Here is a 59,539-nt window from a genome sequence, read left to right on the forward strand (position 1 = left end):
TGGCCATCAATACATACATACATACATACATATATATATATATATATATATATATATATATATATAAGGAGAGACCTTACATGGGAGTGCATGAACTTCTATCATGTGATGCTCCAATATTGCATTTAACATTTTTAACCTTTTTTATTGTTACCTAATAGATCATAATAACTTTTTTTGCTGATATATAAAATATGGGTTGCTCTTAGCAATTATCAATATATATATATATATATATATATATATATATATATATATATATAAGCAAAGACCTCATGTGAGAATACATGAGATCTTACCATGTGGTGCTCTAATTTTTTATTTAGCCTTTTTAACATTTTTTTATTAAGCCTTTTTTACTGTTACCTAATAGATTTTTTTTTTACTCATATATAAAATATGAGCTGTTCTTAGCAATCAATATATATATAAGTAGAGACCTTATACAGGAGTGTATGAGGTCTTGCCAAGTGGCACTTTAATTTTGCATTTAGCATTTTTTTTACCTCTTTCATTATGCTTTTCTATGTCAATATGTGCTATGATGGTCCCAAGCATTTTTGCTTTTCAAATTTCTATTAAAAAGTGATAATACACAATTTGATTGATTCGCTAATATTTCATACTTTTTCTTTTTTGATGAAGTTTCATACTTTTCTCACAACCCATAATTTTGAGAAAAGTTTGAGTTCTATAAATTTTCTTAGCACAATCTTTCAGACGGTCCCATTATTTTTTCAAAGAAGACCTTTCTTTCAAAGAAATTGTATTGATGCAATCCTTCTATGTACAACTCTCTTTTCTTCCCTTTCTGTTCCCTTAGTTTTTCCTCTCTTCTTTCCTTTTCATCTCCCTTACAACCAAACAGGATATTAGTTTCCAAATTCAGCTAATTAAAAAAAAAGGGTTTTGAGGGTATTAATAAAAAGAGTCTGAATTTGGTAAGAATGGAGTGTAATATTCATGTTTTAGACCATTCAATCAAATATGTCACATCAGCTTTTTACTTAAAATTTAGTACATCCTACCACAATTAATAACATCTTAATAAAATCTCAATTTGGTTGTATTTTTAGATAAGTATTATAATTGATTGAGTGTAGTTGTGCTTATTCTTTAATACGTGATAAGATGATGTGGCATGTTGGAATTGAAGGGTGTAAAACTTGGGTTTTAAACCACATCCTTATAGAATTTAATCTTTAATAAAAATATGTAAAAAACATGTTTGATTACTGCTTTAGTCTTTAACACTTGTACTATGTATCAAAATAGTTTTTAACATCTCAAACGTGTCAATTTTGTTTCTAAACTTTTGGTATTGTGTCCAAATAATCCTTACAGTACATGAAAAGAATTGATTTATCTAACATTAATATCAAAATCATATTTTTATGCCATCTAAGCTATCCTTTGTATTATCATGTGTCCTTAATTAGAAAATAAAATAAAATATTTGAAAATATATGAATTGCATCTCCATAAGTAAATGAGATGTCATTTTATTAGCAGAAATTGAAAATTTCTTTTCTTTTCTTTTCTTTTCCTTTGCTTTCTCAGCAACCAAATGGGGTTTAAGGCTTGACTTTTTAGTTAAAATGCTCATGAACATCATCTAAAAAATTACAATTTACCTAATTTTAAAATGAAAATTATAAATAAATAAAAAACCAAATGGCAATTTTTACATTATCATTTTTTTAAGAAGTTAAAGTTATTACCAATTATATTATAAAAGTCTTGTAAACTAACATGGTAATGAATATAATTAGTGTCATGTCAACAAGGTAATAAATCAATTTCCTAATTATTTTTCTATTTTGTGTTTAAAAATTGATACATCCATTTAATAAAAGCAGTGTGTAACCCCGTGCATATGCACATGTATATTTAAAAACAACCACAATTATATGCGTGTGTGTGTGTGCGCGCGCGCATGTGTGTGTGAGATTTAGAATTTAATTGAATCTAGACTCTTCAGTTTTTGTACCAAATAAATTAGATGATACACATGGCGTAAAATTGAACTTCGATTAAAATTCAATTTAGAATCTAATTGAATTAAGACTCTTTGATTTTTACACCTAATAACTCACTTGACACACAAATTTATAAATTAGATGAGACACGTGGTGCAAAATTAGACTCCAATATATAAATGTATAGCAACCTACCATCACTCTATTTAAGATTACATGTTGTTCATGAAATCACAGTCCTATATATGGCCCTTTTTTAGTAGCCACTATCTCATCAAAAAAAAAAAGTTAGTATATTGCAATGTATTTGGAATGATGACTCCATCGATATTTGGAATAAATGTTTTTTTTAAAAAAAACCTTAAATTGAACATATGGCGCAAAATTGAACAATAATTGGAATCCAATTAGAATCTAATTGGATTTTCTCTCAGTTTTGACTTTAATTATAGATATATAGACTAGTTATTGGCCTGTGCGTTTACAATTTTTTTTGGCATGACCTTTTTTGGTAAATATTATGACTGGAGAACATTTTTTAGGGGAAAAAAAAACTTCTTTCATTTTTATGTAGTGATTTAAAAAATACAATGAAGGGTTTTATGATAAATTTTGTTAATTTTATGAAATACATTTATATAAAATAAAACTCATAAAATGCATAAGATATATGTAAAGGTATAATTCATGACTACGGATGAAAGTTATTGCATTTTTTTTTTAATTTCTATTAGCTAGATCACATTTCTTAAATAAACTGAACAACCATTTCACCACCCAGTTATGCATGTAATGATGGGAATGTCGTTAGTTAATACATGATTGCTTGATAAACTATATTGAGTAAAAATTATTTTAATTCTATTTAAGAAATTTTTTGAGAAATTTTCATTTTGATGTCCATTTTTTAATCTAATAGATTTAATTTTTCACGTTAGTTTAATTGAATAGTATTGTGTATATAATTTTTTAAACTACAATTGATAATTCACAAAATGTGTTAACAACTTATTGAGTATTGCAAAAGATACAAATATAAACATTAACATGAGCATGAACATGAAGGGAGATTTTCGTTCATTTTCTTGAAGAAAAAATGTAATTACAAAAAATTCCAAACTTTATTAGGTAAAGAAGAATTAAGTTACAGACAGAAAAATCAATAAAACAAAAATTTTAAGAGCCTAAGAGGAGGCATTACTAAGTTGAAACAACCCAATATACTCAAGGACTAAAAAAAAAACCCATCCACTCCACACTTCCATCGCAACTGCTTTAGCTCAAGGAAAACAATATATATATATATATATATATATATATATATATATATATATATTTATCTAGAAATAATTACAATATGTATGCTAACCCCTCAACTTGAACATTTTCTCCCTAACTCCCACAATTTGAACATTTTCTCCCTTAAACCCTAGACACTTTGTGTATGAGGAGGTTTCAATTCAGCTACATGGCCATCGACACATATATATATATATATATATATATATATATATATATATATATATATATATATATATATATATATATATATTATTCAATAAATATCGAACTTCCTTTAAAAAAAACTTATATGTTTATCATAATTAAGGGAAGTCCTAACGGGTACTTCACTTGAGCATATGTGAAAAAGGCATATACATACCACAAATGGTAAAGGAGAAAGAAAAAGTTGCTAATCTCTTTTAATATGGTTGATTGCTTTGCCTCAATTAGGCACCCAAACAACATACCGCTTATTTATACCTTAACCACAAATGACAATGCAGCATTGGCCATCGATAATTGCTAATCTGAAAGTACAGATTTCTTTCATAGTTCTACCTCATTTCTTTTGGCTAATATATATGTCTTTACTAAATCAAAATCAAACTACAATAATCATACAAAAATCACCAAATTAGAGTTTAAAATTACAATTAAATTTTTAAAAGAAATCTAGGCACAATTACACAAAAATTCCATGTAACTAAGCACACTCAGGAATATGGGGGATCCCAATGGGATAAGGGGGCTAACAATTTGTCTCCAAAACATTTATTGTAGAAACATAAAACTTTTCCATTGTAGACTTTTCACGCTTAAAGAGCATGACTTGCCAACTAATCAACTAGAATTTTTAGTACCTACAACAATTTCACAACATCAAGAACAAACCCCAATGTATACAGTATCAAATTTTATAGTCTCCTGTTACATCAAATGAGTGTTTAATTTTTCTCACAAAGTATTGAATAGTAAAGCTTCTGGGCCATAGTCTCAACTACAACTCTCAATCATGTTGGACTTGGATAACACCTTTCCACAACGAATCATTATGAGATGCAGAAAAAATTTGAAGTGTACACATTGTTTAGTGTGGATGGGAAGAAATTTCATTCTATTCCAATTGGTTAGGTTAGTAAGGGACCTATTCCAATTTAACTTGGAATTTTGTATACAAGTAATAGTCAAGGAAACTTCTGCCTAAAATAAGTTGGACTTTTGGCAAGAGAGAAAATTGATGTCTAGACAAATCAAGCTAAGGCCGACCAAAGTGTACCATATTCTTAATTTCTTATCTCGATTTGTTCCATGTACAAGACTTACAGTCAATGCTTGATGTATAAAAGTTGAATATCTTATCTGAAGTCCATCCTTTGAAAGCTTGAGAAAAAATTCATTTAAACCAACACAATATATAAATTATAAAAGAATCAAAGAAAAATTTTCAAAAATAATGAAAATTTAATCTGTGCTTAAATTCTTATAAGGATGAACACAATAGCAATATCCTTTTTTTAAAAAAAAAATAAAGACAAAAAAATTCTATACTTATTTTGTACGTATGATAAAGTCCTATCACAAAATTTTTTGAGACTCATGTTGATTAGTGATTAGGAATTATAAAGGAATATTCATCAATATATATATATATATATATATATATATATATATATATATATATATATATATAAATAGCAGAGTTCTCATGCGGGAATGCATGAGGCCTTACCAAGTGACGCTTTAATTTTGCATTTAACATTTTTTTTACCCCTTTCATTAACTTTTTTTTTTACTGTTACTCAAAAGTTTGTATTAACTTATTTTACTATTATTTCATTAATCTCTCATTAATTGTCTAAGCTTACATCACACCTTTCTCTCATTCATGTTGGACTTGGATGACACTTTTTCACAACGTATTATTATGAAATGCAGAAAAAATTTGGAGTGTACACAACGTTTAGTGTGGATGGGAAGAAATTTCATTCTATTCCAATTGGTTAGGTTAGTAAAGGACCTATTCCAATTTAACTTGAAATTTTGTATACAAGTAATAATCAAGGAAACTTCCGCCTAAAATAAGTCAGACTTTTGGCAAGAGAGAAAATTGATGTCTAAACAAATCAAGCTAAGGCCGACCAAAGTGTACCATATTCTTAATTTCTTACCTCAATTTGTTCCATGTATAAGACTTACAGTCAATGCTTAACGTATAAAAGTTAAATATCTTATCTAAAGTTCATTCTTTGAAAGCTTGAGAAAAAATTCATTTAAACCAACACAATATATAAATTATAAAGGAATCAAAGAAAAATTGTCAAAAATAATGAAAATTTAATCTGTGCTTAAATTCTTATAAGGATGAACACAAAAGCAATATCCTTTTGTTAAAAAAATAAAGATAAAAAATCTATGCTTATTTTGTACATATGATAAAGTCCTATCACAAAGTTTTTTGAGACTCATGCTGATTAGTTATTAGGAGTTATAAAAGAATAATCATCAAAATATATATATATATATATATATATATATATATATATATAAATAGAGATCTCGTGCAAGAGTGCATAAGGTCTTGCCAGGTGACACTTTAATTTTGCATTTAACATTTTTTTTACCTCTTTTATTAAGTTTTTTTTTATTGTTACTCAAAAGTTTACATTAACTTATTTTACTATTATATCATTAATCTCTCATTAATTGCCTAAGCTTACATCACACCTTACTCTCTTTTTCATGTCTTTTAGTATACCTACCATTTTAATATTTTTAAAAAAGCAAAAAAATAATAATTAAGGACTAATAGCAATAACTAACCAGATGAGGCCTTGGAGAGAAATAGAGAGTCACAAAAATGTTGTGGATTGTTATATAAAACTCATTGTCTCACTACATATTACCAAAATAAAAGACCTGAGACTGAAAAAATATTTGAAAAAGAGAGAGAGAGAGAGAGAAATCTGAGGGGCCCCCGCCTCTGTCATATTAGCCTCCCACCACCATCAAAACGCTGAAACTCTTATGAGTATTTTTTTTTCTTTTTAAATTAGGGGATTAAATATGATTTAGGTTTGGGTCATTTAGTTGGATAGTTTTTGTTTTGGGTATATAAGTAGAGAGAATATTTGGTACACAATGTAAAGCCATATTCTACCATGGTTTTAAATCATCTATAAGACATATGCATACACACTTGCCCACATCATATTTTAATGTCGCACTATCGATGAGTGGAAGACAGTGAGAGAGTTGGACATACTTTTATTTCATTGTATTAAATATGCGAACACAATACAAATTAGTTGATTTTCATGGTCCCGTTACTCTTTTGCATTTATTTTTGGTTTCATGATTTAAAAAAAAAAAAATTAATCTTACCTTGAAAATGCTATAAATATGCAGTGAAACTACTAAATTAATTTTTAATATCTCAAAATGTATATGTTTCTTTACTCTAATTTAGTTTACTTTTATATAATATATATACAATACTATCTAAAACTGTTTTATATAAAATATTACAAAATTATCCGTGCATTGCACGAGAAACTTACTAGTTAAGAATAAATGTAGTTATGCTACTGTGCCAATATGTGAGTGGTCTTAATGAGATAATAATACGCCATAGAAACTTACTACATTCATTGACGTAATAAAATTTTTCTCAAAAAAAAGTCACTAAAAATTGTGGGATATTTAATTGAACAATTTTTTTTTTAAATGTTAGAAGTACAACCATTTTTTTTAATTTATAAATGTATGTTGTAGTGAATGTGATTGGTACCAGTTACAAGATAATAAATAAGTATTTGATTTTTTTTTTTTTTTGGGTGATAGGTAATTTGTAAGATTATGCTTTACTCTTTTTGTTTTTTTCCCCCTTTTTCTTTGTCACTTTCTTCTTCTATTTTCTTTGACTATCAAACCCAACTTTTGGGCGTTTTTACAAAACTAACTACAAAACTGAAACTATATCATTAGTAAGCAAACGTTTGAAACATATTTGGATTCTAACAATTCGAGTCTATTGGACTCGATTTTGGGTTTATATTTCTCCTACGCGGCACTGGCTGAGCTGGACAGGGAGGCCACGTTGGCACAAAAATCAAGTTCTTTGAACTCGATTTTTGGTCAAGGAAATCGAGTTCAATGAACTCGATTTCTATTTTACACACTCACGCCGGCGCACGTGATCACGTTAGTAAATCGAGTCCACTGGACTCGATTTTTGGTCACGTGCACTTAAGGTAAATCGAGTCTACTGGACTCGATTTTTGGGCACCATAGTTTTCGGGCACGTGGATGTAACTCGAGTCAAGGAGGCTCGATTTATGTGCTTCTGAAAATCGAGTCTCCTGAACTCGATTTCCGTGAATGGTCCCCAACCCATCCACGTGTCATGTGGGTCCCAACTGGGACCTTTTTCCCCCTTACCCGGCTCACTTATGCTCTCATTTCTCTTCTGCTCTCACAGCAACACCACTCACACAACCCTCATCACTCACACAACCCTCATCACCCACACAACTTACTTCACTCACACAACAATCACACTCATCTTTCATCAACTTTCATCAACTTTCATCAACTCTCAGGTAATATTTTTTACAATATTGATAATATTTTTTGTTAGTTAAATATAGTAATTATTTGCTAGGTTATTTTTTTTAAGAAACAATTAGAACATATTAGGAAAATTTTTGTTTTTTTGTTTGTTAGTGTAAATATTGTGATTAGTTTGTTTGTTTGTGGGTAGTTTGTTAGTGTAAATATTGTGATTAGTTTGTTTGTTTGTGGGTAGTTTGTTAGTATATTGTGATTATTTGTTAGTTTTTTTTAATTATTATTATGATTAATTATTGGAAATACTTAGTACTAAATATTTTGATTAATGTTATTACAACATATTTGGAATTTTTTTTTTTTGTTAGTGTAAATATTGTGATTAAATTATTTGCTAAGTTTTTTTTGGAAATTAATATTGTGATTGTAAATTGGGAATTTTTAGTACCAAATATTGTGATTAATTATGTTATTACAACATATTGAGAATATTTGCTTATTTTTTGTTAGTGTAAATATTGTGATTAAATTATTTTGTAGGTTTTTAAAAAAAATTAATATTGTGATTAATTATTGGGAATATTTAGTATTGGGGAAATATTTAGTACCAAATATTGTGATTATGCTAGGTTTTTATTCAAAATTAATATTGGGAATATTTAGTACTAAATATTGTGATCAATTGTTAGGAATATTTAGTACTTTTAGGTTTTTGTCATTGGTATGAAATGGATTATGAGTTTGATACCTAAGACACCCATTACAGTCTTTTTAGTATAAATTATTTCAAGATATAGTTGTTTCAGATTTGTAACAAAGATTTCAATGGGTAACTAGTTGCTATAATATTTTTGTTCATCATATCTTATTTGAATGGGTTTTGAATGTCATGCCTCTAGAATGATTTGGATGTGAGTATATGCAAATTTGGTTGAGGTTAGTATTGTTGGCATGTCATACCCAAAGTTTTGTGATTGATGTTGATTGAGAGTTATAAATTTGTCACTAACACAATTGCACTTGATGATCTATAGGTTGATAATGATCTATATAAATATATACTACGGTGGATCCCTTAGCAATGCCAACCCTTATGACGGATTTCCATTTGAAGGTCCGGGTATCCAGTGCTGTTATATGATGATACGCCATAAGTTAAAGACCTTGAGTGATTTGAAGATAAAAATTATGGAAGAGCTGCAACTGAACCCTGCTTTGCATGACATACATATTACTTTCCGTTCTCCACATGAAGTCCTCAATCAATGCATTAATTACAGATATATGGCGATAACAGAAGACAAACATGTGAAGTTCATGTTTCACAAGATGCGTCAATGGGAACAAATAGCAAATTTTGAGTTGTACGTCACTTTGGAACCGCGTGCAGAAGTCGGCATAGAGGATATTGTACAAACAACTACATCTCTACAGTTTGCAGTCCTAGATGATCAGTGCACCACGTTGGGAGGCTATACACCCCCTTTTCAAGAGACACCAAGAACAGTTGAGAGCGAACTTGGCAATAGATATGAAGATCAATTTTGTACACATCGAGGTGAATCCTCTACAGTTCCAGTAGTTGAAGCTGAAGACGAACACTGTGTTGGGGAAGATCTTAACGATAGAGATGAGTACGAAGAAAGGATTGAGCGAGGTGACTTTGATAGGGGTGTTGATGACCATGAAATTACTCTCAATCCTAATGTTGATGATATGGATGAATGTGATGAAGATGATGCAAACCCTACTGTTAGAGTTCAGCATGTTATAAATGCAACCCCTGTTTATGAACCTCCCGCCTTATCATTTTATGAAAATACTTGGGAAAATATGGTTGATCCTGAAGTTGGTGAGCAAGCATTTGCTTCTTCTTGGAATGCGGACATGAATTTTTGTACGGGGTTGATTTTTGCGAATAAAGAAGCGGTGAAACGTGCATTAACAATTTATGCCGCAAAGCATAACAGAAACTTTCTGACTAGTAGGTCGACCAAAAGTAGAGTATGTGAAATGCATGGATGAGTCATGCAAGTGGTACGTTGGAGCAGTCATGAAGCCTAAACAGGGAACATGGATGGTCACATCTTATGGGGGTCCTCACAGTTGTATGACCCTTGGCATGGCTCTTGATGGTAGAATGATGGATTGTAATTTTCTTGCAGCAGAATTTGTTCCAATGTTGCGAGAAAATCACACGGCAACAATTCAACACCTTAGAGATTACATCAAAGGGAAGTATTATGAACATAAGCTTTCTTACTATAAGATATGGGATGCGAAACAAAGGGCTATTGCAAAGATATTCGGCGATTGGGAAGAGTCTTACGAAAGGCTGAAAAAGTTGTTGTTGGCATACTTGGATCAAGAAGCTGGCACCCGGTACTGGTATCTCACTGAACCGAGGGAGGAAGGTGTTACAATATTGCGATATGTATTTTGGGCTTTCGCTCCTTGCATTGAAGGATTCAGACATTGTAAACCAGAAATCAGTATTGATGGGACCCATTTGTATGGTAAATATCGAGGGGTGTTGATGATTGCAATGGCCACCGATGCCAACAACAAGGTTTTGCCTCTCGCCTTTGCTGTTGTGGACAAAGAGTCAGGGCCTAGTTGGAGGTGGTTTTTAGATTGCGTCAGGTTTGCACTGGGGGATGTGATAGCAAATAAGGACATATGCATAATTTCTGACCGACATAAGGGTATTCGAAACGCAATTGCCAACTGGCCTAGAGATGATCATGGACGAGTACGAGTATACCACAGATATTGCCTTCGACATGTTGCTAGCAACTTCAACACGCATTTTCAGGACGCCACTTTAAAGTCATTGGCCTTGAAAGCGGGGTATGCTACTCAGGACGCTAAATTTGAGTTGTACATGCAACCTATCAAGGAAGCCGAGATCGAGGCCCTTAGGAAGAAATCAGCCACTGAACAACAGGTAAGTGAACCTGACCCATCCATCATGCCATACACATATCTAATGAAAGAGGATATAGAGAAGTGGACCCAGCTACGTGATGGTGGATACCGTTATGGGGCTATGACAACCAATGTCTCAGAGTGCTTCAATGGAGTACTCAAAGGTGCCCGTGGCCTGCCCATTGCTGCACTGGTTGAATTCACTTGGAGCAAACTTGTTGCGTATTTCCATGATCGACACAAAAAAATTACTCATGATCTCTTGGAGGGCAAGGTGTGGAGTAAATATGCCTTAGAAATCTTTGATGCAAATTTGAAAAAATCTAAAACACACCAAGTGAGGCCGTTTAATAATGTCCATGGTGTATATCAAGTAACGACTGCGTACAACATCCATAGCTCTGGAGGGGGACAACATAGTCATGAAGTAAACATATTGGCCAGAACATGTGGTTGTGGAAAGTGGCAAAATCGAAAGATCCCTTGTTCACATGCGATTACAGTTCTTCAGTACTTGGGGCAAGATGGAACTGCATATATTGACCCATGTTATAGTTTGGACAACGCCATTCGCACCTACTCACACCAATTTGTGGTGCCAAAGTCAGAGTCATTGTGGAGGGATGTGGAAGGTCCAAAGTGGGTGCCTGACCCAGACCTGTTGCGGGGTAAAGGCCGACCTGTGAAGTCTAGGATACGGAATGAGATGGATGGGGTCCGGCGAAAACCGGGAAGCCGAAGGCCAGATTCTGACTTGAGGGAGATTCAACAAAAGCAGAGCTGTGGACTGTGTCATCAACATGGGCATAACCGTAGAAAATGTCCGCTTTCTCGTGGGGCTTCGACAAGCAATACTGACCCAACCTAGGTAAGTGATGCTTTTATATAAAATTTCATGATTGTATAAATTATCCAAGTTACATAGATTAGTACCGTTGTTTTGATTGTTGGTACCTAACGACAATATTTCAATTTTTCTCAGGTATGCAGATACTCGATTTTGGAATGCCATTCTAGATGTAAATTGTGGTTCTCGTTATTGTGTATTTGAACTTACTACTGGGTTGTATCGGCACAATTATTATTTTCTTTTATCACTGAATGCACTTGTAATCGAAGTATTCTGTATCCAATGTACCTGTTTCTATATTGTGATATTATGAATGGTTAATTTTATCTTTCAATTAGTTGTTAATTATTTCTATTAGCTGTTATACTCATCTGTGTTGGTGCTTCTTGTTGAGACTATAAGAAAAAAAAGCAAAAAACAAAATAAGAAAAAAAAAAGGAAAAAAAAGTAAGCAAAAAAACGGAAAAAAAAAAGGTAAGAAAAAAAATGGGAAAAAAAAGGTAAGAAAAATTAGTAAAGCAAAAGAAAGGAAAAAAAAAAGTAAGAAAAAAAATGGAAAAATGTAAGAAAAAAAAAAGGTAAGAAAGAAAATGGGAAAAAAAAATGTAAGAAAAAAAAATAAGCAAAAGAAAGGAAAAAAAAAAAGTAAAAATCGACTTCATAGGGATCGAGTTTGTCCCAACTCTCTGGCTGAGCCATCTGCCTGGAAACTCGAATTTGGGGAGTTTGTATGGTGTAAAGTTTTAGATGGAGAGTTTTTCTCCTAAAAAGTTGTAAGTGAAAATAATGTTTTTTTTTGTGATAAGAGTCTAACTATTTTGTAATAGAGTTATTGTGAGTTTATGACTAGTTAATATTATGAGCATGTTTAAATAAATAAAGAAATTGTTATGCCAAAATTTTTGAATATATTTATAGCATTTGGCAATTGGCGTACTATTTAAAAAGTGTTGTAAACATGTCAAAGTTTTAAATAAAATTGTGTGAATAAAACTAAAATAACTACAATAGTAACTAAATATGCCTCACAAAATAAATATAATAACTAAAAAATAATTTATCATCCCACTCTTTGGTCATTACTCAATACATAATAATGTTTTTTTTTTATATAATTTGAATGATAATGTTTATACTACGAAAATATCAGGAATAACAACCGAGTCATTTCAAATACCTTTCCTATAATATTTTCAAAAGAAGAATCAAACTTTTTGAAATGGCCAATTTTAAATAACATGTACATGTTCAGATTTGATTTGGGGAGTAAAAAATAGTAAAAATGCTGAAGCCAAAATAAGCTAAACGCCCAGAACACCCCAGCATGGAAAGAGATTTTTTTTTTTTGGGTACTGGAATATGCATTGGGTGCAATATGGAATTTAAAACATTTCTACTTAAATTAACCAGTGGCCAATGGTATACCTCATCTCCTTTAAGTTCCATATTATTGGTATATACTATATACTCAATCCTTCCTTCCCAAAAAGATACTAGCATAAACATTGGGTAAAACTCTACAATATCATTGTTACTGAACCAAATAAAGTCTCTTGTTACTGGAACCTCTCAAACCAAATGAGGTCTTCCATTGCCCACAAGAGCAGCAGCTAAAGCAAGATTTTTCTTAGGTATTGCCATGAAAGCGCGCACACACATAGAACTAAAAAATGGTAAAACCAAATAGAATTTAATTAAAACTCCAGAACAATTAGCAACAATAGTCTGTCCAACAACACTACACAGCCATGAATCATAGGGCTCTGATAAGTGATATAACCTTAGAGACAAGTCTATCTATAAATTGTTTCAAAGACCAACTGGAAATGCATGTGCTTAAAGGATTTTAGGCCCCCATCTCCTACGGAGAAAACATCTATAGCAGAGTCCAAGTTCAGCAAGAGCTTTATGCCCCAGTTACTTCAACCATTTCCTGTTCCACCGTGCTCGGCATAACCGGATAGTAGTGGTAATGAAGCTCTCCAACATCATCACCGAGAGCTTTTTCCATCCATCAGGTCCCACATAATAAACTGATAAAAAGAACAAGTCCAAATTACACCACAATTCTCAAGCATCCTGTACATCGTATGCTATATAAATTGATCAAGTGCAGAATATGTAAAAACAAAGTGCCTACATCGTATGCTATATTCACACGAAGGCATGCCAGGCTATTTTCTATGGCTAGGCTATGGTCTCTTCAGTGGGCATTGGATCAGCCACCACTACACCAATTTCTAGCTGCCTAATGTATATACAAAGCAATAAGACTTCACTATACTAAAAAGGTTCGCTTAACAAATTGGACTTTTCTTGATAACATCAACACTACAAAGCAGACAGCATAACGCTAACGATACTAAGTTATAATAATCGTTATACAGTCACTGACTCAAATGATTTGGAGCCAACATGCCTGAAAAAATATGTTCTGAATCTGGGGAAAACAGCACAATCATTTTAATACATTACCTTAATGCCCAGATTCGTGCCAAACCGACGAGTCAGCAGCTCCTCCAGCCATAGTGCCAAGCATGTAAGGATTGATTTCAATGATTTTCTTTACAAACTGTGATGCTGATAAGATAAGGAAAGAAAGAGTAAGTGCAACATGACATTTCCCATCCACTTTAGACAATGCAATTGAACACTACGATTACTGTCACTTGCAACATTAATTAGTCAATTATCTCGAAAAGGAACTAATACATGCTATTCTAGTTAACTAACAAAGGATAATTTATAATACCAAGCTAACTGTGAGCATGTTTGTGTAACTACAGACATAAGCATGATCATCAACAACAAGTCTAGTTTCTGTAAAGAAATTGATATGTACAAAATCAGCATCCAAAACCCATATATAATTATATGCAAGATAGGAAAAAAGAAAGAACAGAAATAACATACAGATATAGCCTCCCATGCTAGCTCGAGAATCAGTAGCAACCATGACACCCTCTTTGAATATGAACGCAAGTGTGGTGGTTCCCTTTGCTGGCTTCACCATCTTTGAATATGAACGCAAGTGTCGGACTAGATATGTCATCCCCCTCTCACTGCTGTAACAGTCAACATATTATAACTCACACATTCTTAGAGAGAATGAAAGACAAAGATAGATTAATCACACACACACGGGTTGTATCTAGAAGTAGAACCCATAAATCCACTTTATCGTCAAGATTTAAATAGGGGAATACCTCCAAGCTGAAAGTACGGAGACAAATGGATTTTAACTTCATGCATTTTTTTTAGCATCATCATCACATATGAGTTACATATAATTTCATCTATAAACCTAAACTTACTGAACCTTAAAAATTAAACCAGGCAGATTGATGTCAAGTGCATGAACTTTTTAAGGTCAGGTAGGTATATTTGATCAACACCAAAAGATAAATTACTAGAAAAGAAACAAATATGTTCACCTAGATAACCAAACTATGACAAATTCTAAACCTTTTGAGACAGTTAGGAAAAGATCCATGAATGTTGAGAGGCCTATAAATTAAATTTGAGCAGGGAACAACAAAAACCCATTCTAAAAATCAACTAGAACAAGTGTAATCTCAGTTATGTGTTTGGGAACTAGACCAAGAACCTTGTAGCTTAACTGATTGGCACCTCTTGGTATTTCCAATTGAGACATCTAGGATTCAAATCCCCACACCCCAATTATTGAATTATCAAAAATATATTTGTGAACCAGACACAGCCTTATCAATTTTAAAAGAAATATTTCCAATGAGCTCTAGGGGTTAAATGGACCTCACTTCTAATAGAAATAAAACAATGACATTATGAAGTAACTTTCCATACCAAGTCACTACGAATGCAGCTCCTGGCTTCATGATATGCAGTAAAAATTTTGTCAAAGATGGCCAGTCTTTTCTCTGCTGGCAGTGAATCTGCGGCTGGACCATGTAAATCTTTTTCCAATTCTTGAGCTGAACAAATTTGTCACATAAAACAAAACTTGAGACTTTTTGGACTATAAAAGTAAAGAAGGGGAGACAAAAAACCAGCAGACACAACCATACTTGAATAAATTCAGAGAAGTTACAAGTGCACTAGTTAAGCAAGAGAAAAAGCTATATTTTTCACAAACAGGATAGTCGACATACTGTATAATCATCGCCAAATATCCAGTTGTGGCTGGAAACCATCAGAAGACTTTTAGTGTGGTTTAACTCATGGGAAAGAAGCAAGACGGAGGACAAGCTGCAACAATACGTTAATAACAAGAAAACAAGAAAGGGTAATCTCAGTTGGGATCAGCAACTGCAAGTTTTGCAGATTTAGTATCAACATGAATTACAAATACTCAAAACAGCAAGCTGAACATCAGAACCTGTTATAGGCTAATTTTGTAACTGAAGTTGTTTAATTACCATTTGTCACAAAAGCTTAACTAATAGAAGCCTACCAAACACCCTGACCATATCTTCTCCTAATATAGTGCCCCACTTAAAAACATGCAATACCAAACTCTTTAAAAAACCTATTAGCATGTAATATGCAGAAGACTTGATAGCATAACAAAACCAAACCAAAACTTGTCCAAATCTACTTAAAGACATGATAAATTCCTACACCAGAGTTTCCTCAATAAAATCTCTCCAAATGAAATAACCTCTAAACAATCCCATACATTATAATTTTAAAATTGACAACAATTTAACGGCAAGTTTTGCATGTCTGTTAATAAATCTAATAAACTGACCCATGAGCCTAATAGCAACATTTTGGCATGCTACTTTTAGTAAAACAATGGTACTGCAGTTTTTTGTTAGACCATCCATTTGAGCACTGAATTCACCTACTCTCTTCCTTGTCTATATATATATATATATATATATATATATATATATATATATATATATATATATATATAGACTATCCTGTTGAAGATTATCAACCAAATTATCAGTTGCCAGAGAGAGTATAAACAACTAGTCATGGTCTGTTCTACTAAATCAGGAAAAATCTAGATTCACATTGTATGTTTGATGACACCAAGAGAGATGATCATTTCAGCTGTATAACATTTTGTTGAACCCAAAGTAATGGTGCAATTCTGGATTATTATCAAAAATAGCTTTTCACCGACCTTTCACAATGGCAACCCGAGTTTTCGCATTAGTTATTGGAAACCTATGACCAAGCCAATGAAACTCTATCATGGATGCAGCTTGTTGAGACCTTGCCTCTGCCATGACAGCCTGAAACCAAGACATTGAAAGACATCAGTACAATAGACAGAAGCTTCCAAAGGATGAAGTGGAAAATTCTCAGCACTTCCAACTTTAACTATAACAGCATAAAACAGATAATTATTTAATAAATACTAATACCAATAACTGTTTATCACACAAAGTCAAAATAGCCATAGCCTTACTCAAGTTGCAATAAGAGATAGTTGACCAATCAAAAAGTTGCAATAAGGTGGGTTGGGGTTAGGTCATGCTTCAATTCTTGCACAACAAGATGATAATTATTATGCCATCAGATAGAATCAGAACTAGTCTTAAGTTCAACCAGATCATAAGAGATACTAATTTCCCATAAGCAAGAAGGATAATGTCTTTACTTAATAACGTTACAACAGGTGATTTGTTCCCTCCCTTCTAGGAATAAGCTACTTGAATTATTAAGCTCACCCTGTGAAATAACTTATTTTTTCTTTTTTGAGATAAACAACAGAAAGCTTTGTTAAACATCTAGAAAAGAGAAAATTATGCATCATGAACCCACGACCTTTATTAAATTTAACAAACAGAGGATCACTTCTCACCAGAAAACTGAGGCTGTGAGGGCTTAACAAAGACCAAGGAAGAAGCTTAGAAAAAAGTCAAATCCATTTTATGAAAAGGCATGATGGATGAATTAGTCAACCAAAAAGCAGAGTTAAAGAGTCATAATATTACATTATGGACACCACAAAGCAACAATGACCAATAAATGAAGGGTGGGTACAACACTGCATAATCAGAATTCGTACAAGCTTCCATGATCAGATGAATCTTGCAAGAATTACTGCAGTTGAATGCATGGAAAAATGAACCAAAATACAGCAAAGTAATTATAAGGCAAGCTGCAGTACAATAAATCTGGCGAGACTAAACTTATTGAGTGTAGTTGATGTGAGAATCATTCAAGAGATTGTTGAAGCACTGAGTCACCTTACTTCAAGATATATGCTACCCACCTCTGATGAGTTAAAATATTCCTCAAAATTATTTTATCACTATGTTCACAATAAACAGACATTTCGGAATATAACAGAGTATGATAGCTACATGGGTGCAAGAGCATCTAGATATTCAAACGGAGCTTCATCAACTATTCTAATATAATTTTTTCCCCTTTCCCTGAAAATGATTCATGTTTTCAAATTCGAATGCCTATAGCCAAAGCAACTGCCTGGAAGACATTGAAAGAACCCTATGTGACATGCATTGCTTACTTTCAAGATAATTAAACTCACCTCCAATTTAGCTTTGAAAAGGTCCAGGGCAGGACCTTCCATCTCACCAATCTGGAGAAGCTTAGAGGCTTGTAGATTTGATTCGCCAATTTTGTGTAGGCAGTAACGAATACTAGGCTCTAGCTCCTTAACACGCTCTCGGCACAAAACTTGATTCTCTAGGTCCCCATATTTGCCAAGTTCCTCATAAACAGCCCTGTAAGATTAATAATCAATTAAACAGCCACAAGATCCACCATTGCAACCAGAATGTGAAGGGTATAGAGTATAGACCAAACAAGGAACATCTCATAGGGATTTCTGAGATAAATTTCCACTCAAAATTAATTTACGCCTAAATCAATTAATTCATTATTATTTTATTTTTGAGGTGAGATTTGATGATCAAATTCATTTCCAATGGCAAAGTATCAAGAGTAAAAATCAGTATATTTAAGGAGACAAGAATGCACCTGGCACTTTTGAAATTCATTAATGCCGTGTCCCAGTTCTGATCTTGTTCAAACAACAAGTTCCCTTTCATATAGGAGGCATAAGCCTACATATTGGAAATTGAAAGTTAGCAAGATGAAAATGGAAGAAGTTATGTAAAACTAGATTAACTAAAAGATAGTTCTCAAAATAGAGTAGTCAAAAGATAAGTATCAAAACATTCACTATCCAAAAAAATTAGGCAGCGATTCAATAATCAACATATGATTCAATGTGTTAATGGTAAAAAGTGATACACTGATTAAACAGCCTGTAGTTTTGAACAAGACCCACAGATCATTCATACTCCCTCAAGCATTTCAAAATCCATAAGTAACGACACAAAATGAGCACTATAAAAGCTTCTTTTCTCCCTTTTTGGAGGATCCAACAGATTTGACATCATCAAAACCAGGTTATTTGGAAATTGATCCCCCATTGCATCACGTGGACCATTTGGAAAGGAAAAATAACCATAGGAATTTTGACAATGAAGAGAAATCAACACTGGATATTATAAATAGTTTTCTGAGAACTTTATCTTAATATTGCACCATTATTGGGGTGGTGTCAAGTAGTTCTATGGTTGGATCATTTGAATGTACGTTTGTAAATATTTGGGGAAGTTAATCATTTCAAGCTTTCATATCTTATAATAAACCATCATACATATCAAAAAGATAAGAAGACATCCAATTTATATCAACCAGAACCCAGGTTCAAGAAGCACAAACCATAATCTAACCATACTAAAATAGTATATCATTACCTTTGCAACTGCTGAACCAATACGCTTTTCCCTATCAGTAGCCTTTTTTTCATTTCCACGAAGAATGGCATACTCATATTTTTCCTTAAACCTGGGGAACTCCAATTTTTAGTGCCACAAGAAGCACAAGCATAACTCAAGACAACTGCAGCAAGATGAATATTATTACCATTTCTTGTCACCCAGCAGCTCAGGACAACAGAAGTTGAACAAGGCCCACAGCTCCTATTTCCAAAAAAAAAAATTTAAGACACAGAAAACTATACAAGGATCAAATATCTGAATTTGATTCAAATCTATAAACAAAATGTTGAAATAGGAGTATAATTTTAGAAAAGAACTAATGATCACATAATGAATGCCATACAACTGATTCAAACCTCTTCTGGATATATTTGAAATTATTATTTATTTCTACCTAGCTTCCACAAAACCAATACAACTGATTCAAACCTCTACCTACACCAACTTATCACATTCTATGACATGAGGGATTGCTTTGTGTCAAGAAGATTTTAAATAAATAAATAAATAACTCAAATATGTATATTCCCATCAAAGTAGCAATTACAAACATAAAAACAATACACGCAAACAATACATAAGTAAATATTTTTTATCTTTGTCAAAGGTACAAGCCAAGTAGCCTTACTCTCTTATCTTATTAGAGAGCCCCACAACTGATAATTCTTTGATCCAATGGGGGAGTAGCGTCTTTGGGGCCACAACTATTGCCCTCTTAATCAAACGCGAATGAAATAATCCAGCCAAGAAGCCACAAATCTAAAATAAGAAAAAAAAAAGTACTATCAACAAATTACAAATAACATATATATATATATATAAACAAAATTTCCCAATAAAATATATCCATTTCCTTACCTGCATTGTCTTCCCCAAACCCATGTCATCCCCTAAGATTCCACCCTTACCCTGACAATGCAAAGACCAGAGCCACCTTAACCCATCAGACTGATGTGGGTACAACATTTTGGCAATCTTACCAGGCAACTTGTACCTAGATTTTGGGCCATTCAAAGTTATAGAACCATCATTCTCCGCAACAGAATCATCTGCATAATCATCCAACACATCAACACCATCCAAATCATCATACTTGTCTTTGGACTTACTCCCTTGCCTCTTCACCCCCTTAGCAATTCCCTTGCCACTCAAATCAACACAATCATCATCATCACCATCATCATCATCCTCTCCCACTTCAATCCCTACACTACATTTCGTTGTCCCATGTACCCTATCTACAAAATTGTCACCCTTCGAATCAATGTGCAAATAATTTATCTGCTCTTCTTCAACTTCAGACATAAAAGGTTGTCCCTTCAACTTCACTAGGTGGTGTTTGACATGACCTCAGCAAGGCATACATGGACATGATAAAACCCGGAGTACAAAACCCACATTGCGAGCCATGAGATTGTGCCAATGATTCCTGCAGAACATTTTGGAAACATACTTGAGGACCACAGTTAGACAAACTCAGCTCCACAGAAAGTGGCTATAATAAACACAAGTAAACTACTGCAATCTCCAAAGTAGAGCAGATTGATGAACTAAAATATTAGCTCATAGGCTTTCCTTTTTTATTATCTGGATCTAGCTACTAGGTTTACAAGATCTAAATAACTTGATCCAGAGAAGAATAATTGTCCATTGCTGTGAAGGTTTTGCAGTTATATCAAAGATGAATTGTGAAATTTATAATATCTTTAGCTAAACTTTATAAGCATTACATTCCATTTTGATAATAATCATGCACATATATATTCAGTAACATATATACTTAGTTACTGAAGAAATGTCAGATTTAATTCCACACGAATGGGGGAAAAAATGATATATTTTCACAGTATCTTATTTGTTTAGAGAACATTGAAAAAAGGGAAGTTCTAGACTATATCTAAAAAGATTAAGCTGATTGCTGGAATGTAAAGAACAAGTTGCGCAAAGCCACAGTAGATATTAAGGGTCAAATTTTTTTTAAATTTTTTTTTTTTTTTTGCATGAACCACATATCTCATTGTGATGATTTCGAAAACACCCTTCAAATGTATGTGAAGTTTTTCTTCCACCACCACCTTTTTTCTAAAAGCACGATCTAAAGAAACATATCTTATTTAATCACCCGCATATATGGAAGGAATGTGTCTGAAAGTTCTTGAACATAAAAGTAGAATAAATTTCTGGATGTAACTGACTCAAGACCTTTGAAGAGTGATCAGAAAGGTTTAAATCATGGCCCAGAGTTATCGTGCTGTCTATTGTTTACTCATATGCATATAAGAAAATGAAGCCTTCAAACTTCTACATTGGCTAAATATCACCCTACCTCTGCAGGCTTGACCCCTTGAATGTGACAAAATAAATTTTAAATATGGCATAACCATAACTTGTGTACTTTATGTCAAGGAGATTTTTCAGCAGGGAAAAAATTTACTGCACATAAGGCACAGAGCATGGCAAAGTTCACTCTGATACAGTATCTTAGGAACTGCAGTCATCCATGAGCACAAAGCATATCAACAAGTCCAGGAAAAAAAAAAAAAAGGAAGTAAATTCCAGGTATATAATATGCCTAAAATGCATCAAATATATGTATGATTTTACAACGTCAACTATAATGGCCTTCATAGGCCAGAGTTTGTCTACATCCAAACAAAACCTAGGGTACCTGTCATCTAAGCTACGCTCGATATCAAATTGGAAGATTGAAATCCTTCTAGGTGAAAGCTCAATACTTTCTCCTCTTCTTGCCTTTTCATACATCCTTTCTCCTCCGACCTATCACAGAAATTGAATCTTTTATGTAGTTTACGATGAGTTTGATAGTCAATTTGCATAAAATATGTATTTGACATTTGTCTCCAAGACATTAATGAATTCACTTTGGTCCAGATTTTTTATACAAAATTTTAGCTTACATTCTTATGATTCTTAATTGCATATAATATACAAATTATGAAATCAAACTTGAGAGTAAAATTTCGACAACTTAAGATGAAATGAGCATGCATGATACTACTGATACTACAACACTGCAAAGTTTCTGTTGCATTTTTATGGAATTTCTATTTGACACATTCATATTAGATCTCCCCTGAATAGGACAGTCAATTGGGTTGAGCAGTGAGTTTGCCTGGAGCCTGATTGTTTTTTTGGGATGAGCTTAAACAGCTCTTGAAGCCTAAAGTTAGATTTGGGAGAAGCTTGATTGGAAAAACTTCAGCCAGTATAATCCAGACCAACTTTTTTCTTTAATTCCCAGAAAGTAATCCTACATTAATTTTACATAAATTATACATTTTTTGCTTCAAGAAGAGCTGCGAGTCAAGTGGTCAAGTAGATGTTATACATCAAAGTCTTAGTCTCGAGTTTTGTTTTATTTTCAAAATCCTTTGCATTCTGTATGGGACAATTGATTTTGTGCAAGCCCAAAACTTGGCCATAAGTCTTCCAGTCATGGAATGAGCTCATGAGAGTTTTGTGTCTCAGCTGAGCCTGCGGAATCCTCATTCCAACTAAGCCCTGCCCAATTGACAATCCTACTCTCAAAATAGGTGGACTGAAACCCAATGACAGTCAGGGATTGAGCTCTGGAGGAAAAACAAAGAAGAGGATGGAAACTCTTTACTCTTTAGCCCATTCTATACATTTCCTGTTCCATGAAAAGCAATTATGAAACAAAACAGGATTATTTAATGCATGCATATAGAGGATACTACCAATTGTTCAGCCCCATATATACTTATTAGCTTCCTGGCAAAGTGTTTCAGAAGATAGATGTACTTCCAAAGTCTTCAGAGAAAAGAATATAAGAAAAAGAAACCAAGGATCGGTCCACACATGGATTCATCACTAATTTTGACAGAAATACTTACTTTGATGGCAGAGAACATTGGGGGAACTTGCCAAATTTCCCCACAAAAGGATGCAGCAGTTTTCTTCAAGTCCTCATCTTTGATTTGCTCCCAAGGCTCTCGTTGAATAACCTACACAAGAGGTGATCCATGACTAATATTTGCACCGTGTGTAGCTATGGATTAAATCCTAGCAAGAGATAAAACATTATTAGCAGTTCTAGTGTCCTGTAGAAAATATAAAGGTCATCCTGCAAGACAATTGTAAACAGTCTAACCACATTTGAGATGAAATTATGCACATGGATATAAATAAACTTGTCTGCAAGAACTAGATTATAGTATTGGACTATAGGCTATCCATGATTTCCCTTTCTCTCAATCCAAGTATGCATACATATACCCTGTTGCCAACATCATAAGTCACAACTCACAACAGTACCCTTGTTGCAAATAATTTGTATGATTATTGTAATTTTTTTTTTTTTTTTTTTGATGAGTAAGAAAAAAGTATATTCAAAAAACTGCTATATGCAGAAAAGGCATAAAGCAAAATTCAGTGCAAGCTCTTTCATCTTCAGTGCATTCTGCGTTCTTTTTTCTAATGTTGATAGTGTTATATGCTTACAAAGCATTGCTTTTTTTACTCAATTTTTATTTTGATAATACAAAAGTTGGGGGTGGGGGGATTTGCTATTTTCACATGCGATTATACCTCACATTCATTCCATTTGGCTGGTACAATAGGTAGTTAGTTGTTCAACAAGACAATCCTCTAAATAACCTATATCATCGTGCATATAAGTTCAAAATAAGGAACAATAGTTATCCAGAAGAGATAAACACACCGGTGAATCAGCATCCCAAGTTGAAGTGGCCTCCCCTAAACGGAAAACTCCACTGTAACCCTTAACCATACCTTGATATCTACAGTATAAAAACATTAAGAGTCTTAAGAGAGAGATCATTGGCATAAATTTGATAAGGGGAAAAAAATTCTAGATTCATGGGGCAGATAGTAAATTACTATTCTAAGTGGATAAGATTCAAACTTACCCTTCTACCAACTTAGTGGCTTTACCAACACATACAATTAATAAACCAGTTGCCATTGGGTCAAGGGTTCCAACATGCCCTACCTGCAACCCCAAATATATAAATAAATAGTTGGAAGAGCTGTTACAAAAGAAAGCATGCCTACATGCAGATGCAATAGCAAAAAGGCACCTTTTTAACTTTGACCAGGCGTCGCAGTTTTCCACAAACTGTAAATGAAGCCCACCCTGTCTTGCAATATGATGTTGTTATATTTTGATTCATGGAAAATGACACCTAAAATTGTCATGATTGTACTTGTAACCTCAAAGAAAATGGTGACACATAAAGAGATTTGAGAATTTGGATAAATTGTCCTGTTAATCCTAAATCAAGAAAACAAAGGATAGAGCATAATCCTTTGCTGCAACCTAAATTATAGGCAAATAGTTTCCCTAGTATCCCATTAAACTTCCATTTCCTTTTCTACTAGCATTCACAGCATGTCCAGCCAAAACTAATGAATTTCATTCTTAATAATAAGTTTGACTCATATATCTGATATCTCCCACATTTTGTAGTTGTAGGCCAATTATTCTCACTCCCATTGAGTTTCTGCAAAGTTTCTTTCTTCAATAACAATAAGGATTCTCACTCCTCACTATTGATTAGTATTGCACTAAATCACTCGCTAAGTCCCATAATTTATCACTCTTAACTTGGAATAAACTAGGGTATAAAGCTTCCAAGTTCCAACATTTTATCAATCACATAGGCATAATTCAAAATGTTCAAACAAGAACTAATAACATCCAGTGCAAGCAATTCAAAATTATGAGAGGAAAATCTGCTGCAGTCAAAAGCTTAATTGCAACTAAATTGAAGATGGGTTGGACCAACTAAATTGCAACTAAAATCTGCTGTTAGGGTTAAGGAACAATAAACAATCAAGGGTTAAGAGTGGAAGATGGGGTGCTAACCTTATGGCATTTGGAAAGCATAGGGTTATGGGCAGATGGGGTGCTAACCCTATGGCACTTGACGCTTACGCTGTCTTGTATAATGTCTGGTATGTGGGGGAGGGGGTACCGCATCTCCTTGGTCAGGCTCCTTGCGTTGCTGCAAAGACGAAGTTACAAAGAAACAATGGATCAAATGAATTTTAATACCAACTATAACAGCAGTCACGAAAGTATTCAAAGCTAGTAAATGACCAATGCATACCGTGGGGCCAGCCTTGTGTCCTGCTTTGTGACCACCTGTCCCACAAGGAGGTGCTTTTCTTGTGCGTTTAGGCCGACCTTGTGGGGGTGACTGTAGCTCATCAACTTGCTCATTCTCGACATGCATAGCTGGTTGATTTGCTTGACTCCCAACAACTGAAGATACTACAACTGCGGGGGAGGATGGTGTAGCGGACGGAATGTGAGTGAGGCTCATAGTCATAGGAGCTGTATGCAGTCCAGGAGTGGGCATGAATGACATGGAGTCACTATGGGGTGGTACATGGTGTATATGACCAATGCTGTACGAGGGAGATTGAGTGTGCATGACCTGAGGGGTATCATTGAAATCAATGCCGAGATCAAAGGATGGTGGAGTAAGGGATAGATGCGCGGGGTCAGAAAATGTACATAGGGTGGGTGAAGGGATCTCGGGGTGAGAAGATGCATGTGCAGTGGGTACAGGGATCTGTAAGTCTGGAAATGCGGGAGTACTACGAGGAGGGAACTCTGGGGAAGGAGATGCATGTGGGGGTGGAGGGAACTCTGGGGCAGGTGATGCATGTGGGGGTGGAGGGAACTCTGGGGCAGGATAAGCATGTGGGGGTGGAGGGGGTTGATTTTGGCCTTGATGGGGTGCAACACACTGGCCATGGCTATGGCTGGCAGGAGTTGAGCTCGTGCTTGGTCGTGCATTATGTTACGCAGCTTCTGGATTTGCTGTATCCGCATCTTCCAAGGGAAGATGGGCAGCTAGACGGTGAAGGCGATCCACTTCCTTCAGCATAGCTGTAATCAGCTTGTGGTCAGGACTGTCTACTACATAACGCATCAACATCTGCTTGTGCATGGCGACCTGCAATTTTTGTAATACAATTAGTACACCTAACGCAAAAATGGTAATACGCAACAAAATTTGGAAAGAAAGGTCAAAGCGATTACCGTAATAAGGAGAGAGGCGCTAGTGTGGTCGACAAACCTCCATGTGACTTTACCATACTAGCCGAAGTATGGATGAACACTCGACATAGCACCCTCTAGTCGTGCTCCATGACATAGTTTCTGTGCTCTCGTATTCCATACTTGGATGTGGCTAAAATGTCTGACCCTCCAATCCACTTCAATCTTCCCCCTCAGGTCTATCTTATGAAGGGCATCATCAATATCAACATCTTCGGGAATTTCTTGCACCATCCCAAACTGACGAAGAACATGATCCAGTGTATGTTTCTCTACTAGCAAGAAACATACAAGCGGCACCGTCGCCGTCCACATGTCCCGTCCTGCTACACAGAATGCAGGCAGGTGGCCTAATTTGGCTTCATATGGTTGCCACACCACCTGTTGTAGTAAAAAAAAAGCGCAGCACATTATGCAATGTTCCATTATTTTGAATTGACATATTTTACAGTTATAACAGTATAGACTAAGATAACATTACAAGAAACACAATTTGGATACCTGGTTGGGATACATAGAATCTAGAAGCTGACGGTACCGAACCAAACAGATTTCGGCGGGGCTATTCTTCGTGCTCACGACCCAAACCAATCTACAATGAAGAAAGAGGAAATCAATATCTACCAAATATGCAATGTAATAAAAAAGAAAAAGGATATGTATGTTGAATAATGCTAAGTTCAATGTGTCATATCGTTTAAAATGATGGATCCAAAAAAAATAGAGAGAATCGGTCAAGGAAGAGACTTACTTAATAGACAATGGCGAAGATGGTAATGGTGGGCCATATGCACCATCTGGTGGGAGGTCCATCCTTGGGCACAAGAAAGGGAATCTGGACCATGCCCAATATTGAACGAGTATTAAGGCCCCACCAATCTGACTAGCGTTTTTGTCGGTTGCCCTGCATAACTCTCTGTACAACCATGCAAGGCAAGCGCTCCCCCAACTGTACCGAGGTGGATTGTGAAGGTCCCTCAACATCTGCAACCACATCGTATGCACCCTATCGCCAGACTTGTCAGCGAAAATTGTGTCCCCTAGGAGTGCTAGAATATAACACCGTGCATACTGATGCACAACAACCTCTTCTGCACCATCGGGCAACCCTTGGTCAATTTTTTCAAGTAGCTTCTTGATTTGGATCCTCTGTCCTTTAAGCACCACGGAATTAGTAACAATTCCAAGCATTTCTTGACATTCAACAGCCCATTTCAAGGCACAAGTTCCAACAATTGCCTCACCATCGATTGGAATCCCCAACAGAACCTCCACGTCTTGTAATGTGATCGTCATCTCACCATGTGGAAGGTGGAAGGTGTGGGTTTCAGGCCGCCATCGCTCAACAAAGGCCGTTATCAAATTATGGTCAAGCTCTCTAAATGGGGTCCTATACAGCCCCTCTAATCCAATTCTCTTGACAATGTCGAGGACGCGATCATCCACCATCGGGCTTCGTTTTCGAAACTCCTCATTACGACCACGACATTTCAATACCCCCGGATCCTGCACATGATAGAACCATGGTGATGAGATGTAATATGTCATTACCTTTGTAAGAATGATTGTAGCTATTGTTGGGAAAATAGACTATAAATTATTCAATTGGATTTTCCATGAGTTTATGACAACTTATTTAACGAAGCGTTTGTACTCTCCTTATTTTTTTTATACAAAAACCAAAAATACAAAAGCTATATATCAAGATTAAGGTTATGCTCAAGAAGAATTTCATCAACAAAATCAGGAGTATAGCCTAAAACGAAAATGATAAGAGGTAGATAATTATTTACAGACCATTTTGCAAGAACATTACTATGCATTCAAAGCTAGTGATACCATTGACAAACTTAGGATTTTAGAAATGAAAAAAAAAAAAATATATCAACATAATGTAAAAGGATAAGAAAAGAAAGAGCTGGTATTCAGCAGGTCGTCGATTTTAATTTTACCTGGCCTTCCCAAACAGCGGATGATCGATGTTCTGTTAGAAACCTCAACACCGAAGGAACCCTGGGACCAGGACCGAACTTATCATCCACCTCAGCAACGGCAGCCATACTACACAAATTTTAGGGAGTCAAGGATCTCAATGTATAGCAAATTTATTGCACAATTCTCCAAATACCACTATCCACACAACCTCCATAAGAGACAATATTTATGTCAATAAGATAGAATCAAGCGAATAAAAAAACTAGCTAAATAGAATACATCAAGTTAAAACTACTAGGTAAGTTCGGGTGACATTGCAAGGAGAAAATTGGCATATAAAGATAATTTTCAAACATATATGTTAGTTAACATTGTTTTCAAACTAATTAGCAAACTAACATCTCAAGGTTTTTAAACTCGATTTCACTGTAACAACTCGAAACTCAGAAAATTGAGTTCCACGTGAACTCGACTCTTTAACACTCGATTTTCCAAAAACAAAAACAGAACCAAAAGGAGAAAATTGGCATAAGACACCCATTTTCAAACATATACCTTAATTAACATCGTTTTCAAACTAATTAGCAAACTAACATTTCGAGTTTCTTAGACTCGATTTTACTGTACTACCAAAACGTCACCCGACATTGTGATACAATAATTGTTCAACACCTATAGTATGACATGCAACAAAAACAAATTCTTATATATATTATCTATTTCATTAATTATTTATCCAAATTTTTATCAACTGTATTTCTTTTGTAAAATAACCCTAAAACTAATCATAAACTAGTCTCAAAAACCAAATCACATTGTGTGAATACATGATACAGAGTCATACAACAGAATTAATTAATTTAATCCGCACTCTCTTTAAGCAGCTGGGTAAGTCTGCCTACTTCAATCTAAAGATGATTAGAACATTAAAAAAAATAAAGAACCAATTCTTTAAATTCTTTTTGCACAAGAAAAAAACCTTAAAAAAATTTCTCACTCCGAGGGCTATTAAAAAAACAACAAAATTAGGTGAACCTCATCTAAATCAAAATGCCCACATAATGCATAGGCATGTTCATATGGATACCAACCGCCACATACAAAGAAAATCAATCACATTCTTTGAATACATGTTCCATAATACAACCTACCAAATTAATTTAATTCTCACTCTCTTTCTAAATTAATTTAATCTATCTACATCCTCATTTCCTAGTCACTCACTCCCTCCTCCTCCTCGTCTGACACATTCTTTTCTTATACAAAGATGATAATAAAAAGAAAACACAAGAAACCAACATTCTTGAAATTCTTTTTTCCCACAAAACAAAAACCAAGAAAAAACAAACAAACTTGACTGATCTTACCTGTGTTGTCCAACCAAAAAAGCACAAAGTGCACCAAGCTAAGTTCCAACTCTAGGAATAATCCTCCAAGAAACACCTAAAAAAATCAATTTTTTTTTTCTCAATGGGGATGGTTTGGGTCTTTGGGTCGGATTTGGGTGCGTGGAGAGACGGTGGGAGAGTGTTTGAGAGACGGTGGAGACGGTGGAGAGACGGTAGAGAGACGGTGGAGAGACGGTGGAGAGACGATGGAGAGACGGTGGAGAGACGGTGGAGAGACGATGGAGAGACGGTGGAGAGACGGTGGAGATACGGTGGAGAGACGGTGGAGAGACGATGGAGAGACGGTGGAGACGGTGGAGAGACGATGGAGAGACGGTGGATTGACGGTGGAGAGACGATGGAGAGTGAGAGAGATTTGAGAGTCAGACTGAGAGAGACGGTGGGAGTGTTTGAATCGGTGAGAGTGGTGGATTGACGGTGGAGAGACGATGGAGAGTGAGAGAGATTTGAGAGTCAGACTGAGAGAGACGGTGAGAGTGTTTGAATCGGTGAGAGTGTTTGAAATCGAGGGATTAAGTGAAAGTTAGCTTCTAAGAAATCGAGTTCAATGGACTCGATTTACTATGGTCCTAAATCGAGTCCAATGGACTCGATTTTTTGCCGACGTGGACTCCCTGTCCACGTCAGCTGCTGCAGATGAACAAATCGAGTCCATTGAACTCGATTTCTTTGCCCAAAATCGAGTTCTCTGGACTCGATTTGTTAGAAACCAAATTTGTTTCAAACTTTCGTTTACTAATGATATAGTTTTTATTTTATAGTTATTTAAAAAAAAAATTCCAACTTTTGCTACTTTTTTCCACGTGGGCTCCATATGTGCAGACCACATGCATAGAAAAATACCTGGAAGTTATCCATAAATCCCACACACAAAAAAAAAAAAAAGAATAAAAAAAAAAAAAGGAAAACACCAGGAAGTGAAGGGCCACTTGCACACTCAATTTTGTACGAGGAACCTCATCCTTATCTTTTATTTTTTTATAAGGGAAATGTTAACAGCTAGATTGTTATGGATGATTTATTATGAGATCTATCTAATAAAAAATTGGTATAAATTGATGAAATGACTGAAATTAATATTGAAGTGACAAGTGAAACACAACAAGTTGGCTTTATTGGCTTTACATCCTATAAAATTGGTAAAAAAATCTAGCAAAACTTGGACTTTACTGACATAAAGTTATTTTTTACTGTGCCTGTTAATGCTACCATTTTTATAAAGTTTGATACTCTTTCAAGTCGGTTTGTAAGGACTTTGTTTCTTTAATATATGCATTTGTTTGGCCCAAAAAAAAATTTTGAACACTCAATTTTACAAAGTGATAAGTTCTTGTAAAAAGTTGTAAACAAAAAGTCTACTGTTTCATTTGTAGTCAACCACTTAATCATTTTATAAAATTGAGTATACAATTAAATGTATTCTTGGATTTATTTGAGTGAATTACTTGTGAATAGTGATCCCTTATTATTGTGCCCATTCAAAATACAAGTTATTTTAGGATGTTATAAAATAAAAAATAAAATGGATTACTTGAAAATTTCAGTCATCCACATTGTTGCTATAATTTTTCAATACAATGGAATACAAGTAATCTACTTAGCCTTTACAAAGAAGGCTCTATCATTGTAAAATTTCACACAACCAGTTCTCAAGACAATGGTGATGGCAATTGAGAGTAGATGCAGTTATGCTGCCGTGCCAATATGTGGGTTGGTCTTAATATGATAAGTAGCTTGTAGAAAAGATAACATATTGAATTATATTAAGGAGAATTTAATTATATTCATTGAAGTGGTATTCCTTTATATTTCCAATAATTTTTCCCTGAATTTAATCTATTCAAGGAGAATATCATGAGAACAAAAATGTTAGATATATATGTTGTAGTCTCCTACGCTCTTGCCATGTCCAGGTCCTACAATTTAAAGATTTGCCTAGTTACTTCTTGATACTGTATCATATTGGTATCCCATGTCCATGACACTATATTATGACATTATGGTAAGAATACATAGGTTGACTTAGTAAAATCAATGTCTTCTGCTGTGCTCAGGGACTCACATGTTATAGGAAAATTATTGGGTGCTTTTTAAATACGATGACATGATGCCCATTTTTCTCACATTCATGGTGGATCTCATTATAGAAATAGCAATGGCAATGAATTAACAATCATTATAGAACAAGTAAGAAAGAGATAAAAATTTTGCTGCCAAAAGCAATTATGTTTTGCTTCTACTGAATTTTTTGATAGGTACCTCTACTGAAATTTAGAACTTCAGTTTTTCAACATCTAAATAACTTCTTAAAACCATCACTAGACAAAACATTTTATCTCTTTGTTTTGCCATTTTAGCCAAGGAGGAAACTTGTTTTTAAAATGCTAACGAAGCATTACTCCTACATAACAAACACAACTACTGCCATTTGCATAAACAAATTATGGCAGGTGGAACATGCAGGTCTACCATCACCTTAATGGAGAATTCAATTTTCAATACAAGTAGGAAGTAGAACATTAAGGGTCCGTTTGGATGCAGCTGAAACTAAAAACTGAAAAACACTGTAGCAAAATAATTTTTTAATGTGTAAATAATACCGTGGAACCCACTTTTAATAAAAAATTCTGAAAAAGTGCGTGAACACTGCGTCACTACGCGTGAACAGTATGCGCGCACTGCGGTTTTGCCCCCCGCAGCAGAAACGAAAAAAAATAAATAAATATTGAAACGCGTTTTGCGTCTAGACGTGGACGCAAAACGCAGCACCCAAACGCCCTCTTTATAAGACACTTTTGGAGTCACTAAGTCCACAACAACTATAGAACCTTTAAGTTCAAGTGTTGGACAGTATCTGGTCTACTGAATCTGTAAACAAACCAGGCAATACCATGAGGTTAAATGGAAGACCAATTTGTCTACACACACAATACAGAATACAACAACGGACAAAATTCCACAATTTTCAATCTTCCAAACTAGACCTTAAACATTGTACTTAGTTTAAAATCTCTTAATTAAATTAACACTATATGTTTTCTACAAATTCACCTGAATAAAACCAGAATACAAAAGCTTTATAAAACTCTGGCTGCACTTCCTGCATTTCTCTATACATTTCAACTCCAATTCCAATTTGTTGTTTTGTCACTGGATCCTAATATGCAAGCAACCTTAAAAGTCAACATTTCAATGTAAAAAAACATGAGAATGCAGTTCAATGTAGAGCAATATACAAGCAAGAAACTCAAAGAAGGTAACTAATTATGTTACAACAGCTTATTATTATTATTTAGTGTAGGTAATTGTTAAACCTGAAAGAAAAATGTCAAAAACACAAAAAACACTCGTCTCTGTTACAGTTCACAGGATATTGTATAGCTTCAGTATGTAAGCATCTAAAATTGAAGCTTAGTTCATAAAGTAACTGCAACAATCATCAACTATACATCAAATTTTAATTATTTTACAATCCTACAGTGTTAATTAGTGATGCAAGCAGCTGTAAAAGCATTTGCATTTGCATTTGCTAGATACTGCTAATTGCAACAACAAGAGGCGGTGAATGTGATCAGGACATAATTTGATACCTGCAAAATCATCATCTGTGACACTTGGAGGTATCCTAGCAACAAAAACTCAAGAACAACACTTGGAAGTACCATTTCTTCCTGTGGAAAACAGTGAGTTTTTCTGCGGAAAAGTAAATAAGAGACAGCTCTTTCTCATGAAAATATAATAAATTTCAATTTCAAAAGATTATCCCATGAAACAACAAAATCATCTTGGGAATATAATGGCAAGGCAAAAGCCAACTACATACCCCATGGAGTGAATAAGTATTAGTATATTAACTATATCATCATCCAAGCCAAACAGCTAGAGCTGTATAATACAATATAAAATCAAAAAATGCAAAAAAAATATCTCTTTAACATAAAATCCATTAAAAGATATGGGTAAAAGCTGTCAGGCGAAAATAAAGTTTATCTTGATAATTTTATTAGTATTTTTAGCAATAAACAACCAATGAATTATATTGTAATAACCCATTCTACCATGCCATAAGGAAACATATCAATGTAGATGATAATCACTTAGGACAGGATTTCAGCATAGAAACATACTGAGCTTATACACTTGAGCTTATACAATATTTTCAATCTATTGTAAAAAGTAGGTGGGCTTTCTAGCCAAGAGTAGCGCACTCACTGCTGAGACTTTATATGGACTTCATAGGTCTTGGTACTATTTGTTCGTTTATGCTGTTTTATTCTCCTTTTAAGTTATACTTTCCTTTGTTTCTTATTGTATCCAAAATGGAGGTCCACTCAAGGCTAGCTTTTCTTTAGCATTTTATCTTTTATACTCTCTTTTGAATAAATTCTGTGTCATATACTTATATATTGCAACATTAAATATAAATAGAGAAAGTTCTCTAGTAAGAGGTAACTTGTTGGTCTTTATACCAAATTGGTCATTATTGATACCTATGAGCCAGCAGCAAGAGAATGGAGAGAGAATTTTATAAGTTAACATGGGTTGCTATGGTTGTTCCGCCAAAATTTCTATATTTTGAAAGAAACTCAAGCTTCTCACAATATATCAGCATAGTGGAAGTGACGACAAATAGGCAATACTTCATCCACATAGATATAACTCTTAAAACTAAATTACAAAAACCAAGGAACGTGATTTACAATGATTTGAAGTATAACCAAGTAATTTTCAATTTCAAAGCAGCTATAGCTTTTGTCTACCAGCTACCTAAGAGTTTTTTTCCCCTCTTTTTTCTTTTTGTAGCTAATAAAAATAAGTTACATATAAAAAAAAAAACAAACTTGGGAACAAAACAACAGACCAATCTAGTTTGAACACATGTATTGATTTAGAGTAATGCAAGGGTAATTTAGTACAAAACCAAGGTCATAGGTTCTTTACTCTTACGCAAATCAAATGGTTGGCTATTTCAGACTGTAATTGTGCTATGAGCAGATGATTATGGGCAAGCTCTGTTGCATATGGTATACAGGTGAAACGTATTTTGGCTTTTAACATCAATTTGTATTAAATACATATTTTCATCTAATAACACATAAGTACTATCAAGAATGGGCTACCAAATAAATCTTAATTAAATTATATAAATCTTCTTAATATTATCTATAATCATAGTGTTACTCATAAAAATCTCTCTCAGTTAGAGACATTTCTAGATTTCTGCTTCCGGCACCTTATGTTAGTTGGATCAATGTTGGGTAATGGCCAATACACATAAAATATATATATATATATATATATATATATATATATATATATATATATATAGTAAGGAGATTTATATGCATAAGAAACCACATACTTATATCCCAAACCCCAACATACAAGCAGCCAACAAATAAGAGCAAACTAATTTTACTACATAATTATTTCATTTAAAAACAAAACACAAAAAGGGGCACAACTCTAGTATATTAAAAAGGTAATTTTACAAAGGATGAGCCAAGAAAAGAATTTTGCAGCATTCAAAACAAAAATAACTGCAAAGAGACCCAAAAAGTGGGGGCAGATGGGAGAAATTTTTAAGGATATTGATGCTTACTTCCATCTTATGGAATTAATGAATGACAATTGACAAGCAACAAACAATTTTAAAATATACACCAAATCATTGGAATTGATAGACAAAGAATTCTCTCTACATGTGCACATCAATTTTAATAGAACTCAAAGAAATATGCAATATTTTTTTCGATCCAAAGGACGAAACTTAAACAAATACAATTAATCACATTTTGCTGACTGAGGCAAGACAGATAAAAGATCCATCATCTCACATGTCCAATCATCCAAATATAAACAGTCCATATGCTGTCTTTTTTTTTTCTTTATAAAATTTAATCACAAGACAATGGGAACTTAAAGCTGTAAAACTAAAGATTTGGAACGCAATATAGGAGGTACCACCTCAAGATGGTAATCAATTTAAAGAAAAGAATTCTTTTAAGCTAGGAACAAAATTTGCCTTTGAGTAGCAACTTGAACCTCAAGTATCCTTTCATTATGGGTATGTTCAGCTACAAGAATTTTTTGCCAGCATGAATATCAGATAATTTAATTGGAAATAATGCTCAACCTACCCTGATTAAATTTAATTGTCTAGCAGCTCAATACCTAAGGATCTTCCGAAGTGCTAAATGGGACAAAGCCAAATCCATGAGAACATCTTGTTTGGCAATTTTGCTACCATAGCAGAAATCAATTAGTCACCAAGCTGCAAAAACCCACCATCCAATATACAGAAAATCTGGAAAATCTGATTCATGAAAGAAACTAGATACTAACGGTCAAACAATAATTGCTCATCAAACCAATGCCTGTAAAATATTAGTTTCCAGCTTAGTGAAGTAGGTAGGAACTTAGGTAATCATCAACCTGTAATTCTCATTTGTATGGAATAATTTTACCAAAACTAAGTAAATTTAAGTTCTTGCAGGCTAGGAGGGTAAAATATTATAAAAAATTAAGTCTCCTAGCAAGAAATGAGAGCATTAACTAGCAAAAAAAAAAAAATTGCATGAACAGAGGACGAACATTGAACATAGAAACCAAAAATTACTGTATCTATAAGCAAAAAATTTAGAATAGAAAAAATCATGTACAGGAGTTGTTCACCGTACCTTCATCACCAATATTACATTTTCCAATTCACCAAACTTACTCATGTACTGCCTAAATCCTTTCCAGAACCTGTAAAAAACCACATCAAGAAAAGGGTATATTATTAACAAGAAGAGCACGTCCTACAATTTGAAGATACACATACTACCAATTTTTGGACCTCACTCGTCATAACATCTAGGCTCAAAAATAACAAAGAAGCACGGCACATAAAAAGAAATTCAAGTATATGCCAATGAATAGTATATATATATATATGCATCTACCAAGATTAGTGAAAGGAGGCAAGATGGTGACATGACATTGGTTTCTAAATGACAAATAAGACGAGGATAAGTTCTTAATTCCAAATTTTCAAGGATGGTAGCTAGATGCTCATAGACTGAAAAGGAGTGCATATATAAAGGTCGTAGCCAGCGCACAAAGCTTCCAATTTTTGTGGAGTCTGGAAGAAGTCATAATAGGCAGCCTTAACACAACTAATGATATTCAATTGATAGAAGAGAATCTATCTACTGCAAATTTTAAAGAAACAAATCAATATTATTGCTTTATTTTACTAACTCAACAGAGCTAACATGTCATACAGACACACATATCAGGAGTTGACAACACTTCATTTCTACAATCAAATTTTCAATGAAAACAGAAAATAATGGAATTAGTTGAGTCTCTTATCTTGGGACCTAGAAAACAAGAAGGCCTACATCAAAAGGAGCCTAATTTAACTTTTATAGGCCCAATTTCAAGGAAACTCAACACAAACTCCAAATACCTAAAAGCATAATTTCCATAGATTTCTAATCAAGAAAATGGCACAAAATTAGCAAAATTCGTCACTACCTCAGAGATCGTCAGCAATATAATAGAAAAAATAATTGGTCAGGTTTCAAACTTCAGAAAATCTCAAAGTCCAGGTGTATATGTTATACTACAAGACCAATCATATAGGGCTACAATCCCACACACATATCTAGGAGCAAAATCCTTTCCAAATCTTTCAACATATAATGTAAATTTCATTGCTAGAATAACAGCCAAATTACCTTAGACATATGAGACCAAGTTGCATAGGTTTAATTATTAATTAATTGACTCTTTACTTCACATACACACAAAAATATAAGATAGGTTCAAGTTACATCCGGTGTAACTCTACAAGAGTTTAACATTTCTTAAAACATAAATTTTCATGAAATCTAATGGTGAAAAAAACGCTACTAGTCATGTCATTAAACGAGCCCCCTGCCAACAATATCTTTTATCTCCAAAGTTTAATACATTCTCTCTCTCTCTCTAATACCGAAAGTGATCACCTTCTCTCTCTAAGCTCATCTCCTCCTCCTCCTCCTCCTCCTCCCTCTCCACTGCTTTTGTTGTGTGCCGACAACTTGGTTGTGCTGGCCATAAAACCAGTTGGCTCTAGCATAAAGTAAATCTATGGCCTTCAATTTCAATGCCACCAGGGTAGGGAAGATCAAAAAGTATAGGGAAGCTAAGTATCTATAAATGTATGAGATAGTTAGGGTTTATAAATGGGTTTTCAAGGCACTGGGTTTAGATTGGTTAACTATCCATTCATTTGGATTTCATTATTGTATCAAAAACGGGCTTTTGAGTATTAGAGGTGTAAATGATGAGAATCTAAAGAGAATAACAAAATATTTACATGGAAAACCCTTCTGCATGAACAAGGAGTGAAAAACCACAGGTGATACAAGGAATCCTCTACCTCTAGCAACTAGTATTACCGATATTGGAAAAGGATAAACATTGAACAGTATCTCACAATGATGAATTGTGTTCTTTATGGAGGTCAATCCCCCTCTCCTTTATAAGCCAAGGGAGGAGGTGGACCCCTTACAAATGCTAAATCCTTATTGGCTATGAATACAGTACAAAAACACTAACTAAAGTAGAGGAAAAGTGAAAATAACCCTTAACGTCCCCTATATGACAAAAGGTATGCACAATCAGCCATCAAGCAATAGTTCCACACAAACTTCTTAATGTTGCCCAGAATTTCAATGAGCACGTCTAGAAGCCACTTAAGCATATGTCATTCCCCACTTATCCTTTAGTCCATCACTACAAGAAGAAAAGGGAATTGTCCCTTTGCATAAGCTCAGAAATCTAGCATTCTTCCCCAAAACAGGGAAGAAAATACACCAAATCTGATCAAAAGAGTTCACAACCTCTACTAGCCACTAAATTCAATTATATTATACATATATGTGTTTGTAAGTATGTAGCCACAAGTGATGTACTAAAACGAATTACCAGATACAGTTGGAAAAGGGCTGCTCTTCAAATCATTTCTATAATGGTCTATATTATCAACTAGATACTAGGATATGTGAACAACATCTAGAAATAATAAACATATGAAATTCCCTGAGTTGTGTCTATACTTTCGATTTTGCTTTTGTTAGAGAATCCATGTTGTGAATGTCAAACCAAATAATATCCTCAAAAATTTTGAATTTTCATGCAGCAAAAGTAAAAGCCACCATATTATGAGATGAAAAAAATGTATTGCCTTTGACACTAGAAAGCAAGAGAAAAAAAAATTAAGAGTTCAAAAGGATTAATTACCAGAGCTGTTAGAGGCAAATCAATCTTGTTGATGCTAAGCATATGGGAAGACATTTGGCTTAAAAAAAAAACCCCCCACGTCCTTTTCTTTGGCATTCCAATTATAAGTAAATCCTTTCAACAATCTGCATCTACCATGCGCAATAAAGAAAGTGTATCATTTTCCGCAAAAGCTCTTTGAAATTAGCTGATGCATATGGTATAAAGGGGAAATTGATAAAGTGGCAGATGTATATCAACACCCAAATTCAGCCAGCAACCCAGCTGAATATGGATATGTTGGATGGGACCATCTCAAAGCACTGTACTGGTTACCAAGCTGTATCTATACACACCTTAAAGGTAGTAGTATGCAATTGCGATGTTAGCTTGCTTGTCTCTTCCATTACCCATTATAATATTAGCAACTTGCTTTCCTAAAGAGATGTCAGATCCTACCCTCCTACCCTGATATTCCAACACCCCAGCTGTGAAAAATCCAGCAAAGAGAAAGGAAATCTTTGCACATTGGCTTCACCAGTAGTCACCACATGAGCAGATCCCATTCTTGATGTGATGAAATCGCTTCACATCCCTCACAACAATCTCTCTGTTCACAATTTTCGTAATGAACTTGGTTGCTTCATGGCAATCCCCACACACCCTAAGGTTCTTTATGATCAGTAATCTGGTTCCAGGCCCTGTGTTTAAGAGACCAAAAGCAATAGCAAGCCTCTCACTGTGATTACATAACATTTTTTCTTTGACTTCCTCATCAAGGGAATGCAACACAAATTCAGTCTGTGGGACATATCCAATAGCCCTCATTTCATGATCCAACTTATCCAAAAGTTGCATCATATTCTCATTTTGATAATGGCTCTTATCTTCCATAAGAAAAGCATGAAGTTTTCCTTTCACTTCCACTACACTATACCCTGGCACTTTCTTCATCCCCGTCTTTTTCATGATTTTTCTAACACTAGCTACATCATCCCACTTCCTCGCCTTTGCATAGTAGTTTGAGACCAAAGAATAAATTCCCAAGTCATCCGGATTTAACTCAAGAACCTTCTTTGCAGCCATCTCTCCAATCAACAACTTGCCATTTTTGCAGCAACCTGCCAGGAGAGCAACCCAAACAGCAAGCCCCGATTCAGCATTCATGGAATCTATTAGCTCACAAGCCTCTTCAACTCGACCTGCACGAGCCAAAAGATCAACCATACAAACATAATGCTTTTCCGTTGGAGGGACCTTATATTCACTAACCATACGATTAAACCAGTATTGACCTTCTTCCACAAGACCTGAGTGACTGAAGGCCGAGAGAAGGGAAGAAAAAGTAGCATGATCTGGTTTTAGATTTGTTTTTGTCATCTCTAGGAATAGTGACAGAGCTTCTTTTCCATGCCCATGAATTCCATAGCTGGTTATCATTGCATTCCAAGAGATTGAGTCTTTGGAGTTTATCTGATCAAAGAGAGTGCGTGCCCAAGAAAGTGCTCCACATTTTGAATACATGTCAATCACTGCAGTGCCTAAAACTCTATCAAAAGCAAGCCTTCTCACAATATATCCGTGTATAGATTTACCCAATTTCAAAAACCCAACTTGGGTACATGCTAGAAGTGCACTTACAAGAGACACTAAATCTGGTCTGTATCCACAATCCTGCATCTCTACCAATAAATTAAGTGCATTCCCCGCAAAACCATTTTGGGCAAAGCCAGATATCAGTGCACCCCAAGATATGACATTCTTACATGGCATATTCTTGAAAACATGACAAGCAAGCTTCAAATGTCCATTCTTGGCATACATATCCACGAGGCTAGTTTGAACTACAACATCCATAGGAAGATCTTTCCTAATCAAATACCCATGAACAGAAAGACCCAATTTTAAGTCCCCAAGATTTCCACAAGCCTGTGTCAACCCCACCATCACAACCCCATCTCCTTCCATTCCCTCCTTTTGCATTCGCCTATACATATCAACCGCTTCAATTGGCCGCCCACTCTGCGCAAACCCACTTATCATAGTTGTCCAACAAACAACATCCCTCCTCGGCATCCTATCAAAGACCACGATCGCTTCATCCATCTTCCCACACTTTGCATACAAATTCAAAACTGAAGACCCAACAAACACATCATACCCAAACCCACAATTCATCGCTCTACACCAAATTTCCTCCCCTGTTTTCAAATCCAACAACCTCGTGCACGCCTTGAGGGCCACCGTGAAAGTTGAGCTATCGGGTCTAACACCTTCCAAAATCATTTGACTATATAAATTCAGAACTTCAACTGGGTACTCTTTACGCGAATACGCAATGATCATGGCATTCCATGCATCTACGGCTCTTTGAGGCAATACATCAAACACTTTTCGGGCAGATTTAATGTCGCCTATTTTTACATAGGAAGCGATGAGTCCACCATTGGAGTTTCCATGCTTGAAGAGGCCGGTCATGAGCATGAGAGCATGGGTTTTAGATGTTGATGCTTTGTCTTTACAGGCTAAGAGGAGAGCTCTAAGACGGTTTGGGCATGGAAGGGAATGCATGTATGTATACGAACCTGATTTTCTTAACTCTATATTGTTACTGTAGAGTTTTGGTTTGTAGCCGTAGGCAAAAGAACAACAGAAAAAATTGGAGGGTAATGGTAACTTCAAACTTTTGAACATCCAATTGTATTTGTAGAACGACCCACGTCACACTCACACAGGGATTTGATTTCCCTCGCAGAGAAAAAACACTTTCATGAGTTTTTCTTTTCAAGTTTGAATAAATTAACACTGGTTAACACTTTCATAAGGATCTCTTAACTAATTGGGAAACTTAGTATAAAAATGTAAAATTTATTGAGCACCAAAACACTTGCAAAAGCAAATCTCTCCATAATTAGTTGTAAAATAAATAATAAAAATAAAAAACAAAATTCACACTTAATATTTTAATATACACTTTAATTAAAATTTTAATTATGAAAAATAAGATAATTTTGGAAACATGTATTGCCCTTAAGCAAAGGGCAAGTTAATACAAAACATTTTTAATATCAATTTAGTAAAATTTAGTTAATTGGATGTCAACGGGGGAAAATGTTTTTTCCCTTCTAGTTTGGGTAGAATGTTGTGAGAACACAATTTGTACCTAAACCTAAAATAGGAAAGATAATAGGCCCAACGAGCTCAATACAATAAATTTATAGAGTGGGTTTGAAATTTAGGTCCTAATGAGCTTGTAAGTCAATTATAATGGGCTAAGATCACAATAATAGCAAGTTTGAATGAAGTAAATTGTCTCTGGACTCAATCCGAGGAGGCTAATTCCTCTTTATATGTCTCCCTCCCTTAATGACAAGTTGCAAATATTGTTTCTCCATCTCTCGTGCTTTTTCTCATCTTTTTCTTTTATCCCCTTTTCTCAAAGACCCTCTTCTATTTTATGCCTCCTACCCGTTCTCATTTCCTCCCTCCACGTATAGGTTTAGATTGCTAGTGTTGATACTTGTCTCATCAACACCTTCCTGAAATCTTTAGGTAATAATTATAAGGTTGAAAATCACTGTTCAGATATCACTTCCACATTAATGCGACTAGAGATTTGGATACAAAGCATTCAATGCGGTGGTAGCAGCTTTCTCTTACATATTTTATAGTTGTTCCTTTGCTCTGTGCTCTCCTGAAACATATCCTCATTGATAGAACCTCTTGGAAGATCATTCTGAACAATAGGACGTACTATCTGACCTTGCTTCGCTTAGCCGAGAAGACAGCCCTTCTCAAACTTCCTCCTCCAACTACCTCCTTTAACCTCTTCGATCGCAACTTGCTTGTGGACCTCTAGGTCTGACATCTTCATTATTGTTTATCTATCCTCGGACAAATGAACACCCTCGGACAAAGCCCATGGCTCAATATGGATTTTTGGGCCTTTTATCCCTACAATCTAAAGGGAGTGGAGTAAAATTACCCTTAATTCTTGTTAAACAAAATATTAATGGTAACCAAACTATTAATTTTTTTTTAATATAGATAGTGATAGAATTTGAATTTATGATGTCACTTCTCAATCATTTTTTTAAAGTATAAATTCCATTAACATATTTTGAGATTTGATCTAATGCCAACCAAATCCAAAACTTTTCAAAACTAATTAATTTGGTCTAGATAAGCTATTTCCAAATGAACATCTCTATTGGGAAACAGCTTATCTAGTTTTTTTTTTTTTTAATATAGATAGTGATAGAATTTGAATTTATGATGTCACTTCTCAATCATTTTTTTTAAAGTATAAATTCCATTAACATATACTGAGATTTGATCTAATGCCAACAAAATCCAAAACTTTTCAAAACTGATCAATTTGGTCTGGATAAGCTATTGCCAAATGAACACATCTATATTGGGAAACAACTTATCTAGCTTTTTGTTGAAAACTTTTTGTTGGAAGTATGCTAAAGTATAATTATACCTTGAAAAAGTGAGAAAAATAGGAAAAATTGAAGTTTTAAAAAGTTGTATATATAAAAACTAAAAGCTGAGCTTATAAATTGATGTCAAACAGATACGTGCAAATATAACATTTAGTTTTTTTATGGAGGTGCTATTTGAACTCAGGTTCCTTAATAGTAATAAACTTTACTAATTAAAATAACACGAACTCATCAAACTAATTTGTCTACTAAAGAATTGGAATTGACAAAAAGTTATGAAACCAAGTTTCTATTTTCCTTCCAAGCTCCAATAATTGTATGTTTATATAACTTGACATTTATAAAATGATTTTTTTTATTTTTTGGTTGAAAAGTATGACACTTTTTAAGAGTGAAAATAAAATCAAGGAATTGATTGCTTCAGGTAAATCAATGGATTGGAATAATCAATTATATATATATATATATATATATATATATATATTCAAAGGTTTACATTTAATAAATTGATCAATGACCTATTTTCAAATTTTGTAAAAGGAAAAGATGAAAGCGGTCTAAACTCTAAAGTTCCTAGAAAACTAGTTAAATATATAGAAAAAAAAATTATATAACACGAAATAAAGAGCATAAAATTAATTTAAAGAAAATTTATAAATCTACATATATTTATTCTTTACAAATATGTCCAAGGGTCAAGAAGAATAAATGACAGTAATGAATGCAATTTACACATAAAAACTATTATAAAATACAAAATGAATAAATATAAGTTTATATTTCTACATTTAAAATTTTTATTTCCATAATATCTTTCTCCATCTAACTCCAAGGCCTAAGCACCCTAGAAAATATATAAACCCATAATTCCACTTGCTTGTAGAAAATTTTAGTTCTTTCTCCTCCCTCTTAACATAGCTGTCGATGGAGAACAACAAATTACATTGGTAAAATTATATGGAACAACAAATTTTCAAAAAATTCAAATTTTTAGGAAGTGTTAATAAATAAATATTTTTTAAAATGGGTATTTTAGGAAATTTGACTTAAATACAATGGCATTCCACACTTTATCATAACAAGTTACCCCTAAATGAATGGATAGGAATAACTATTCCATTCCAGCTCTATCTATTCTTTGTAATTCTTATTCCTATTACAATGTAATGACCATTACAATGTACTAAACATGCCTTTAGTGATATTCCATATACAATAGATTGTTTTAAGTTGATTGCATCAAATAGTTCATTGCTTCTTGCTACAAGTAGGAGTGTCCAACCCACCTGCAAACCTAATCCTCTCACCAAACCCGACCAGACCTAATATCACCCGATCTAACTGCTAAGGCAGTCAGCTACGAGTCTTAACCCTTAAAAACCCAATGCCACCGGGATAGTTGTGGGTCTTCTCCTCCAAAACTCAAGCAACCAAACCCAACCAAAAATACATAAATTCCAACAATTTTTTAAGCTTTCTAGCGACTTTTCCAACTAGATACGTGGATTTCGATGATCATCACAACTAGACCCAGTGGAGATACACCACATTCGGCAGAAATTCATTAGATCCAACAAATTTTCTGTACGATTTGGCAAAAACTCTTTGGATATGACAAGATCTCCACTAGACCCAGTGAGATCTTACCGCTCCTCCTTTTTCTGGCAATTTTCACCTTCACCCAAAATTGACCACCACCCAAGGCTAACCCGAACCTACCAACCCAATACCCTTACTTGTTGGCTATAGGTATGGTAGTTCTCCACCCAATCTAATCAAGTCAATTGTGGGTTGGTCATAAACTCGACTAAACTGACCCATGGACAGCCCTAGCTACAAGTAGTTACAAAATCTCAAATAGTTTAATTTACAATGAGAACCAATAAACTGAACTTACATTTGACATCTAGAGTAGTTTACACTTCCCTTCTATGATATATATATATATATATATATATATATATTAATAGGTAAAACAAAGAGAAAATCTAATTAGGTTTTAAATTGGATTCAAATTGTTATTTAATTTTGCATCACGTGTCCTATTTAATTTAATTTTTTTTTAAATTTTGTTCTAGATGAATTAATGAGGTACAAAAGACAAAGAGTCTGATATAAATAAATCATCAAAAATTCAATAAACAAAAAAAGAAAAAAGAAAGAAAGAAAGAGTAAACTCATGTGTACATCCAAAAGAAATTAAAATATAAAAAAAAAATTAAAGAGAGAGAGAGAGAGAGAGAGAGAGAGAGAGAGAGAGAGAGAGATAGAGAGTATTATTTGAATCCATATATGTGCGTAATTGTAATTTTTTTAATTGTACAGTGCATATGTACGAATTATACACTAGTTTTAGTAATTGCAAAAACCACTACTAGTGAAAACTATACTTGCAAAAACAATGACAACTATGAGTATCTGGCCATCAACCTATCGCAACTCTTCTAATTTGTCCAGATTTAAGACTCACTATGAACAAATATATGATACTAAGCCTAGAAACTTATGATATTAGTGAAAAAATATACTTGACATATACAAAATGAAACTCTATTAATGCAACCTAGTTAAACAGGATGTTTTCTATGAGAAGAGGAGGAGAAGAAAAAGCTTACAAAAATTTAAATTATGATTTTTCCACACAATCGTCTTAAACATTTTGACACCCATATCACATCAAGGTCACAAACATATTTAAATCCTCTTGAACATTTTATGTTATCTGCTTCCAAAAAAAAACATCTGAATATTTGGAACCACAACATGATCGGTTAATAGACTCTAAAAACCCAACAAGGAATGATAAATAAAATATAAAATAAAATAAAAGATAAAAATACAACCATAAAGCAAAATCATCATTTATCCAAAAAATAATATATATAATCTTCATTCTATATATTTGTATTTCATCATCAATAATGACCATTAGGTCAAATAATACTTTTGATGTTTTCAAACAAAATGAGTCAGGTTCAAATCATTTATTTTCTACTTAAAACGTGTGTGTGTATATATATATATATATAAATGTTGAGGTTAATGGATTATGATATTTATGTTAGAAAAGTAGTATAGAGTGAATAAGAAATTGGCTCTTAATGTGATCACTTGAACATGATTTTAAAGTGGTGAAAATCCTTGAGTCCCACATTGGAAATAATAGAGAATATGAGTTTTGGGCTGGATATTGGGTTGTGCTTTAGGCATGTGTGAACTGGGTCCACTTATCCAATTAATAATAATATTTTATTGTTTTATTTTTTAAGTCAATAAGTCTGTATACAGCAGTTGTCTCTGAAACAGTGTTTCTATTTTAAGTTACGTATAAATTTGATAGTCCCTCATTCATGAAAAACAATTTTTAGAGAAACTCTCCCAGGGAGAATATTTTTGTGCATTCATTTGAGTCAAAGAGAGAGAAAAAGACAGAGTAGTTTGCAGAGCACGAATCTTGTGTACTTATTCTCCGTGTTGTAGATCATTTTATCCAAGGAGGTAGACGTTCGTGAGTCTCAAAGCACCACAGATTGTGTGAGGAACAAAATCTGCTTTAAGAAGATTGTATCAAACATAAGACTTGATTTGATTCATTCATTCTTCAAGCATTTGGTTTATGAGTTTTTAATTATTTGCAGATTTCTTCTTATATATATATATTATCTATTTATTGCTTTTGCCTATCACATCTATTTGTGTTATTACTTATATTTAGATCTACATGTTATTCCTTTTTTGTTAATCACCAAAGTAAATTGTTAAAATATATCCAACAATCTTAAAGCAGATTTTATATATTTTAATTTATTTTTGTGATTTACAATGAAAGGAATTTTGTGTTTGTTGAAAAACGCTAAATCGGCAATTGTATACTCCTACGCAGAACTTGGAAAAACTAAGTTTGTGTTTATCGTTTATCATTTATTGTGAATATACTCGTGCTTGACTGCAGATTGTTTTATACATTGTTTGTTATTTGATATTTCTTTCTTCTTGATTATATTATTGTATTAGGGCTTTTTTGTCTTATTTGAATTTTTGTTTGACTAGGCATTGTGTAGATTTATTTACTGGTTTGTATTTATTATACCTGCATTGTTTGGTTTTGAAAAATAGTTGAGTTGAGTTGAGTTGACTTTCTTTTTTACACAATATATTTAAAAGTTAATATTTATATTTATTTCTAAAACTTGGCTGGTTTTGAAGATTTAATTTGCTTGAATTTTGTTGAACACAGATATCAAACAAAATTGTTGTGAATCCTATTGTGGATCAAACCAACATGAACCTTTCTACGGTGATTTCTGAAGTGAACTTGGAAGGAGGAAATACCAAAGAATGGTGGGTGGACACTGGGGCTACTCGCCAAGTATAGAAAAGAAAATGTTTTTTACATATAATCATATGGGTAATGGAGAAAAAAATTTTATGGGTAATTTTTCAACCTCTAAGATTGAAGGAAATGGAAACATTGTTCTAAAGATGACTACGGGCAAGTATCTTACTTTAAAGGATGTACTGCATGTGCCAGACATTCAAAAAAACCTTGTATCTGGCTCATTGTTAAGCAAGAACGGTTTCAAATTGGTTTTTGAGTCTAATAAATTTTCACTCTTTAAGAGTGGAATATATGTGGGCAAATGATATTTGAGCAATGGCTTGTTTAAGATGAATGTAATGACTGCTTTTCTTACTATTGATAATAATAAGAGTACATTTTCTGTTTACATGCTTGAGTCATCTAATGTATGGCATGGTAGATTGGGTCATGTTAATTATCATCCTTTACATAGACTAATCAATTTAAATTTATGCTTAAATTTGAAATTGATTTTGATCATAAATGTGAAACTTAGGTTGAAGCTAAGATAGCTAGAGAATATTTTAAATCAATTGAAAGAAGTATTGAACCTCTAGATTTAATACATAGTGATGTATGTGACATGAAATCTGTACAAACTAGATGTGGTAAGAAATATTTTTTCACTTTCATAGATATCTGCACTAGAGGTGAGGAATATGAATCACCTTTTGGTGAGTTTTGTTTACAACATAGTATTGTTCATCAAACCACTGCACTTTATTTACCTCAACAAAATGGAGTTGCTGAAAGGAAAAATAGAATCTTGAAAGAAATGATGAATGCAATGTTGATAAGTTTTGGTTTACCACAGAACTTGTGGGGAGAAACTATTCTTTTTGCCAATTATATTCTTAATAAATTGCCTAAAAAGAAAACTAATAAGATATCTTGTGAATTATGGAAAGGTAGAATACCTTCCTATAAATTCTTAAAGGTATGGGGGTGTTTGGCAAAAGTGGTGGTTCCTATTCCTAAAAGGATAAAGATAAGACTAAAAACCGTTGATTGTGTTTTCATCGATTATGCTCATAATAGTACTGAATATCAATTTTTAATTTATAAGCCTGACAGTCTTGACCTGCATGTTAATACTATTATTGAATCCAGGAATGCATCATTCTTTGAAAAGATATTTCCTTATAAATTCACACAAGAATCAAGTTCTCATAAGAGAATCTTTGAATCTACATCTAGTACCTCTCATGATCAAAAGTTGATGGAAGAAAGGAATGAAATTGAGCCTAGACGTAGTAAAAGGGCTAAAATGTCAAAATTATTTGGTCTGAATTTTCTAACTTATATGTTAGAAGATGAACCTCAAAGTTTCAAGGAAGTTATTTTTACACCTGAGGCGCCTTTCTGGAAAGAAGCTATCATAGTGGGAACTAGTGGATCTTCCACCAGCTTGTAAACCTCTAGGATATAAATGGATAATCAAGAGGAAACTGAAAGATGATGGATCTATTGACAATTACAAGGCAAGACTTGTTGTAAAGGGTTACAAAAAAAAAGAATGTGTGGATTATTTTGACACATATTCACTTGTTACAAAAATAACATCCATTCGAATGTTGATAGTGTCGGAAAATTTTGGTTTTGTATCTCATACAAAACACACAGCGGAAGCAACAAATAAGGATCTATTTCATTCATGATTGACAACATGCACTATGTAAATTTCAGAATTTAAGAACAAAATAGCGTACCTTGGTGTGGAGAAATTCAAAACAAAGATTAGAAGTACTTGGGAACATTTTTAATCTTCACTCCAATTCCACTTTACGCCCAAGAAGTGTGGTCTCTCAATCAGTTTCCAAAGGGAGAATGAAAGTGTGTCTCACTCTCACATACACACCATTTCTTTTATCACTAATAAAAATTCTATATGTTTCTCCCTTTATAACTAACTGATTATTTAATTGGGCTGGCCTATTGGGCATTTCCAATTGGGTTTTAGTGTGTGGCTTAGAGTGGGACCAAAAGGGACCAATAAGACACTAGCTCCAATGGGCCTAGAATTTTTCCATCAACTCTTGACAAGTCCAAAGTTATCATTAATTATATTTAATACCACTATATAAATATAATTGCACTCTAGGCCTTATTAATAAATTATATTCCAAGATTTTATTATACATGCAACTCTTTCATAAAATATTCGTAGTAACACAAAGTCATGAATGTAGACTGCCACTTTGTAAATTACTATAATCTTATCCTAGAGTATCCAGTTTAATCATTTAAAATTATTCATCATATATTTATGAAATCCAATTTCATAAATATATACTTTAGTAATTTCTTACCAAAGTGGTTAGGCCTAACACTCTGAATAATCAAACCCATTAAACTTATCTCAATGGAATATTTTGTATCTCCGTTAAGAGATTATGAATTCTATCTTGAGAATATATGTTCCATCAACACTAAATGTGGCTGCTCAACATACTGAAGTTTTGATCGTTACTTTAGATCTCACTCCTGATATATCGAAGCAACCTACACGTCATGATTAGGTCCATTATTCTCTTAGGATTAAGAGTTCATGCAAACAGAAATTGTGAGATTTATTATTTATTTGACAGTCGTTAGGAGAATAATAAATCTCACAGCGGTCCAGTTCAATGTGTCTTAACTCTTAAAACATATCAACATATCAATTAAAAGTCTCCACTTTCATGATTAAGACAAATCATCTTAGTTGATACGTTATAGTTTTCGCAATTGAAATGCTCAATTTCATCACCGACTATGAACTATAAATTCTGAGTTTACAAAGAACTTGTGATTTATATCTTCTGTGACTAAATTACATACTATGCATCTCATGGACTATATAATAATGTCTAAATATTCATATTACCATTATTTTAGATAAAAATGAAACAATTTTATTAAACATAATGTTAAGTCATATATAATGTCATATATAGTATCATACAATAGGATTTAAAGGTACACATCCTAACAATCTTCCACTTGCCCTAAAGACTATTGTGCACTAATCTAACTCTCATTCCCTCCAAATGTGACTCAAAAGTCCTTTGAGGTAAGGCTTTGGTAAAGAGATCTGCTAGATTATTCGCACTTTCAATCTTTGCTACCACTACATCTCCACGAGCTACAATGTCTTGAATTATGTGATACTTTCTCTCAATGTGTTTTCCTTTCTTATGATTCATTGGATATTTAGATTGTGCAATTGTTTCACTATTGTCTCAAAACAGTGTGATGAGAACTTGCTCTATTCTTACAACACCAAGATCAGAAAGGAATTTCTTGAGCCAAATAGCCTCATTTGCTGCTTCACATGTAGCAACGTACTCGGCTTCCATAGTGGAGTCTGCAATACAAGATTGCTTAACACTCCTCCAACTAATGGCTCCATCTCCCAAGGTGAAAACACATCCTAAAGTGAATTTTCTGAAATCTATATCTGGTTGAAAATCTGAATCTATATAACCAATAGAAATCAAATCCTCAAAATGGTAAACAAGCATATAATCTCTCGTTCTCCGTAGATACTTGAGAATAAACTTTACAGCTTGCCAATGTTTTGATCCTGAATTTGATTGATATCAGCTGACCATGCCAACTAAATAACAGAAATCTGGTCTAGTAGAAAGCACGACATACATGAGACTTCCCACTGTAGAAGCATAAGGAACTTGTTTCATCATATTTTCTTTATCTTAAGTCTTAGGTCTTTGGTCATCAGACAGAGGAACTTCATGTCTAAAAGGAAGTAATCCTTTCTTGGAGTTTTGCATGTTAAATCATTTTAGAACCTTATCTATATATCCAGTTTGTGATAAACCTAACATCTTATTCTTGCGATCTCGCCAAAGTTTGATCCTAAGAATAAAGTTAGCCTCACCCAAGTCCTTCATATCAAATTGGCTTGACAACCAAACCTTTACTGATGACATTACCCCTACATCATTCCCAATGAGTAGAATATCATCAACATAAAGCACTAGGAACATTACTACTTTATCTCGATGTCTTTTATACACACATGGTTTATCAAGATTTTGTTCAAAACCAAAAGACTTGATTGCTTGATCAAATCTGATGTTCCACAATCTAGATGCTTGCTTAAGTCCATAAATGGACCTATTCAACTTGCATACCATATATTCTTGGTTCTTTGCTATGAAACCTTCCAGTTGCAACATGTATATCTCTTCTTCAAGATTGCCATTAAGAAATTCAGTCTTGACATCCATTTGTCAAATCTTATAATTATAATGAGCAGCAATGGATAAGAGAATTATGATAGATTTAAACATGACTACTGGCGAAAAAGTTTCATCATAATCAATACATTCTTTTTGTGTGTATCCTTTCGCCATTAGTCTTATTTTAAAGGTTTCAACATTTCCATCTATCCCTCTCTTCCTCTTGTAAACTCATTTGCAACCAACAGATTTAATGTTGTTAAGCGCTTTTACAAGATCTCATACATAATTGGAATACATAGAATCCAATTCAGATTTCATAACTTAGACCCAATGATGTGCATCTATATCATTCATTGCCTCCTCATAATTGTAGGGATCCGATTTAGCCTCTTCTGAAATAGCTACATAAGTTTCTCCCAAATCTCTAAATCTTATAGAAGGCCGAACAATTCTCCCACTACAACAAGGCATCTATGTACTAGACACCTCATAAGTAATATCTTGTGGTGTATCCAATACAGCTACATCATCCCTAGTTGCATCCATTGGTTGTTCAACTACAGGTTCATCTAATTCAGCCAAAACAACTTTACTCCTAGGATTCAAGTTATTCACATAATCATCCTCCAAGAATTTGGCATGAGTGCTATCAAACACTTTGTTATCCTTATGATTATAGAATAAATAACCCTTAGTTTCCTTTGAATACCTTAAAAACATGCATACTTTCGTTTTAGCTTCCAACTTATCAAACTTCTCTTTCAACACATGTGCTGGATATCCCCAAATGTGAAGATATTTCATACTAGGCTTATACCCACTCCACAATTCCTTGGGTGTGTTAGTAACAGATTTTGATGGAACCAAATTCAAAATATGTATAGCAATTTTTAGTGCATATCCCCAAAAGGAAATTGATAAAGTTGAATAACTCATCATGGACCTAACTATTTTCAAAAGAATCTTATTCATTCTTTTCACTACACCATTTTGTTAGGGAATTCCAGGTGCAGTTAATTGGGAGATAATCCCATTTTGAGTTAGGTAATCCTTGAAATTCCCAAGAAGGTATTCATCACCTCGATCAGATCGAATGGCCTTTATGCGTTTACCCAATTGATTTTCAACTTCAGCCCTAAACTCTTTGAACTTATCAAAGGATTCGGACTTCTGTCTCATTAGGTACACATAACCATATCTTGAGTGATCATCTGTGAACGTGGTGAAGTACTCATAACCTCCATTTGTTTGGGTTGACATAGGACCACATACATCTGTATGAACTAATTCAAGCAACTCTTGGGCTCTTCTACCTTTTGCATTAAAAGGTCGTTTGGTCATTTTACATTCCAAACAAGATTCACAAACTAGAAATTCATCAAAGTTCATGGGTTGTAAAAGGCCATCTTTGATTAGTCTTTGAATTATTTGAATTAATATGACTCAAACGTAAGTGCCATAGATATGCATCATTAGTAGAAGGAAACTTTTTCTTTAATGATTTTACATGAGAGTTACTATCTAATTCAGAATTGTATAATTCATGCTTGTCAGGAGTTAAAATATAAAGACCATCCACAATATTGCCAGAACAGATAAACATTTTATCTTTCTTTATTACAACATTGTCTTTAAGGATAACACAATATCTATGTTTACCTAAGTAAAGTTGTAGAAATTAAATTCCTACGAACATTAGGTACATACAAACAGTCTTCCAATATTAAAACTCTAGACTTAAAGCATAAATTAAACACTCCAACAGCTACAACTGGAATCATGCTCCCATCAGCCAAAGTAAGAAATAGTTCTCCCTCATTCAACTTTCTGATCTCTTGAAACCCCTGCAAATAATTGCAAATATGATTAGTACAACCTGAATCCACACACCAGGAATCTATTGGATTCTATACCAAACATATTTCAAGAAGAAATGAACTTTTCATACCCTTATTCTTGGCAGCCTTGAATATTGGACAATTTTTCTTTCAATGTCCTTTCTCACCACAAGAGAAACACTTTCATTTGGTTTTCTTTCCTTTGTTGGCAACCCCTAAGGCAATTTGTTTACCATCTTTCTTAGTGAAATTCTTCTTCTTCTTCTTCTTACCATTGCCTTTCGACTTAGGTTGAGAAGTAGAAACTTCACCCATATTGGCTTTAACACTAGAAATACCAAGGATGTCTTCCACCGCCACTAACTCATTCATTAATTCAGACAAATAATAAATCTTTTTGTTCATATTATAATTGAGTCTGAATTCCTTGAATGATTCCGGTAGTGACTAGAGTATTATATCCATTTGGGATTCTCCATCAATGTCGGCACCTAATGTATTCAGGTTAGCAATCATCCTAAGACAATGCTCCCTCACTGAACTTCCTACAGCCATTTTGGTATTATAAATTTGCTTCATGGTTTCTTGCCTTGCAGAATGACCTTTCTTACCAAACATCTCCTTCAGACTAAGCATGATGTCCGAAGCAAGTTTTACATCCTGCATTTGATGCTGTAGAACATTTGAAATAGATGCTAGGATGTAGCACGCACTTGGCCATCTCATTAGATTTCTGCCAATAGCCTTGCTCACCAAACATCTCCTTCAAACTAAGCATTATATCCGAAGCAAGTTCTACATCCTGCATTTGATGTTGTAGAATATTTGAGATCGATGCTAGGATGTAGTACTTGGCCATCTCATTAGATTTCTGCCAATGATCATATCGCTATTTTTCCTCAAGAGGAGTATCTAATGAAGGAAAGCTAGGACATGGTTGAGTAAACACATATTTGTGCTCTTCAGCAGTAAAAACAATATCCAAGTTTCTTTTCCAGTTAACATAATTGGATCCAGTCAGTTTGTTTTAATTAAGAATAGAAACAAATGGGCTAAATGATGCCATGATTTAAATCTGAAAATAATAAACATAAATATAATAAGTAAACTGGACATTATCAATTTTAGCATATAAGCATATAATATGGAACCTTAATAAACCATAAAATAATATATGCAACAACAACCCAATCTACGTCTATAATTCCTTGGTAGCAAGTTTATTATAAACACATTAATTGGTTGAGAACTATTCTCATTATTAGTGCTATCATGATAACTCTTATCTAACACTAACAATATGTCGTATTACCTTTAGCCTCTAAATAATAATGATATAACTCCTTTAGGAGGTTAGCATTACACTTAGTCTAGCGTACACCATTATCTAGAGTCATGTGTAGCCACATTTCATCTCCCTTTTATAGTGCTTAAACTTGTAGTACCATGAAAGAAAACACTCTCCTTTGGGATCGCGAGGCATATACGCCAAGACGAAGTGCTTGTTCACACTACTTTAAACGGGTAAGTTCAATCTTGTAGTACTATGAAGTAAACACTCTCCTTTGGGATCGGGAGACATATACACCAAGACGAGGTGTTTACCCACACTACTATGAACTGATAATGGAGGTTGTAAGATCTAACCCTTATATCTCTCTCCCACTAGATATTTTAAATTAAATATTTTTAAGATCAAGAACTATAATAATGCTAGAAACCCTTAAAAATCTAATCCTAATCTCATTAGGAATAAATTTCACAATCTTAGCATTAATATATATAAATATATACTATATTATATTATATATATATATAATATAATATATGGATTATTATATGTAATATACGATTATTATATTATATTATATTTTATATATATATATATATATATATATAACCTTGGAAAAGTTGAATCCGTATATAAAGGATTCCAACCATCTGAACCCTACGGATTCAACTTTTCAAATTGCTTGGATTCTTTTGCACCACTTGGCATGATATACACCAAGTAATAACCATTCAATAACTTCCATGCAATAACCATATAATCTAAGCCATGCAATCACACTCCAAGCCATGCATTTGAAAACCAAGCCGTGCAATTGAGAACCAAAAGGTGCAAAAACAATCTAGGCGCATTTATGCAATTGATAGTTACGTGATTTGCATCCAATAACCATATCAATGGCATCCATAAGACACGGCACAGTTAACTTCCATTCAATCCGTGCACTCTAATGACATAGATGACCAATGATATATATCGGTCATGAGAATAACTACCCCCAACTTCCAATCCGTGCACTCTTTGTCATGCAAAACAATATATCACATATATTAATCAATGCACATAAGGTTTATGGAACAATATATTTATCCAGAAAATTGAAACACAAAGATAACGGTTTTCTTAAATTCTAAAATTCAATCACATATTATACAGTCATGAGATGAAAACCTGGCTCTGATACCAATTGTTGGAAAAATCTGGTTTTGTATCTCATATAAAACACACAGCAGAAGCAACAACTAAGGATCTATTTCATTCATGATTGACAACATGCACTATGTAAATTTCAGAATTTAAGAACAAGATCGTGTACCTTGGTGTGGAGAAATTCAAAACAAAGATTAAAAACACTTGGGAACACTTTTAATCTTCACTCCAATTCCACTTTACGCCCAAGAAGCGTGGTCTCTCAATCAATTTCCAAAGGGAGAATGAAAGTGTGTTTCACTCTCACATACACACCATTTCTTATATCACTAATAAAAATTTTGTATGTTTCTTCCTTTATAACTAACTGATTATCTAATTGGGCTGACCTATTGGGTCTTTCCAATTGGGCTTTAGTGTGTGGCTTGGAGTGAGACCAAAAGGGACTAATAAAACACTAGCTCCAATGGGCCTTGGGCTTTTCTGTTAACTCTTGACAAGTCCAAAGTTACTATTAATTATATTTAATACCACTATATAAATATAATTGCACTTTAGGCCTTATTAATAAATTATATCCCAAAACTTTATTATACATGCAACTCCTTCATAAAATATTTGTAGTAACACAAAGTCATGAATGTAGACTGCCACTTTGTAAATTACTACAATCTTATTCTGGAGTACCCGGTTTAATTCTTTAAAGTTATTCATCATATATTTATGAAATTCAATTTCATAAATATATACTTTAGTAATTTCTTACCAAAGTGGTTAGGCCTAACACTCTGAATAACCAAACCCATTAAATTTATTTCAAGAGAATATTTTGTATCTCCGTTAAGAGATTCTGAATTCCATCTTGAGAATATATATTCCATCTTGAGAATATATATTCCATCAACACTAAATGTGGCTGCCCAACATACCTGAGATTTTGACCGTTACTTTAGATCTCACTCCTGATATATCAAAGTAACCTACACGTCATGATTAGATCCATTATTCTCTCAGGATTAGGAGTTCATGCAAATAGAAGTCGTGAGATTTATTATTCATTTGACAGTCATCAGGAGAATAATAAATCTCACAGCGTTCCAGTTCAATATGTCTTAACTCTTAAAACATATCAACATATCAACTAGAAGCCTCCACTTCCATGATCAAGACAAATCATCTTAGTTGATACGTTATAGTCTTCGCAAATGAAATGCTCAATTTCATCACCGACTATGAACTATAAATTTTTGAGTTTACAAAGAACTTGTGATTATATCTTCTGTGACTAAATCACATAAATCACATGCTATACATCTCATGGACTATATAATAATATCTAAATATTCATGTTACCATTAATTTAGATAAAAATAAAGCAACTTTATTAAATACAACATTAAGTTATATATAATGTCATACATAGTATCATACAATAGGATTTAAGGGCACACATCCTAAGAGATAGCTATTGCAGTGTTGCATAAACCTGAGATACATCAAATGGATGTAAAAATTGTATTCTTAAATAGTGAATTAAATGAAGAGATTTATATGGAATAACCTGAAGGGTTCATTGTTCCTGGTCAAGAAAAGACAGTGTATAGGCTTGTTAAATCTCTTTATGGATTAAAACAAGTTCGAAGGCAATGACATGAGAAATTTGACAATGCAATGATGTCAAATGGGTTTAGAATCAATAGTGTGACAAATATGCGTATATTAAAGATACCGCAAATGATTGTCATTGTGTATCTCTATGTTGATAATATGCTCATTATAGGTAGCAATAATAATATCATTAAAGCTACTAAGAGGATGTTGACTAATGAGTTCGACATGAAAGATTTAGGTGTTACAGATGTAATACTAGGAATTAAGATTTCTAGAAAATCTAATGGACTTGTCTTATCTCAATTACATTGTGTTAAGAAAGTTCTTGAGTGTAAATGATAGGCCAAACAAGTATTTACCTCTTGTGATGAATTAACCAATTAATTAGCCAAGTGAATTAATTAGGTTCAATTACATGCAATAAGCGTGGTAGCACAAAAAAAATCACCAAATAACTAAATATGTAGTAAAAATTAAATGACACAGTGATTTGTTTACGAATGGGGAAAACCTACATGGCAAAAACCCCACCAGGTAATTTTAAGATCATCACTCCCGAGAATCCACTATTATCAAAATAAGCGGTTATAAGTAAAGGAATCTCAGTATCTTATACCAACCTACAGTTGAACTATTACCCTAATACCCAATTGGACTTGTTCTGTAGTGACAATTTTTCCTTGTATTGCATGGCTCCTAGTACATGACTAACCAATAGATGTGCGGATCCCAGTACGCGGCTTGATCACTAACTTGAAAAGGATGTTGGCTGCAAAGTTCTTCAGTTCATCACACAATGAAGATCATGAAGTTACTTGGTTACAAAACTCTATAGTGTACAAACACAGCAACTTCTTCAAGATAAACTAAGGCAAATATTGTCTCCGGTCACAATTTGTATGAACAAGACTTTGCTTAATACTTGCATCTACCTAGACGGCCCTTAAAATAATCTTTATATATGTTTAGGGTTGTGAGAAAGAAAGCCCAAATATACACTCACGAATTAGATGAAAAACAGTCTTGAAAAACTGAGTTTCATAAATCTTGACAAATACCCTAGCTGTCGAGCCTCGGGCTGAACAGCTCTTTTAAACCTCGATTGATACTAGTTGTCGAGCTTTAATGAACAGTACTTCTTCACTTGATTCTTGGATAGACTTGCATGACTTTAACACTTGAACTTGGAACCTTGTTTCTTGAAGTATTAAACACATCCTAGATCTACCCAAATACAAGTAAAGTGCGTTTTGTTAAAGGATTAGCCAATTACGTAAAATGTTAATATATGTTCCTAACATCAAATCACATATGTCCTAACAATGAAGTTTTGATTTACAACTATATTTTATGTTGACTTTATTATATGACAAAAAGTGTTGTAATTACTTTAATATTGTTTCTTGTATTTTGTGGGATTTTATTGTATTGGGTTTAGTTTTAAGTTGGTGAAGAATCGAACATGAATTGAAGAACAAGTGGATTTCGCAAGAAGCTCGTGAGAAGCTAACCTACGAAAGAGCCACGTGAGAAGCACATGCTGAAAGCTGAAAAGTTATGCCAGCCTAGAGGATTTCGCGAGTGTCTTGTGGGTAAGGCCTTCTTGCGAGATACCCGTGA

General features: G+C 33.8%; 5 protein-coding genes across 5 annotated transcripts; all 5 read right to left on the reverse strand.

The window, feature by feature from the left end:
• Positions 1 to 15,154: 15,154 nt before the first annotated feature.
• On the reverse strand, positions 15,155 to 20,669 carry LOC142620832 (uncharacterized). The gene is made up of 8 exons (XM_075794132.1): positions 20,223 to 20,669; positions 19,510 to 19,565; positions 19,341 to 19,431; positions 18,553 to 18,638; positions 18,101 to 18,296; positions 16,724 to 16,835; positions 15,433 to 15,560; positions 15,155 to 15,262 (listed from the first exon to the last, which is right to left on the reverse strand). The coding sequence occupies exons 1-8, from the start codon at positions 20,667 to 20,669 to the stop codon at positions 15,155 to 15,157; spliced, it is 1,224 nt and encodes a 407-aa protein (XP_075650247.1).
• Positions 20,580 to 25,001, reverse strand: LOC142619193 (uncharacterized). The gene is made up of 6 exons (XM_075792270.1): positions 24,446 to 25,001; positions 24,275 to 24,357; positions 24,067 to 24,145; positions 23,240 to 23,350; positions 22,033 to 22,142; positions 20,580 to 20,793 (listed from the first exon to the last, which is right to left on the reverse strand). The coding sequence occupies exons 1-6, from the start codon at positions 24,536 to 24,538 to the stop codon at positions 20,715 to 20,717; spliced, it is 555 nt and encodes a 184-aa protein (XP_075648385.1). The 5' UTR covers positions 24,539 to 25,001; the 3' UTR covers positions 20,580 to 20,714.
• A 235-nt stretch (positions 25,002 to 25,236) lies between these two features.
• Positions 25,237 to 26,161, reverse strand: LOC142618737 (uncharacterized). Its single transcript, XM_075791746.1, has 2 exons — positions 25,478 to 26,161; positions 25,237 to 25,372 (listed from the first exon to the last, which is right to left on the reverse strand). The coding sequence occupies exons 1-2, from the start codon at positions 25,802 to 25,804 to the stop codon at positions 25,283 to 25,285; spliced, it is 417 nt and encodes a 138-aa protein (XP_075647861.1). The 5' UTR covers positions 25,805 to 26,161; the 3' UTR covers positions 25,237 to 25,282.
• A 15-nt stretch (positions 26,162 to 26,176) lies between these two features.
• On the reverse strand, positions 26,177 to 27,984 carry LOC142620833 (serine/threonine-protein phosphatase 7 long form homolog). The gene is made up of 4 exons (XM_075794133.1): positions 27,188 to 27,984; positions 26,938 to 27,028; positions 26,584 to 26,817; positions 26,177 to 26,332 (listed from the first exon to the last, which is right to left on the reverse strand). Exons 1-4 carry the CDS (start codon positions 27,982 to 27,984, stop codon positions 26,177 to 26,179), a joined length of 1,278 nt encoding a protein of 425 aa, XP_075650248.1.
• Positions 27,985 to 36,374: 8,390 nt separating this feature from the next.
• LOC142619152 (putative pentatricopeptide repeat-containing protein At3g25060, mitochondrial) lies at positions 36,375 to 41,796 on the reverse strand. Its single transcript, XM_075792227.1, has 3 exons — positions 39,392 to 41,796; positions 39,057 to 39,187; positions 36,375 to 36,530 (listed from the first exon to the last, which is right to left on the reverse strand). The coding sequence occupies exon 1, from the start codon at positions 41,727 to 41,729 to the stop codon at positions 39,570 to 39,572; it is 2,160 nt and encodes a 719-aa protein (XP_075648342.1). The 5' UTR covers positions 41,730 to 41,796; the 3' UTR covers positions 36,375 to 36,530; positions 39,057 to 39,187; positions 39,392 to 39,569.
• Between the last annotated feature and the right edge of the window lie 17,743 nt (positions 41,797 to 59,539).

The sequence above is a fragment of the Castanea sativa genome, chromosome 12 (assembly GCF_040712315.1).
Source record: "Castanea sativa cultivar Marrone di Chiusa Pesio chromosome 12, ASM4071231v1".
NCBI classification, from domain to species: domain Eukaryota; kingdom Viridiplantae; phylum Streptophyta; class Magnoliopsida; order Fagales; family Fagaceae; genus Castanea; species Castanea sativa.

Bases quoted from the DNA above. Each gene is read 5' to 3' on its own strand.
- LOC142620832 (XM_075794132.1), bottom strand. From the start codon at position 20,669: ATGTCTGAAGTTGAAGAAGAGCAGATAAATTATTTGCACATTGATTCG. The intron at 19,566-20,222 runs GTAAGGAAATGG...TTTTGGAAATAG, and splicing joins GTTTGGGGAAGACAATGCAG to GAGCTGTGGGCCTTGTTCAA. The intron at 19,432-19,509 runs GTAATAATATTC...GGAGTTCCCCAG, and splicing joins CTGCTGGGTGACAAGAAATG to GTTTAAGGAAAAATATGAGT.
- LOC142619193 (XM_075792270.1), bottom strand. From the start codon at position 24,538: ATGAATCAAAATATAACAACATCATATTGCAAGACAGGGTGGGCTTCA. The intron at 23,351-24,066 runs GTGTGTTTATCT...CCTCTTGTGTAG, and splicing joins CTTGGGATGCTGATTCACCG to GTTATTCAACGAGAGCCTTG. The intron at 22,143-23,239 runs GTAAGTATTTCT...TTTCTGTGATAG, and splicing joins CAATGTTCTCTGCCATCAAA to GTCGGAGGAGAAAGGATGTA.
- LOC142618737 (XM_075791746.1), bottom strand. From the start codon at position 25,804: ATGCACACTCAATCTCCCTCGTACAGCATTGGTCATATACACCATGTA. The intron at 25,373-25,477 runs GTATGCATTGGT...TCGTCTTTGCAG, and splicing joins GACACAAGGCTGGCCCCACG to CAACGCAAGGAGCCTGACCA.
- LOC142620833 (XM_075794133.1), bottom strand. From the start codon at position 27,984: ATGACATATTACATCTCATCACCATGGTTCTATCATGTGCAGGATCCG. The intron at 27,029-27,187 runs GTAAGTCTCTTC...TCTTCATTGTAG, and splicing joins TCTTCGCCATTGTCTATTAA to ATTGGTTTGGGTCGTGAGCA. The intron at 26,818-26,937 runs GTATCCAAATTG...TTACTACAACAG, and splicing joins ATTCTATGTATCCCAACCAG to GTGGTGTGGCAACCATATGA.
- LOC142619152 (XM_075792227.1), bottom strand. From the start codon at position 41,729: ATGTTCAAAAGTTTGAAGTTACCATTACCCTCCAATTTTTTCTGTTGT.